We start from the raw sequence: 50,827 nt of genomic DNA, 5'->3' as shown, positions 1-50,827 counted from the left end.
CAAAAAACTGAGGGCTTTGGATCTTGAGGAAAGACCAGGAGAAGTACTGAGCAGAAGTGCGGGTCCTGGTTCTGTGAGGACCTGCTGAGTCAGTCCGAGTACACGTTTTGCACTAGGTTAGGTCGTGCTTCCTGAAGTTTGCTCAGCAGACAAGGGAAAGTGTGCCTCTTGTGCCTAATTTAAAAAAAAAAAGTTCTATCCAGGCGTGGTGGTGCACGCCTTTAATCTCAGCACTTGGGAGGCAGAGGCAGGTGAATCTCTGTGAGTTCGAGGTCTACAAAGTGAGTCCAGGACAGCCAGGGCTGTTACACAGAGAAACCCTGTCTCAAAAAAACAACAACAACAACAACAAAAACAAAAAAAAAACCAATAAAAACAAAAACAAAAACAAAAAAACCCACAAAAAGTCCTGTCTTGAGAGAGAAGGCCAAGGCAGATGAGGCAGATGACAACAGCTTCCTTCGCTCGACTATCTGTCCACAAACTGTAAGTTGATGCTCCTCTCAGGCACCAGGACAGTCCGAGTCATAGGTTTGATTGGGAGAGCACCTGGCTCAGGCAGTACCTCAAAATGGGTCAAGATCTGGAGAGGGAGGAAGAAGGTTGTCACTATGGATGGGTCTCAAATAGGACCTTGATTGGCAAAGAACATTATTAGCATCAGAATGGCCATTGTTGGGATGGCATCTATGGTCAGTAAGGGACTTCTTGGTCTGCCAGGGTAGGAGAGATTGGAAGGGGAAATGATAGTTCAAATACCTTAGCTTATACTCCAGGCCTATAATAGGGTTCTCAATGGGATATCCACTGAGTCCTGATGTTTTGCTATGTTTGCAACAGGTCAAGATGACCCATGCTTATTGGGCCTTTCCAGTCAGGGGATGGTATAAGTTCTAGATCACTTACTTGGGTCAAAGCCATTTGTAGTTCAAGCTCTGCCAGGCGCCTCCCTATGCAACTGCGTTTGCCAAAGCCAAAAGGAAGAGATGCAAATGGGTGGGGGGCGGGACCCTGTCCCAGCCATCGAGCTGGATTAAAAGAGTTTGGCTCTGGAAACTGGGCAGGGTCCCTTGAAGTGGCATAGTGACACAGGGAGACCAGCGTCTGGTGGGAAATAAAAGCAAGCTTGTCAGTTCAGTAGCCACCCTTGCAATTCCGGCCCTCAGAAAGCAGAGGCAGGAGGGTTGTGAGTTCAAGGCCAACCTAGGCTGTATAGCGGGACCTTATTTCAGCACTCTTGCCCCTCACCCCCCCTCCAAAGCTCAGAGTTACCAGTTTGAGCCCAAGAATGAAGGATGGAGAAATTGAAGAAGAGGGTCTGTGGCTTAGTTTAAAACTATGCCCTGGTCTGTGGTAAAGAACTTTGTTTTCGGTCGGGCAGTGGTGGTGCGCGCCTTTAATCCCAGCACTCGGGAGGCAGAGGCAGGTGGATCGCTGTGAGTTCCAGGCCAGCCTGGTCTACAGAGCAAGTCCAGGATAGCCAAGGCTACACAGAGAAACCTTGTCTCAAAAACCCAAAGAAAGAAAGAAAGAACCTTTCTTTTCCAGCTCATTAGGGGAGGGGGTGTTGAAAGGCTTTGGGGAATGTGAGAGAATGCCTTGAGCGCATGGTGGTAAGGAGTGGCTTAGCAGCAGGGTTTACTCACCTTTGGAGGGATAATATAGTCACCTACGCAGATGTCTCTGTCTGGAACCCGGGAATTCCCAGGTACCACAGGGTACAATCTAGGTCACAAAACAGATGGACTTAGGAGGCTGGAGAACATGCTCCTCATCCTCCTCGTGTCTACCGTCAAACTCAGGAGTAGAGTGCCAGTTCCCCCTCTCTCACTGCTTCCTCAGCTGCCAGCTTCCCCAGCTCTCCTCTAGCATTTTTCTCCCCCTAGTTCTTGCTTTCTTTCTCCCTCACCTTAACACTTCCTTGATTACAGCCTTCAACAGGGGCAGCTGGGCCAGAGCAGTGGCTTGTGGGTAGGCACAGGAGCCAGGGCCGGCAGCAGCTGTGATCTCAGAGTGGAGTGCAGACTGGACTTCTGGGTGCCGGGAGAGCTCATAGAGCGTCCAGGACAGGGTATTGGATACCTGAGGGAACAGGTGAGATCTGAGATGTTAGACATGGGGCAGCAAAGGGAAGAGGTCCTCGGGGACCAAATAGTTACTAAGGCTAAGCCTGGGGGTGGTGTGGGTGGGGCATGACGTCGACAGGACAGGCACGGAGGAACAGACAGAGGGACAGGGACACTACACTCTGAAGTGGGACCAGTACAGAGAGAACCTCACCGTGTCCACTCCAGCCAGTAGTAGCTCTGTCACATTCCCCACAACAGACTGGACAGACAACTTTTCCCGAAAAAGGAAGTGGGTTAAGTGATGCCCAGACGGCACATTCTTCTCAGGCTTTCCCTGGTTCCTCGTGCCTGCTTCGCTTTCTCGCTGTTCCACGTGCCTCTGGGCTGAGAAGGAAGGCACACTGATGCCTCACTACCCTGGTGCAGCCCAGGAGATATCCTGGAGATACCCCAGGATCTCCACCCCCCCCACCACACACTTCTGTGCCTCACCAAAGGCAAACATCTGATCCCAGTCTCGGCAGAGGCGGGCCCAGGGTCCGGGTATAAGGCGGTGCAGCCAGCTGGGCATTGCCATGGTCAAGAGTGTAGACACAAACACAGAGCCCACAGCATGGATGAAGGTCTCTGTGTCCGGAGGGACTTCAGCCTCCAGACAGCCCAGACGCGAACCCAGCAATACCGCGCCTATGCCTAGCCGAAAGGGGGCGCAGTCAGTCATCGGGAGTCTAGGACGTGGAGCCACTTACACCTGTCCCTAACTCGGTTTTAAGGACCCACCTTCTAGGCCGAATTTGTAAAACTCTCCCGCCACGTCCAGAACAAGGCCAGGTGGCCCAGAGCCACGTCCCCGCTGGCGCCTTAGTCTTCGCACAAGGTCACGGACTACGTTGTCCAGGCTCCCAGCATAGCGGGCGACTGCTTGCGGCCGGAGGAGTAGCGGGGCCAGGAGACTTCGGAGTCTCTGCCATTCTTCCCCATCACTGCCCGGGTGCAGAGAAGCCTCATGAGTAATGTGAGCGTGTGTGGAGAAAGGTAGGGTGACCAGAGGTATTGCATCTGCTCCCTGGGGGTGTGGAAACCGGCTCCTGACTTTGCCCATCTCCCTTCCTCTTTACTCATTTCCTGCCCAGGCATGGGAGTGGGTTCCAGGGTAAGCTGAGTCACAGATGCGTACATCCAAGTGCTAGTACCTTTGCCTGTCTCACGGATTCGTAGGATTCTGGTCTTAAGGGTGGGGCGTGAAGACTTGGCTCTACTTGAGTTTGGACTAGAGTACAGACTAAGTTTGGACTGAGTACAGATTGGAGAACCAGGAGATGCCAGAAGGTTGATGGAAACTGCGGACCTCCCACCAAGCCCGATTTAGCTGGATGTAGGGGTTGGGCCAGGGATGGGGAACTGGGGCTCAGGGGTCGACTCACGCCGTTAGCAATCCGCGAGCCCGCTGGTGGCGGCGACGATGCTCTGCCCAAGATGAGAAGCTGCAGCGCTCTGGACAAGGACTCTCTTGTCGCAGGAGCTGCTCCACAAGTGTAGGGGAGGCCACATACACTGTGCGAAGTGTCCCGAAGCTGGCGGACCATATTGGCCCGTAGCGCGCGGCGCCCTGCACCTGAGAGAACCAGCGCAGAGGACGTTTGAACACCTGGGCGAGTGACTCGCAGTTTAGCTAGTACCAAGGCCAAGGGTATATAGGCTTGAGAAAAGGGGAGCTTTTCCGGTGCCAGGCTAGCGTACAGCCCCAATGTGGCTAACTTTTTCTTCCATCCCATGAAAGCTTGAGAGGGGATGGCGAAACAGAACTTTGCATAGAGCGGACTTCAGGATTTCTCGTTAGTTATCTGGCTCTATCTAAGGGGAAGCAGTTCCTTTAAGGCTCCTCTTCTGGGCGCACTTCAAGAGCTTCCAGTAAAAGAAAGGGAACGCGCAGCTGCAAGCGAGATCTGTAGGACAGCAGCGCTCTCACTCCTCCCGCACTCCTGTGCTGGACCTACAGGGTTTCCTGCCCATAAAGTCAGAGTCCATGCATTTGCCGGGTGTGGTACAGACTCCCCGGCAGTAGAGCCTTCTCTAGTCCCAGTGAGCTTTTATAATCCACAGGTACCCATCCTCACTAGCCCTCCTCCCTGTTCTTCACAGTGGTCCTTTCTGGCATTAAAGCCAGTTCTTGCACTTCAGTCTTACCAATGGCAAGGACTGCCCCCCTCTTACCTGCAGCTCATGAAGCCTGGACAGGCCCCCTTTGCAGAACAGTTCAGCCAGGAAGCATGGCACGGAGGGCCCAGGGATGTCAGACAAACTCCGGAGAACGGAGTCAGTGCCTCTGGAAGCCAGTGAGGCATCCAGCTGTGGAGGCAGGTGGAGTCCATGGTACACCCTAGAGGCGAGCTTGACCGCCCAGGTCATGTTTATGTCTAGGGAGTCTGCTCAAGAACGCTTCTCCAGAGCATCTTTTGTACTTGCCTGAAGCCCTATATAACCATTTGGTCCTGGAGCTGAAGACGCCCCTGCCAAGCTCTTCAGCCAATCCTTTTGCAGAGTGGAATGTGCTGTTCAGTACCCAGGAACAGTAGGCGGGGCAGACTCCCTGCCTCTTGGGTCTCAAGTTGCAACGACCCCCGCCCCCCACAGGCGGGCTCACACTCCTGGCAGTAATGCCCTCCCTGGGAAAGCTTACTCTGTATGATTTCAGGAGCCAGTACCTGATGTGCCCACCCCTTCCCTTGGGAGCCAAGTCCCTCCAGACCCCTTCTTGTGAACTCTCCATCACCCCCTGAATGGAAACTAGGTAGAAGATGCAGTTTAAGCTGTTCCCATAGTCTTGGATTGTCCCTTCTCTGCTGTGGGGACTAACAGGCACTAGCTGCACCTTTTCTCCCAGGGCTATAACACAAGGGAACACAGCAGGGCGTTAACATGGCACTAGCCTCTTCACCTTCAGACTTTCTTTTGTATTGTAGTTATTTATGGGCATCCCAGTGGATGTCAGAAGAGGGAGTTGGGTCCCCTGGATGTGAGCCATCGAGTGCTGGAACTGGACCCAGGTTCCCTACAAGAGCAGCAAGTACTCTTCTATGTGTGTATGTGTATAGGGGTACTTGTGTGTGCATGAACACACAATAGCAGCTGCCCAGAGTCCAGGAGAGGACACTGAGTCTCCTGGAACTAGAATCATAAGAAGTTGTGAGCCACCCATCTTGGTTGCTGGGAATTTGTTTCGGGTCCTCTGGAAGAAGACTGAGTGCCTTTTTTCCAAGTCCTCTCTCCAGACTCCATCTTTGTTTCAGGGGAAGGAGTCCCTTCCTCAAGGATCCCCCTCCTTTCAGACATGGGGACTAGGGTTTGAGGGACAGAGATGAAGGAGTGTTTTAGGTCCACAAGGTGGTTTGGCAGAGAAATGCACTTGACACCAAGCCTGATGGACTGAGTTTGATCCCAGGGGCCCAATCGGTGAAAAATGAAAACTGGCTCCATTGACCTGTCCTCCTACCTTCATGCATGCCCTTGTATGTACTCTCACCTCCTACCCACAGACAAATGCAAATAATGATACAAAGGAGGGGTTTTGGTGTTTGTTTTTTTTTTCTTGTTCTTTTTTTTTTTTTCTTCTTCACCAAAGTAGATAAGCTTGAGCTCCTATCTCTGGCTAGAATGAAGTCTAAGAGCATACTCGGAATCCCAAGCTGACCTGCCATCCTTAAGGCACCCTGTGGTCAGCAGCCTCTTACTGCTTTCAGCTGCAGAGTCCTCCAGGTTAGTGGCCGGAGAGCACTGGCTGCTCTTCCAGAGGTACAGGCTTCAGGTCCCAGCACTCACATGACAGCTCACAACTATCTGTAATCTAGTTCCAGGGGAACCAACTTCCATTTCTGGCCCCGAAGGGCACCAGGTTTATATGTGGTGCCCATACATACATACGTGCAAGCACTTACTCACTTTGTAGACTGGGCTGGCCTCAAATTCAGAGACCTGCCTGCCTCTGCCTCCCCAAATACAGGGATTTCAGGTATGTGCCATTGCACCTGGCAAAAAATAATTCTTTTGTTTTGTTTTGAGACAGGGTTTCTCTGTGTAGCCTTGGCTGTCCTGGACTCACTTTGTAGACCAGGCTGACCTGGAACTCACAGCAATCTGCCTGCCTCTGCCTCTGTCGGGATTAAAGGTGTGCACGACCACGCCTGGCTAAAAATACTTCTTTAAAAAGGAATTTTCCAGCCCATCTCCTGCTCCTCTGCCTTCTCTCCTCCTCCTCCCACCCTCCCCTCAATAGGCACTACTATGCTGGGTCAGTCAGCTTGGAGATCCTGGAATCAAAGTCCAACATGGTAGAGACCCTTCTCTGCCCTCTCGCCCTCTAGAGACTCTACAGAGACAGCAACAGATTGCCCAGGTCAGATGGTAAGCAAGGAGCAGCTGGGAAAAGGCACGTGGGCGCGTGCACACACACACACACACACACACACACACACACACACACACACACACACACACACACACACACACACACACACACACACATTCTCCCCAGGACTGCAAGGTAAACATAGTGGAGGGCAGCCCGAGCCAAACACACAGCCTAAGACAGTGGGGCACTGCAGGCTTCACTCCAGCTAGAGAAAAACCCCACCAAGAGGACAAAGTGCTGAGGGCGAACAAAATACCCACACCCTTCCAAGCACTCCCTCTGGTCCAAGGTCCTCTGACCTTCTCAGTCAGCTTCGTCTACTTTCTTCTGACGGTGGAGGAGCAAAAAGACAAGAAGTCAGTGCTAGGGAAGAACACAGGTGCACCCCAATTCTTGGAGAGATCGTGGCCTCACAGCCCCGCCAGTCTGGGAAGGCCTGGGATGGGAAGCTGGTCTGTTTCCCAATCACTAGGAGAGGGGTCCGGCTAAGGCAGGGCGGGATTGGGGGTTCATTCCCTGGAGGATAGGATCCTGTATCCTTCGGAAGATGGCTGGGAAATTCTTTCCTCCATTGCGTAAAACTTTCTTTCCTTCCTCAGTTGAAGTGCCTAGATGTCCCACAATGGGGTCTTCACTCTGCAGAAAGAAGGTCCCTGCTTGCCATTCAAACTGCCTCAGGGCCAGGAGGCTCCCATCCTTCTGGCTCTAAGGTAAGTTCAAGGACTGGAGGGTCACTCTGAATGGACCCGCACTCTTGCAGTTTCCCTCCGGTGTCTTACTTACTAGTTCTTCCAAAGGCACACGTTCAAACAGTGGGTGCTCTTCGAAATGGGTGCACATCCAGTCGTGCAGTTCCAGCACATCGGTGACGGTGTATACCAGGCCCTGTACAAGCAGCATCATTCTAGAAAGGGGCTGCCGGCAGCCGAGCAATGAGGTGACAAGAATGATAGACCCACCGCCTAAACGTGCCTCTCACCCCACCCCCACCTCACGATTAAAGTCACAGTGAAGAGGCCCTGGGTAGCGTACTCACACCACCTTCCTTCCCGACTCACCCCGACTCTCAGCACGTAGGCATACTCGGCCAGAAGAGTGGGGCTGATGACTCGCCATTTATGCTTCGTTCGCTTAAAATGTGGGTCGGGAAACAGGAAGAACATCTTCGCCAGCTGTGGGACAGACGCAAGGCCAACAGGATTGCTTGTGAAGCCCGGCTTCTGCCTTCCACCTGCCTCACCCACCCTGGCTGCTCCCCATCCTGCACCTGGCCCTTGCGGAAGAAATTAGGGAGGTGCTTCATGGCGTTACTGCGGAGACAGGCAATGTTCTGGAACCCGCCTCCAGGGGTTGCGCGTAGGGCCCGAATCCTGTCTTGTACATAGTCTGATACCTTCACTCGAATCTCCAGACCCAGAATCAGGGTGTCTGGAAAGAGCGGTGACAGTGCCACTGGGGAAAGAAAGATCAGTGGGATCATCGGTGTCATGTTTTGAGGAAGTACAAAGAAGTTAACACAGGCAAACAGTTTACATTTGTAGATATCTAAGTCAAGGGTGGGCGGCGATACCCCTGAAGGAAACAAGGCTGTGGTGGCTCATGCCTTTAATCCTAAGAATTGGAAGTGGGGCACGGGGGTGGGGGGGGGTGGGTGCCGAGGCAGGCAGAGCTCTGTGAGTTCAAGATCTGCCTGATCTATATAGGAAGCTCCAGACCAGATCGGGCTGCATAGTGAAACCCTGTCTCAAAAAACAAAAAAAAACCAAAGCAAAACAAAACCCAAAAGACAAACAAACAAACAAAAACCCAAAATAAAATAAACAGCAAAGACTAGAATAAAAGGGCGGGAGCTACAGGTTCAGTCTGCATTTGCTTTCACAGTGGCCACTGTATCATAACAGTCTCTGGTAGACTGCGAAGGTGGGGAAACAGGGTGGGTCAGAACTAACAAAGCAGAAAGCTGGGACTTGAGCTCCGAGTCTTCAGTTTCCAGGAATCATGCCCCCTCTTCTCTGTTACACTGTTATCTCTCTAGGGGAAGATACAAGAGTAGGCCAGTAGCTTGGCATGCATGCTCTGGAAAACAGAGACAATGTAACAGGAACCCCAAAACAAGAAGGGCAGGAGAGGGAAGGTGGTGGAATCCCCAAGAAAGACAGTTCAGGATCAGTGGCCACAGTGGACCATCTCTGACGCTTGTGCTGACCGGCTCACTGACCCAGCACAAGGCAGGCCAAATGGCTCATGTAGGGCCTGGAGCCAGACAGAACAACCCAGGTTCTAAGAAACAGTTGAGGCAGCCCTCTCCCTTCTCCAGGACAAAGGCCACACAGACCCAGAGTAGAAAAAAGGTGGTGGCTCTCCACACTGATGTCACTGGCGTTTAGTCCCAGGAGGAAAGGTCAACTATGGCCGCCTCCAACCTGCTGAGATGGCAGAACCCAGGGAAAGGGCCGGGCATTACCTAACAAACCACCATAGCCACAGCCTATGTCTGCAAATTCCACCTGGGGCCCAGATCGCTTTTCTTTTTCATCCTTTGGATCGTCATGGCTCTTGTTTTGAGTAAGCGGAGCAAAGAACTCTGGGTAAAGCTCAGCCCAGTCCATCTCCTCAGGCTTCACAGGGCTATTGGAAAGAAGATAGGAGATGAGACACACTACTGGACTGCTGGGATACACCATGGCAGACGTGCTTGGGGAAGGGAGGGGAGGGAGGGCGATGGTAGGTTTCTCAAAAATGCTGCAGCTGTGGGCCATCGTGCAGTGTCTAGAAGGCATATGGAAAGTCCCCTGGCTCTTAGGGTGTGAATCACAGCCCCATCATGAGGCTATGGCAACTGATCTACCAAGCTCTTCTTCTGGGTACTGATGTGTCAGGTAGTTCTCCTTTTCGGGACCCAAGTTTTCTCTCTCCCACAGACTGACTGCCTTCAGAATCAGGGCCACGGCTTTGTGTATTTTGTGTGGAGAGGATAGAGCAAGAAGTGACCAAGAGAGTATATGTTTAGTTATTTATTTATTTTTATAAATAGAAAAAGCAAAATAGGAGAGGGTGTGGCGGCCTTTAATCCCATCGATCGGGAGGCAGAAGCAGGCCGATCTCGAGGTCAGCTTGAACTATAAAGTGAGTCCCTGGACAACTAGGGCTACACAGAGAAACACTGTCTAGAAATCACAAAGCAAACAAAACGGAAATGACAGCTTGCTTTCGCTTCTTCTTTTTAGCGTCTGCAATAACTTTTCCCCCTCATCCTAGATCTGGTTGGCAAGTCCACGCAAAGTCTACAACGCCATGACCTCTTCCCGACGGTCTACTCCGCTTTCTGCCAAATCTCCCCAACCCAACCCATCATCAACTGACGTGTCATCCGGACGATCCTCCCAGGTCCATCTCAAGTCCTAGCTCGGGTCCCAGCACGGCCGCCTTCCCAGGCGGCTGCGTGCGCCCGCCCGCCCTTCCTCCCTCCCTCCCATATCCCGCGCGGTCGCTCACTAGTGCAGCGTATGGTCCGCCATGGGGTTAGAGTGGGCGCGCTGCCTGTAGTAGCGCTTCTGCGGCTGGGGGGCCTCGGCTCCCGCCATGATGCCACACGAGCCACGTGGAGGCTTCGGGCGCAAGATGATGACGCACTCGTGGGCTGCCAGCAGGCCCCGCCCCTTAAAGAACCAGGCGCCCATTCCGCTGAGCCGTAAGAAGAGGACCCTGGGGGGAGCCGGTGGGAGAGAGCCCTGCGATCTGCTTGTCCCCAGCCTTGCGGCAAGGCCAGTTCCAGGCACCCCGCCTCCTCTCCTGCCTCGCTTCTGCACTGTCTGGGTTCCCAAATGCCTACAGGCACCTGTGAGCCCCACAGGTGAGCGGGATGTGAGGGACCCGCCTCTGACAGTACAATCAAGCCTCATTTCTTTTCTCTCCTGGTGTCTTGAACCAAAGTCAGCCGGGTCTGGCCTATGTGAAGCTGCGCGCGTCCTGTTCTCTGTGCGCCAGGGACCCGGGTTCGGGGGGCCATCCCCATCCATCTGTAGGAAGTCCAGCTGGAGGAAGGAGGGTGAGCTGGGGAGGCGGAGCCCGGTGCCTGGGAGCAGCCCATATGGCTGGCAGTCCCCCAGCCTCAACCCCTCCGAGGACTCGGATCTGAGCGCTGGTGGGGGTGCCCGGGTGCTCGATCAGCCTGATGGCCAGCTCCCGCCCGGATCCCGAACCAGAGCCTGAATCCGTGTTCCCACGCGAGGTCGGGCTCTTCACCGACTCTTACTCGGAGAGCAGCAGGTTCTACTTCTGTGGGCACGAGCTGAGCATCACGCAGAACTTTGGGTCGCGCCTTGGGGTGGCAGCGCGCGTGTGGGATGCGGTGAGGAGTGGGCTGCCCAAAGTGAGGGACCCTGAGAGGTCCAGTCCTCGGACCTCACCCCTCCCATATGGAGCTATCGTCGTGACAGTTTCCCACTTTCTCTTCCTCCCCTCCCCCCCACCCCGTCATAGGCTCTGAGCTTGTGTAACTATTTCGAGAGCCAAAATGTGGATTTTCGAGGCAAAAAGGTGATCGAACTCGGCGCGGGGACAGGCATCGTGGGAATCCTGGCGGCGCTACAGGGTACGTGAGCTGGGGTTGAGGTGGGAGGAGGAGGAGCTAGAGAGTGAAGTTACTACGTGGACTGCTCCGGATGGGTAGGGCTTTTGAACTCAGCTCCTTTCTTGGTTTTTAACAAACCTCTACTCCTCTGCGAGGCTGGTTGGCGTTCAGAACACCCAGGATAGTTGTTTTGAGGGTGGCTAAAACAAATCAGATAGGGATTCTGTGGAAAATGCTGGGGACGCTCTTCCTTAAAATGCTTATATGGCTATTCTTGAGGAGAGACCTGGGCCTCTTTGTACCTTCGTTATGTTAGGGCCTCTTAAACTTTCTTTCTTTTTTCTTTCTTTCTTTCTTCCTTCCTTCCTTCTGTGTGTGTGTGGGGGGGGGGGGGGGACTGGGGTCTGGTTGAGACATGCTCTATTGTGCAGGCTGGCCTAAAAGTCATTACGGAAAGGTTAGCCTTGAATTCCTGCTTCTCCAGCCTTAATTTTCCAAGTGCTGGAATTACAGGTGTGTGCCCTCAAACTGCAATACAGCCTTCGGTGTTTATTGCTAGAAGAAACAAGATTATGAATTTTGGAGCACTAGGGTGTGAATCCATATTCATTCTAGCTATAGGGTTGGTAATTAAACAGCTGAGACTTGGGAAAGAGCCAGAAAAACTATGCTTCACTTTGAGCAAAAAAAATAAAAAATTCTTTACCTTGTGCTCTAAGTCATACAAACCAGGATGTCCCTGTTTACAGAGACAGAACTAGGTCACATTAAAGGAAGTCCTTGCAGAGGCAGACATTTATCCTTCTGGTCATTCAATCATACATGCTCTGTGTGCCAAGAGTCATTCTGAGGACTGAGGATTTGACATCAGATAAGAAGGATTTCAGCCAGATGTGGTGGTGCACGCCTTTAATCCCAGCACACGGGAGGCAGGCAGATCACTGTGAGTTCGAGGCCAGCCTGGTCTACAAAACCAGTCCAGGACAGCCAGGGCTACACAGAGAAGCCCTGTCTCAAAAAACCAAAACCAGGGCTGGGGAGACAGCTCAGAGGTTAAGAGCACTGACTGCTCTTCCACAGGTCCTGAATTCAATTCCCAGCAACCACATGGTGGCTCACAACCATCTATAATGTGATCTGATGCCCTCTTCTTGCCTGCAGATGTACAGTGCACATAATAAATAAGTCTTAGAAAGAAAGAAAAACCAAAACCAAAAATTAAAAATAAAAAAGAGAGCTTTCCTCTGTCTGAGGAATGTGTGGTCTAGGGAGGAAGACTGTGGGAAGATGCTGTGCACATACATGATAGTGAGGTGTGTGGCATGGGCGTGCTCTGGCGAGCTACCCTGACAGAGGAGGAAGGTGGATGAATGAGAGCCAGCAAGTTCCATCACAAGGAAAGAAGCCAAGGGTGCTGATGCACGCCTGTAATCCCAGCACTCAGGAGGCAGAGGCAGGAGGACAGCTGTAAGGTCAGGGCCAGCCTGGACTACCTAGTAAGAGCCTGTCTCAGGGAGGAAGGGCGGGAAGGGGAAGCGCGTGCAGGCACGTGCCCGTGTGTATGTGTGTACATGTGTGTGTGTCTGTGTGAACACATGCCTTTATTTACTGTCAGGCCAGCTGTTTCTCTTTTATGCAGTGTTTAGTTGCCAAACCCAAAATCTGGGTGTAATTTATTCTCTTACTGTGTGTCCCAGAATCAGCTGGCCCTGCCTCCTCCTCCTCTTTGTCAAGATTTATTTATTATTTTTTATACAGTGTTCTGACTGCATGTACACCTGTACACCAGAAAAGGGCACCAGATCTCATCATAGATAGTTGTGAGCCACCATGTGGTTGCTGGGAATTGAACTCAGGACTTCTGGAAGAGCAGTGCTCTTAACCACTGAGCCATCTCTCCCTGGCCCTGCCTTCTTAACACTCACACAACCGCCCCTTGCCCCCCTCCTTGCTCGTCCCACCATATTTAGTTAGTCCACTACTGATTCTTGTCCTGCTTTTCCTAAGCATCTTCAGGCTTCCCTGAAGCCTGAGAAAGGTTAGCACTCCTGAACTGACACTGTCATCGTCCCTTACCAAGCCTGTGTCTCCCTCAGGCTTTCATTCGCCTGGTGGGGAACATAGGCAAGTACCTTGTCACATGCCTGCTTTCCATGCTCACACCCTTCCTGTCCTGTGGGTTTTACCTCCTAAAAACCTCTTAGATTTTTTTTGCTTGTTTTTTGTTTTTCAAGACAGGGTTTCTCTGTGTAGCCTTGGCTGTCCTGGACTCACTTTGTAGACCAGGCTGGCCTCGAACTCACATCAATCCGCCTGCTTCTGCTTCCCAAGTGCTGGGATTAAAGGTATGCGACACCACTGTCTGGCTCCTTCTGTTTTCTTGACTCCATTCCTGGAGCCCCAGCCTGAGCCAACACTAACACTTGCTCAGACTGTAATAAGTAGTCAGACTGGTTGGTCTTCTTGCTTTGAGTTCTGGTCCCCACCTCGATCCTGGCTCACACCACTCTACAATCAGAATGGCTTTTTCTGTTTTTTTGTTTTGTTTTGTTTTTTGTTTTGTTTTTGTTTTTGTTTTTTGAGACAGGGTTTCTCTGTGCAGCCTTGGCTGTCCTGGACTTGCTTTGTAGACCAGGCTGGCCTCGAACTCACATCAATCCGCCTGCCTCTGCCTCCCGAGTGCTGGGATTAAAGGCGTGCGCCACCATGCCCAGCTTAGAATGGCTTTTTCAAAATGTGGCTCTCGTCATTATCATACCCACCCCTCTATGGGTTCTTATGGCTATCCCTGTAACATGGCTTCCGATGGCCTGCCTGCCTCTCTGGTCTCTTTCTGTGCCTCCCCACTTCCTGTTCTCCTTGTGTGTCTGTTAGCCCTCTGATTGCTCTGCACATTTGCTTTGTCTCCTCCCTGAAGGACTTTGTGGGGACTGCACTTTCTGCTTGAAACAGTCTTACCTGGTTAATGCAAGTGTACTCTCCATTGCAATGCTGAGCTGCCCTTCCAAAAGAAGGCTTCACATACACACACACACACACACACACACACACACACACACACACCACACCACACACATACCACACACACCACATACACACATACACACACCACACCACACACACACCACATACACGCATAAACACTACCACCACCACCATGACTACCCAGGCTGGCTCAAGCCTTCTTAGTATTCACACAATTGTGCTAACTACATTCATTTTATGCTAGTTTTCATTGAGCTCAGGTTTTTGTGTTACCCAACTAGGTTGTCACTTTTCCTTTGCTCATTTATTCTTCCTCTCTCCTAGACATCTGTTTCTTTCTTTTTGCTTTTTGGTTTTTTTGTTTGTTTGGTTGTTGTTGTTGTTGTTTTTTGTTGTTGTTGTTTTTTTTTTTCGAGACAGGGTTTCCTCTGTGTAGCCTTGGCCATCCTGGACTCACTTTGTAGACCAGTCTGGCCTCGAACTCACAGCAATCCGCCTGCCTCTGCCTCCCGAGTGCGGGGATTAAAGGCGTGTGCCACCATGCCCGGCTTGTTGTTATTTTTTGAGACAGGGTTTCTCTGTGTAGCCTTGGCTGTCCCAGGCTCACTCTGTAGACCAGGCTGGCCTCGAACTCACAGAGATCTGCCTGGCTCTGCCTCCCGAGTGCTGGGATTATAGGTGTGTGCTACCACACCCATCCGACATCTGTTTCTTATTCATCAAACTGTGCCAGGACACCTTCTCTCCCCCCACACTCTCTCTCTCTCTCTCTTGGTTTTTTGAGACAGGGTTTCTCTGTGTAGCCCTGGTTGTCCTGGACTTGCTTTGTAGACCAGAGATCCACCTGGCTCTGCCTCCTGAGTGCTGGTACTAAAGGCATGTGTCACCATTGCCTGGTGAAACATGTCTCTTATCTCTTCAGTAGTATTTGTTTCTCTCTGGGTAATAGGTACATTCTGTCTGTCTGTCTATCATCACATACCTATATCTACCTACCTACCTACCTACCTATCATCTATCAGTCATCTATCAATCAATTATCTATCTATACAGACTGTGTATAGATGGTGTATAGATGTGCATATGATGCAAACATACATAACTATGCTGAAATGCCGTGTGTGTGTGTGTGTGTGTGTGTGTGTGTGTGATCCTACATCTCCTAAGTCATTTCTCTGCTCAGGAGAGAATACACCCATGTTAATGTCACTGTTTGTAGTTCCTCATTCTAGTTTTTTCTCAATCAATTGGGGTAGGTTTCACTCCCTCCATGTCTCCTCCCCTTGGAGGCTCCAGCTGGGATTGTGAACTTCATTTCCAACCCTATGTTTTGTTTTGTTTTTTGTTTGTTTTTTTTGTTTTTGTTTTGTTGTTGTTGTTGTTTTATTTTTTAAAAGATTTATTTATTTATTATTATGCATACAGAAGAGGGCACCAGAGCACATTAGAGATGGTTGTGAGCCACCATGTGGTTGCTGGGAATTGAACTCTGGACCTCTGGAAGAGCAGCCAGTGCTCTTAACTGCTGAGCCATCTCTCCAGCCCCTATCCCCATGCTTTGAACCCAGGAGTCAATTTGACTGCAGTTGACTTAGCGTTTGACAATGACACTCCCATCTCCTTGAAATGTCCTTTGCTTTCTGGGCCAACACATTTCTGGCTTCCCCTACATTCCTGGCACACTTTTCCATTCTTTTTTGTTGATTCCCTTTTATCCCTTCAAGAGAAACTGAGTGCCCCAGCACTCGGGAGCGGCCTTTGACCCCTTCTTTTTTCCTGGCTGTTCTTGCTCCTGAGAGGCCCACCACGCTGCGCCTGTGGTTGTCCTTGTGATGGTGAGGGCCATGATGCCCTCGGTCTATATTAAGGCTTGTTTGCATAACCCACCTTCTACTCGGTACCCTCGTGTGATTGTCTGACAGGCATTTCAAACTTTGCTCACGAATGAAATCACACTCTCATTTCCGAGTCTGCCTCTCTCAAAGCCCTCGTCACTTACACAGTGGGCAATTTGGCCTGAGTTAGGCCAAGTGTTCAAAAACCCTCTTTAATCCAAAATTTCCCCCATTTTGTGTGTGTGTGTGTGTGTGTGTGTGTGTGTGTGTGTGTGTGTGTGTGTGTGAGAGAGAGAGAGAGAGAGAGAGAGAGAGAGAGAGAGAGAGAGAGAGAGAAATCAGTTCACTGATGTTGGCCACACCTTCAGCATCTATGAAGGGTTTGATTACTTCTTAGTTTTATCATCTCTTCTCTTGGTCCTTGGAGTTGCCTCCTGACCAGTCTCACCAGTTCTGTCTTTGCCTTTCTGCAGTTTTTTGTTTCTGTGAGTATTTATTTGTGTGTGTGTGTGTGTGTGTGTGTGTGTGTGTGCACATGTGTGTGTGTATGTGTTCTGTCTGCATGTGTGTAGCACATGAGATCCTGGTACCTGAAGAGTTCAGAAGAGGACCTGGATCCCCTGGAACAGGAGTTACAGATGGCTGTGAGCTACTGTGTGGGGGCTGGGAATTGAACCCGGGTCCTCTGCAAGAACAGCCAGTGCTCTTAACTGCTGAGCCTTCTTCCCAGCCCCCTTGATTTTTTTGGTTTTGTTTTTGTTTTCAAGACAGGGTTTCTCTGTGTAGCTTTGGCTGTCCTGGACTCACTTTGTAGATGAGGCTGGCCTCACACTCACAGCAATCCATCTGCCTCTGCCTCCCAAATGCTGGGATTAAAGGCATGATGCTTCAGCACCACCCGGCTCCCCCATGAATTTTTTGTCACAGCAATCAAAGTGCTTCTCCTAAGTCCTGAGTTAGTATGTGCAGGCCTGGCCCTGTCTTCCCACGTCATAGGATCTGGCTCCTGTGCCTCCCGCTCCCGCTGCTCTTCATAGCTGCCAGGCACAGCTCTGCCACAAGGTCTCTGTGGCTGCTGACCTGGAGTCTGGTAGACTTTAGCCTGGGAGAGCCGCATGGTTTGCTCCATTGCTGCCTTCAGGTCTTTTCCAAGTGAAATGTGCTTAGTGAGGGTTTCCCAAGCACCTGGTAAAAGTGCGCTCCACAGCTTCACCCTGCAAAGGTTCTTCCCCTTGCTCTGTTGGTGCCTCACTGTAGCACGCACTGTATTGCATGTCTTATTTCATTTGCTTTGGTTTGGATTTTTTTTTGTTTTGTTTGTTGTTGTTGTTTTGGTTTTTCTTTTTCTTTCTTTCTTTTTTTTTTTTTTTTTTTTTCTTTTTTTTTTTTTTTTTTTCTTTTTTCTGAGACAGGGTTTCTCTGTGTAGCCTTGGCTGTCTGGGACTAACTTTGTAGACCAGGCTGGCCTCGAACTCACAGCGATCCATCTGTCTCTGCCTCCCGAGTGCTGGGATTAAAGGCATGGGCCACCACCACCTGGCTTGTTTTCTTTTTTGAGGCAAGGTCTAGTGTAACTCTGGTTGACTGTCAACTCCTAATATTCTTGCTTCCGCCTCCCAGTGCCAGGACTATAGCTGTGACCCACAGGCCCTGTTTATATTTGGTTTGGTGACAATGTGTCTTGCCATGTAGCTCCAGATGATCTTCCTGCCTCAGCTTCCCACATTCTGTGATCACAGGTTAGGTACCACCATGCCTGAATAGTTTATTTCTCTTGGTCATATAATCTTTTCTTGCTATTGTTCTTTTTTTTTTAATAAAAACAAACAAACAAATAATCCATTTGGGTTGGGGCAGTGGTGGCACACAACTTTAATCCCAGAATTTGGGAGGCAGAGGCAGGCAGGTGTCTATGAGTTTGAGGCCAGCCTGCTCTACAGAGCAAGTTTCAGAACCACCAAGGCTACACAAAGAAACCCTGTTTTGAAAAACCAAAGCAAATTACAGTTGTTTATTGAGGGGAATGCATTTGTCATGGCATGCATGTGGAGGTCAAAAGAGCACTTTGTGAGGGCTGGACAGATGGCTCAGAGGTTAGGAGCACTGACTGCTCTTCCAGAGGTCCTGAGTTCAATTCCAGCAACCACATGGTGCTGGGGCTCTCAGTCACTGAGCCCTCTGTTTTACAGCACTTGGTGCTGTGGTGAGGATGAGTGAGTGAGACCTTATTCCCGTACGATAGCCACGCTGCCGGCGAGGGAGTCACTGTCGGGACGTCGTTTCTGTGCCAGGAGGCTGCAGTTTTGTTTTGCCTCCTGTTGTACCCCGAGCATCTAGAAAGCCCTCAGTCCCACGTTTGTTCGTTGTGTGAGGAAGTGTTCTGAAATGCCCACTGTCCTCAGCTCAGACTCCGCTCTTCAAACCCATTTCTTGGACTGGGAATGCAGCTCTTGCAGAACGCTGGCCTCGCGTGTGATCTCACTCTATCGAGCCTGACTTTTAGCGGGCAATAGTCCTTGTTTTAGTCAATTTTTACATCCTCTAGACCAGCGGTTCTCAGCCTTTCTCATTCTGTGACCCCCTTATACGGTTCCTTATGCTGTGGTGACCCCCCCAACCACAAAATTACATTTGTTGCTACTTCATAGCTGTAATTTTTCTTCTGTTATGAATTGTAATTGTAAACCCCTGTGTTTTCCCGACGGTCTGCTGGGGTCGCGACCCACGGGTTGAAAACCACTGCTCTGGAGCGTGGCTTAACTATGCCATGCCCTTTGCCTGCTGGGCGCTTGCACACTCTATTCCCTGCTCGGAGAGGCTCACCTGACTAACGTGTGCTTGTCCTTTTGGGCTCTGCCGAGGTCACGTCTTCTGAGTTTGTGTGTGTGTGTGTGTGTATGGGTGGGGGTTGGTAGAGCTCGTGCCCAGCTTGGTCTTGCCCGGGCTTTTGCTGACATCTGGTTGTTGTGTGTCGGCGAGAGAGGTTGAAGATTATCTCAGAGAGAAGGTGAATGTTGTAGAATGCAGAGTAACGAGAGTGGCACGGGTGACACTGAGGTCAGGGCAACCAGAAGCCAAAGTGCGGACTTCGGCTGTCAAGACATGAGGCCTTAAGGTCTCTGGAGCCACCAGGCGGAGTCGTCATGAGCCCTTTCTTGTCATGGTCCCTCTGACTTGGATTTCTCTTCCTTGCTCTCCCTCAGGGGGGGACGTTACCATCACTGACTTACCACTGGCCCTAGAGCAGATCCAGGATAACGTCCATGCTAATGTGCCATCCGGAGGCCGCGCTCAGGTGTGTGCCTTGTCCTGGGGAATCGACCAGCATGCCTTTCCTGGAAACTATGACTTGGTGCTGGGGGCAGACATCGTGTACCTGGAACCGACCTTCCCACTGCTGTTGGGGACCCTCCAACACCTGTGCGGGCCCCAGGGCACCATCTATCTGGCCTCCACGATGAGGGAGGGACATGGGACGGAGAGCTTTTTCCAGCATGTCCTGCCCCGGCACTTCCAACTGGAGCTGGCCCAGAGGGACGAGGACGTGAATGTAAACATCTATAGGGCCAGGCACAGGGCAGTGAGGCCCAGTGGGCAGCGCCCCTCCTGCTGACCTCAGCGCCTGTCTCAATGGAGGAATGCCATGTCTCCAGAGCTGTAGACGTCAGGACCAAAAGAAAAGCACGGATCTCTTGTCTTCTCTCTTTCCTATTCCCTTTGTTTTCTCTAGTAGTTCTTGGGAAATGCAGACTGCTCATTAAGAATGGCAGAGCCCTAGAAACATTGAGCTTAAGGCACAAAGAAGGTGCCTAGCACTCGTCGTCACAGGAGGAAAAGGTATTCAGGGTACACAGGAGGAGAAGGTACTCAGGAGTAAGGGAGGGTAGCGGGGTACAGATAGTGGCTGCAGAGAGATTGTCACTGGCCATTTGGTCACTTTTAGTTCTTTAGCAGAATGGACTTTTATTATTATTGTTTAAAGATTCATTTATTTATTATTATTATTATTATGAATACAGCGCTCTGCCTTCATGTACACCTGCGGGCCAGAAGGGGGCACCAGATCTCATTATAGATGGTTGTGAGCCACCGCGTGGTTGCTGGGAATTGAACTCAGGACCTCTGGAGGAGCAGTCAGTGCTTTTAACCTCTGAGCCATCTCCCCAGCTCTGCAGAATGGACTTTTTTTTTTTTTTTTTTTTTTTTTTTGGTTTTTTTGAGACAGGGTTTCTCTGTGTAGCCTCGGCCATCATGGACTCGCTTTGTAGACCAGGCTGGCCTTGAACTCACAGTGATCCACCTGCCTCTGCCTCCCGAGTGCTGGGATTAAAGGCGTGCGCCACCAGGCCCGGCTCAGAATGGACTTTTAAAAATCAGATTCTTTGATATTTTTTAAGGGGAAAATGAGCATTAATTATCTGTCCTGCATCTCCAAACATTTAGCTATCCAGAGGGATGGCTACCAAGATGCCCCTGAGTACCTGTTTCTTGCCTGCTGAAATAAGACTGTTGCTAGGACAAGTCCTCCTATCCCTGAGCCTGGGGACAAGCAGCAGTACTGTCCCTTTAGGCTGTACCTTCTTCATCCTTCGCAAAGTTCAAGACCTGATCACAGACATCATGTTGTACCAAATTCTGGATTCTTCTGATCTACTCTGCTTTTTCCTTCCAAGTTCAGTTTTTCCTTCTTAATTTGTCTTGTCTTGCATCTTTGCCTCTGGAGCAGTCTGGTGAGGGCTCTTTTTCCTTCCGGTTTTAGTCAAACCATCTTCGGGGTGTCTGCCAACATTTTCTTAACCTCCAAGCCACTCCTCAAGCTCCTGCCATCTCCCCAAACCTGCTCTAATTAGCATCTACTGCCAGGACAAACGTCTCTGCTTGGTTCTCAGCCTGCACACGCATGCCCCCAGACGACCCGCGTTTCCTGCTCTGTTTGTATTGCGCTTCTAGCCAGATTGCAAACTTTGCCACTCTTTGTTCGCTAATTCTATGCCACCATTACCAACTTCCCTTCCTGACGCTCCCTGTCAAAACTCACTTTTTGCATCTGAGGGGGAAAATCCCCCTTTTCCTGAGCTTTCTGTTTGGATGTGATTTTGCTTGTCGGGAGATCTTTTAACTGTTTAGGGAGTCTTCTGTTGTCTTACCTGATTGTTATCTCCTCACCAATAGACACACTGGAGGACAGAGCTGCAGGCTATTCACTCCTAATTCTCCTGAAGCTGTCAACGGCTCCGGGCACACCAGTGCTCAGCAGATATTTTGCTAACTCAGTAATTCGGTTTGTAGAAGGAATTCTACCTCTCCAGGTGACCTTGGACAGTTTCCTGAGCCCACCCATCTTCCTCCCGTTTGTCCTGAGTCACAAAGGGACAATGAATATGAAAGTACATTGGAAATAAACATAAAGTATTACGTACATGTCTTGTGTTGTTCTTTTATGTTTGTTTGTTATTTTTGTTTTGTTTTTTTCGAGACAGGGTTTCTCTGTGTAGCCTTGGCTGTCCTGGACTCGCTTTGTAGACCGGGCTGGCCTCGAACTCACAGCGATCCACCTGCCTCTGCCTCCTGAGTGTTGTTATTTTGTGACAACTTTATCATGCAGGTTTTTTTGTTTTGTTTTGTTTTGTTTGTTTTGCCCCTGCCCCGCCCCCTTTTGTGAATAAGACAAACGAAAGAGGCGATTGCGTTCCTCCGGCCTGCAGGTGGCAGCATCCACGGATCCACTCGTCCTGGGAGGCGTTTTGTCCGTTGCGCCACGCCGTAGGCCGCCGTCTCGCCTGTGCGCCGGCGGACCCGAAGGATGTCGCTGCTGCGGTCGCTGCGCTTCTTCCGGGCCGCGTGCACCGGCCACTCGGTGAGCGTCCTCCTCTCCCCTCCTCCCGGCCCGGGCTCCGCTCCTTTCCCCCGTTTGCCGTCCTGCTCCCGCCTCGGCTCATCCCTCCCTCGTCCTCCCTCCAGGCGAGGACCGCCCTGCTTCAGCCGTCGCAGCCATGGCCCACGTTTCACGCGGGTCCCTCGATGTCGTCGTCTTCGGCCTCCAGCAAGGAGCTGCTCATGAAGCTACGGCGGAGGACAGGCTACTCCTTTGTCAATTGCAAGAAGGCTCTGGAGACCTGCGGCGGCGATCTCAAACAGGTGGGAGGAGGCGCTCGCCGTCCGACGTGGTGCTGCGGCTCGACCTCGCACTCTCCTCCTTCCCTGACCTGCTCCTTGCCCAGTGTGGCTACGGCAGAACCCAACGGGGAGAATTTGGCTTAAACGATAGCTTTACCCCTCCGCTTCATCGCCTTCCCTGGAAGCAATTGACTTAGAAACTCAACTAACTATATTCCATGTTACAGGGGTGGTGGGATATGCTGCCCGGAGATGAGTGTTTGGGTAAAATTTGAAGTCCGAGGCGCGCGCGCGCGCACACACACACACACACACACTCTCTCTCTCTCTCTCTCTCTCTCTCTCTCTCTCTCTCTCTCTCTCTCTCTCTCTCTCTCTCTCTGTAACTGTGGGCATTGTAGTTAATCCTTTCGTGTTGCGTCAGTGTTGTCTGTATAATGAAAACCACAATGGTCTCTCCGGTAGTGGGGTCGTGAAAACTGGAGTTATGCACGACGCATTGTGTAGAGCACTTAGTGGTACGTGAGTTTGTTCCGGGCTGTGGGGGTGCAGAGAACCATTGGGTTTGGCCATATCTTTTTGTTTGTTTTTGTTTTTTCGAGACAGGGTTTCTCTGTGTAGTCCTGGCTGTCCTAGACTCGTTTTGTAGACCAGGCTGACCTCAAACCTCACAGCGATCCACCTGCCTCTGCCTCCCAAGTGCTGGGCTTAAAGGCGTGCGCCACCCCGACCGGTGGGTTGGCCATATCTTAAGGCGTCATCCCTTTCTAGTTTCTGTGGCTGACTTTTTCCTCTTTGCGTTCTGTGTGTAGGCAGAGGCCTGGCTGCACAAGCAGGCGCAGAAGGAAGGCTGGAGCAAAGCTGCCAAACTCCAGGGGAGAAAGACGAAAGAAGGCTTGATTGGGTTGCTGCAGGAAGGGAACACGGCTGTCTTAGTAGAGGTGCGTCACCGTGGTGGGGGAATTCCGCGTTCTAGAAACAGCTGTGTCTTGGAGCGTAAGGTTTGTAATAGACCCTTTGGCTGCTAAAGGAATCTGTCTGAGGACCGGAAGTGCTGGTTGGAGTTAAGTTCCCAAGGCCTCCGTTATGTGTTGGGGTTTATGAAAAGAAATGCTTAGGTGTCTTTGATGGCGTAGCAACCTAGACCATTTTTCCTAAATGTGAGTCCAGTGCAGCCTGGTATCGTGGAGTATGTGGGCTTAAAAACTGGTAGCAGGCTTCCTGAGACGAGGTGGTGCAGTGGAGCTCTGTTCACTCTGCTCCCATACTGACTCACCGCTGTTCGCTGAGGAACAAGTCGTCGGTAAGGCAGCTGCGCTGAACCATGGCTTTTAAAGATAAGTCCGTGGAAAGACGCCCGTGGAGCCGTGGAACCCGAGGTGGCTGCCACTCACCCTATTCGAATCCCGCTCACCAGCTGCAGCGGGATGCCGCTGGAGAGGGTGTGTGCCGACTGGATCAGAGGCGCAAAGGAAAAGAATCTGAAAGTGAAAGGACCGGTGTGCGAGCTTACCGAGACATTGAGAATCACGAGAAAAAGGCCTTGTGGTGAAGGTTCCAGGACTTGGGAGTTTCCAGATGAGAATCCACAAGCGACTCATTGACTTACACAGTCCTTCTGAGATTGTTAAGCAGATGACTTCCATCGGTATTGAACCAGGAGTGGAGGTTGAAGTCACCATTGCAGACGCCTAAGTCAACTATTTTAATAAATTGACTTACCCAGTTTAAAAAAACAAAAAACCAGTAGCAGGGTGAGAATTGTGTTCTCAACACTTTGGGAGGCGGAGGCAGAGGATTACTGTGAGGACAGCAAGCCTACAAAATAAAATCCTGACCTCTTTACCCCTAAAAACCAAGAAAGTTAGTAGTTACTAGTATTGTATTACTCTGTGTATCGATGCCTAATAAGAAGAGGATTTGGAGGCGGCTGTGGGGTCATGTCTGGCGAGAAAGTGGGCACAGTAAGGCTTCAATGAAGGGCTGAGGAGAACAGTGATGGAAGTGGTCAGGAGGGAGGGCATGGCGGTACATGGGTGTGATTCCAGCACTGGGGAGATAGGGGCAGGAAGGTCGGTTCAAGGTCATCCCCAGCATCAAGGCCAGCCTGGGACTCTTTCACAAACTAAAAAGGTTTGGAGTTGGAAGTGAGTCAGGGCTGAAGTGATCTTGGGGCACGGCCACAGGCAGGTGGTGAGTTCGTAGTGAGTCCTTCAGTGTGTTCTGGATCCTCTGGGTATGCAGGCTGTGGCTGGCTCCCTGCCACGGCAACAAAACAGCTCTTTGTGTTTCTGCCTCCCCAGAACTAGGGACCTGCAGCTTTAAAGTCCCAGGCGGTTTGTTTCTGCTGAGTCTGCAACTTGTTCAGGCAATATCACGGCTTCGTGTCCGACCTGAAGGCAGGTTTAGAAACTGTCAGTAAACAGCTTGTATACAGCAATATCCATTTTACCCCACAGGTAAACTGTGAGACAGATTTTGTCTCCAGAAACTTAAAATTCCAGCAGTTGGTCCAGCAAGTAGCCCGGGGAACCATGCTGCACTGCCGGAACCTGAAGGACCAGCTCTCCACCTACAGTAAGGTGGGTTAAAGGTCGTCTCCGGCTTGCTGAATTTGTCTTCCACACCTTAAGGGTTTTTGTTTTGTTTTGCTTTTTCTTAAATCTTTTTGGGGGTATGTAATCAAGGATCGAACCCAGGAACTTGTGCACATTCTACCAATAAGCTGCACTCTTCTTTTTTTGGGGAAGGTGGAGGTAGGGTCGGGAGAGAGGGTTTGAGACAGGGTTTCTGTGTGTAGCTCTGCATGTCCTGGAACTCACTCTGTTGGCCAGGCTGGTCTTGAACGCAGAGATTGGCTTGCCTCTGTCTCCGGACTGCTGAGATTAAGGCTTGTGATGTTCCTTTTTTAAAAAATCTCTTCTCAGTTTCCTCTTTTGTTTAGGTGTATTTATTTAATGAGCTAGAGTGATTGTCTGCATGTATGTGTGCGCACTGTGTGCATGGTTGGGGCTCATGGAGGTCAGAAGAGGCTGTGGGAACCCCTGGACCTGGAGTTACAGGTGGACGGGTGGTTTGGTTTTGTTCTATCACCTTATTCTGCTTTATTAACTTTGTGTGTGTGTGTGTCTGCGCGCACACACTTGAATGTGGAATCTAGAGTTGACACTAGCTATCTCCCTCAATTTCACTCCATCCTTTTTGCTTTTTCTGAGGTGGTCCACTGCGTAGCCTTGCCTGGCCTGGGTCTCTTCGTAGACCAGGCTGGCCTCACACTCACCGAGATCCTCCTGCCTCTGCCTTGAACTCTGGAATTAAAAGCACATGCTGCTATACCTGGCTTCCACCGTATTTTTTAGGACAGGGCTCTGTGAACCGGGAGCTTACCCGTAGCTAGTCAGTGAATTTCAGTGATACCCTGCCAAGTAGTGTGAGGCCACAGGAGTGTGAGACTGCAGGAGTGTGCTGTCTCTTCATGTGGTTCTGAGGATCCAGCCCACGCTGCCTTACTCGATGACCCTGAGCAAACACACGCCCCAGGCTTCACTTCACTGTTGCTCATCTCTGCCAGTCACAGCTGAGCTCTTGGCCCAGCTGACAGCACTAAGTGTTCCAGTAAAGCAAAGCTTTCGTGTTCACGGCACCTGTCCCTTGTCTATCACAGGCTCCCTCAGCCCCTACTAATCAGAAAGCAGAGGCTCTTAATTCAAAATACCACATGAATCTAATAGAGTCTTTAAATGAATGATCAGGTGTGGGGAGTAGGGGGAGGGAGGGGGGGAGGGAGTACAAGCTACATAGTGAGACCCTGTCTTAAACAAAAGAAGCCAAACATACAGAGAGAGGTCACACAAAGCTAAATTAGACAAAATACAAATAATGAACTAAATACATGCGCACTATTTTGCTGGGCCCGGTTGCACAGCAAAATAATCCTTGCACTTGTTTTTTTTTTTTTTCCGGTTTTTCAAGACAGGGTTTCCCTGTGTAGCCTTGACCATCCTGGACTCACTTTGTAGACCAGGCTGGCCTCGAACTCACAGCGATCCGCCTGCCTCTGCCTCCCGAGTGCTGGGATTAAAGGCGTGCGCCACCACGCCCAGCTAATCCTTGCACTTGTTAGGCAGAGGTAGGTTAGGCAGAGTCCGAGGACAGCCAGGGCTACACAGAGAAACTCTGTCGCAAAAACAAACTAAAACAAAAGAACAGCAACAACAAAACCAGAACAAGCAAAAAAGGGTAAAATATTTTGATAACATGTACTGGCTGGTGTGTGGGTATGTACATGCATGCATGGGCAGACATGGAGGTCACAGGGTGGCTCGCAGCAGTCTCTCCTGCTCTTCCCCCAGGGCCTAGGCTGCCAGGCTTGCCAGCACACGCCTTCACTTACCACTGAGCTGTCTCTCTGGCCCCCTCTCATTCCATTTGAATCCCATTAATTTTTCCTATGTGAAGTTTATTTTATATTTATTTGTATGCACACGGGTGCCCACAAGGGCCAGAAGAGGATGTTGGATCCCTGGGGCTGGAGTTAAGGTGGTTGTGAGCTGCCGAGTCTGGGTGCTGGGGACTGAACTTAGGTCCTCTGCGAGAGTGCTGTGCACTCCGAGCCTGTGCTCTCTCCCCAGCCTGGAGTCCCATTCTCTTCCTTCCTTTTTTTTTTTTTTTTTTTTTTTTTTTGGTTTTTCGAGACAGGGTTTCTCTGTGTAGCCTTGGCCATCCTGGACTCACTTTGTAGACCAGGCTGGCTTTGAACTTACAGCGATCCGCCTGCCTCTGCCTCCCGAGTGCTGGGATTAAAGGCGTGCGCCACCACGCCCGGCTGTTCTCTTCCTTTCTTATTTATTTATTTGTTAGTTTTTTGAGGCAGTTTCTCTGTGTACCCTTGGCTGTCATGGAACTCACTCTGTAGACCAGGCTGGCCTCAAACTCAGAGATCTCCTGTCACTGCCTCTGGTTAGGATTAAAAGTGTGAGCCGGGCGTGGTGGCGCACGCCTTTAATCCCAGCACTCGGGAGGCAGAGGCAGGCGGATCGCTGTGAGTTCGAGGCCAGCCTGGTCTACAAAGTGAGTCCAGGATGGCCAAGGCTACACAGAGAAACCCTGTCTCGAAAAAACCAAAAAAAAAAAAAAAAAAAAAAAAAAAAAAAAAAAAAAAAAAAGTGTGTGCCGCCACCGCCTGCCTTCTTTTCTTTTTTTAAGAGTTGGTTTCATTTTATGTGTGTGAATGTTCTACCTATGTAGTGCATCACACGTGCGCAATACCTTCTCAGGCCAGGAAGGGCATTGGATCCCCTGGAACTGGAGAACTGAACGAGGGTTCTCCAGAAGAGCAGCTGCTGCTTTTAACCACATCTCTCCAGCCCCTGAGCCCAGTTGTTCCCTATTTATGTGGGTAAGCAGGCTCCTGAGTATGGTTTTATCCTAACTATTTATAAATTTATGTTTGCTTCAGGCCTACACGGTGACCTGTGGACTTGCTTTCTCACTCATCATGGGAACACTCTATAGCATTTCCTAAAGATCTCCCTTTGTTGAAACACTGTCTCATGCACACTTGGCTAGCCTTGGCCACCTGTGTAGCCATGGCTAGCTCCAAGCGTCTCATCTTTCTTTCTCCAGTAAGCCATGTTCTGCCATGTTCCCCGTTCTTTGTCTTTTTCCTAGCTGCATAATATTCTGTTGTGTGGCTGTACCATAGATTTTTTTTTTTTTTAAGTTGGTCTCCTGTGTTTGTGCATTCAGGCTGTTGCCAGCGTTCACTGGTTAGAAGTAATTGCTCAAGGAGTAATCTTGTGTATACGTGCTCTTACAAAAATTCATACTTTTGTGTCGTTGAAAGTTCATCATCAAGGACTGGAGAAGTGGCTCAGAGGTTAAGAGCACTATCTGCTCTTCCAGAGGTCCTGAGTTCAATTCCTAGCAACCACATAGTGGCTCACAACCATCTGTAATATATAATCTGATCTGGTGTTCTCTTCTGGTTTGCGTGAAGATAGTGTACTCACATACATAAAATAAAATCCTTTTAAAAAAGCCGGGCGTGGTGGCGCACGCCTTTAATCCCAGCACTCGGGAGGCAGAGGCAGGCGGATCGCTGTGAGTTCGAGGCCAGCCTGGTCTACAAAGTGAGTCCAGGATGGCCAAGGCTACACAGAGAAACCCTGTCTCGAAAAAAACAAACAAACAAACAAACAAAAAATCCTTTTAAAAAGAAAGAAAGAAAAAGAAGTTCATGAAGCTGGCTGTGGTGGTGCTTGTAATCCCAGCACTTAGGAGGCAGAGGCAAGAAAGACTTCCAGGAGTGTGAGCTCGGCCTGGGCTACATTGTGAGTTCCAAGCCATTCAAGATTACAGAATGTGACCCTGTCCCCTCAAAACCAGCACTATAAGAGGGAATGTGTCCTCAGACCCCAGTAGTAGAGCTGGGGGCCAAAGGCTGAGTGCAGACCAGCGTTGCTCTGTCCTTCCCACTGCTTGTGCAGCAGCACACACTCCTGGCGTCTGGGAACCCCTAAGAAGGTCGGCTAGAGGATGAGCCGAATGGAGCTAGGCTGCTGTGTGGCGGCGTTATCAGTTTTGAGCGTCCTTGGCTTTGCTGGAGGCTCTTCGCCTACTTTGTTGTAACCAGTTTCCTAGACTGAGGCCTGGGCCTGTTCTCGGGTTTCAGCAGGGCAGAACTGCTCACACTTGTCTCCCTGCTCAGGGCTTCCTGAACTCCTCTGAGCTCTCTGAACTTGCAGCTGCCGACAGGGAAGGCTCGCTCAAGGATCACTTGGCCTTAGCGATCGGTAAGTATCTGAGGGTTTTCTGCAAAGAGGAGGTTATGATCTGCCTCTAAATCTCAGTCAATAGCTGTGATCCCCTCTCAGGAGGTGGAGTAAATAGGAAGAAATATGTCATGTGCATGTATGAAATTCTCAATAATTTTTAAAAATTACAAGCTCATGTGTCTCTAAGGCAAGAGTATGGGAACATGGGTTGGCTTTTCTGGGGAGCAGTAGACACCAGAAAGAGCTAAAGGACGCACCATCTGCAGGCTGTATATCATCACTGTGTGACTAAACAAAGGTGGAGACAGTTGAGCACTTCTGTGTGTGTTGTGGGGAAAGGCGTACTACGGTGAGAGGAACCTTTACGGGTTGGGAGACGCTCAGCAGCTGAGCCCTGGCTGTTCTTCTTGAGGACCCTGGTTTGATTCCCAGTACCAGCGTGGTGGCTCACATACAGTGGAAGCGCCCTACATATAAAATAAAATCTTTGTTTGTTTGGTTTTGGTTTTGGTTTTTTTCAAGACAGGGTTTTTCTATGTAGCCTTGGCTGTCCTGGAATTCACGTTGTAGACCAGGCTGGCCATGAACTCACAGAGATCCACCTGCCTCTGCCTCCCCAATGCTGGGGTTAAAGGTGTGTACCACCACATCTATTTTAGAAATTTGATTGTGAGTTGATGAAGGTGGACATCTTTAGGAGACACTGGTGGGGAACCATGCCCTGGTCACTGTGGGGGCTCCAGTGGGGATCTTGCCACCTTTTCACATGTCCTGATGGAGAGAGAGAAGCAAGCTGGATTGGAATTGCTGGGAATTTTCTGTTGTCTGCAGCTGCTAGTCAGGGCCTAGTTCTGTGTGAGCAGCTAGAACAGCTGTATTAAGACATCCTAGAAGAAATGGGGGTTTTGGCTTCGTCAGCTTCTGGCAATAACTGTTGGGTAGAGTTCTGAACTATTTTTGTGTTTACTTGATTTCTGGATCTTTCTGTGGATGGCTTCTAGCTGTAACTGGCTAACCCCGCATCTTCAGGACACCTGCTTTTTAGCCTCCCGTCTTTTTGTTTCTTTAGGCTTCTCTTGAAAGGGAATCCTGGGGAAACAGGAGAAAACTAGGGTCTGTTTTTGGCTCTCATGAGGTTTTGTGACTCTCATCTTTGCACTTTGGTAAGCAGAGGATGGGACTGTCAGGCACCTACAGTTGGCTTCCTGGTGCTCTTGGTTACCGACCTTCCCCAGGCACTGTTGCTGTGTGTCAGTTGTGTTTGCTAGGGAGTGATGGGGTGGGGGAGCTGCACTGCTTTGAGTTGTGATTTCAGCTCTGGCAGGTATTGCTGGGTGGGCTGCTTGAATTCTCTCTGCCTGAGTCTAGTCTGGTGAGAACAGCTGGGTTCTGAGTGCCTGCTATGCATGAGGCCCACAGTGCCTTCCACTTGTCGCCTTCTTTATCTCTCCCAGTAACCCTGGGAGGAGGTAGTGTCATTTCCACTGTAAAGATGAGGAAACTAAGGCTGGACAATTGATGAACGCCCAAGGTCACAGAGCCTCCCCTCCCTTCTCCCGTTTCCTCCTCAAACTCAAGCTGATCTAGTGCAGGCATAGAAAGGTCACCGTGCACACTTGGGCTCCTCTGTGCCACGTAGGTACCGCCACAGTCATCACCATCCAGTGGTCACTTTTTCCTGTTTCTGCTCTTTTATAGGGAAACTGGGAGAAAACATGACTCTTAAGCGAGCTGCCTGGGTGAAGGTGCCGTCTGGGTTCTACGTCGGCTCTTACGTGCACGGGGCGATGCAGAACCCCTCCCTGCACAACCTGGTGCTGGGAAAGTACGGGGCCCTGGTCATCTGCGAGACCCCCGAGAAGGTCAGAAACCTGGAGGAGGTTGGCCGCCGCTTGGGGCAGCATGTGGTGGGCATGGCCCCTCTGTCTGTGGGCTCCTTGGAGGATGAGCCTGGAGGGGACACAGAGACCAGGATGCTGCCGCAGCCGTACCTGCTGGACCCTTCCATCACCCTGGGACAGTACGTGCAGCCCCAGGGCGTGACTGTCGTGGACTTCGTGCGCTTCGAATGTGGGGAAGGCGAAGAGGCAGAGGCAGCAGAGGCTGAATAGGGTTTTGGCCTTGGTGGAAATACTTAGTTTAGGTCTGGATCTTCTTATAAGAAGCCTTAATCCCAACACTCGGGAGGCAGAGGTAGGTGGATTGCTGTGAGTTCGAGGCCAGCCCGGTCTACAAAGTGAGTCCAGGACAGTCAAGGCTACACAGAGAGACCCTGTCTTGAAAAGAACAAAACAAGAAGAAGAAAAAAAAAGGTATTTTCTAAACCTCTTCAACCCTCATATATATTTTTTTTTTTTTTTCATTTTTGGTTTATAATGAAAGTATATATTCATGGATAAAGTTATTAAATAGCTATGTAATAAAGTAGAGCTTTTTCATTTGCATAATTCTGGACGTGATTTGAAACTTTGAAAACCTGTGTGTACATGTGTATGCACAAACACCAGGCATATGTGGTAAGCACTTTTACCCAGTTGGCTGTCTCCCCGGTCCCCAGTGTCAGTTTATTAGATTGTCCTGACAAAAATACCTCATATTCCTCTTTCATTCTGTCACATTTGGACCATGTGTCTCCCCTGGAACTTTCCCAGCAATGTGTTTCCTCCAGTCTGGATTTCATATTTGCTGACCTTGCAGCGTGTTGGGGACACATGGGTTCATTTTTTGGCAACTACAGCATGCTTTCTGTAGTGGTTCATACGTACACTAATATGTATTCCTGAAATGGCTGTGGGTGGCTGGTTCTGGGGATCTCTGGGATAGCTATGAGGCAGATTGTGACATTCTTGTGCCACAGACGGGAGTGACAGTGGTCCAGTTCACTATACAGCTGTCTCAACATTGCCATGCTCGTGCTCTGATGCTGGGCATCGGACCCAGGACTTCAGACATACTGCTGAGCAAAGTGTGCTCTTTTCTTTTCCTTATTTATCTATTTATTTATTTAGAGACAGGGTTTATTTATGTAGCTCTGGCTGTCCTGGAACTCACTCTGTAGACCAGGCTGGCCTCGAACTCACAGAGATCCATCTGCCTCTGCTTCCTGAGTACTGGGATTAAAAGCGTGTGCCACCATACCTGGCTTTTTTTTTCCTTGTTCCTTATTTTAAAAAATTTATTTATGAATGCCAGGCATGGTAGCACATGTCTGTAATCCCAGCACTAAGGAGGCAGAGGCAGGCAGATCACTGTGAATTTGAGGCCAGCCTGGTCTACAAAGCAAGTCCAGAACAGCCAAGATAACAGAAAACCCTGACTCAAAAAAAAAAAAAAAAAGAATTATTTATGTATTTATCTATTTGGTTTTTCAAGATAGGCCTTCTCTGTGTAGCCTTGTCTGTTCTGGAACTCACTCTGTAGACCATACTTGCCTTAATCTCACAGAGATCCACCATGTGGGGCCTGGGAGCTGAACCTGGTCCTCTCAAGAATATCAAGTGCTCTTAACCTCTGAGCCATCTCTCCTGCCCTACATTGTGCTTTAAAATAGAAAATTGAGGCAGAGTCTTCTAAGTCCGTCAGCTTGGCCTTGAGCTCGCTGTGTTACTACCCCAGCAGTTGGCAGCTGGGGTTACAGGCTTGTGAGCCAGGCCCAGCTTCAACACTGCCCCTCTGCTTCCTCAGCACCATAATAACTAAAGTCCCCATGAGAAGGAATCTGAAGACTGGCAGGAAAGCCCATGTGCTCATGTGGCCTCTTTATTTGAAAAGCTGACCATGCTGTGGCACATGGCAGGCCTGGGCACTGGGAGTCCGGCCTTCAGTGAGTGTGCAAGTAACTAGTGCTCCGGGGGTTACAGGGTGCAGCTTAAAGCAAAGGTGAGTCCTGATGCACTAAATGTTGTAAGCTTAGTCTTCGGATTCCCTCCACCTCTCTTGATCATGCTTTCTGCTAAGGCTTTGGCTAAAGGGCCACGAAAGGTAAAAACAACAGTCAGCTTCGCGTGTGCGTCAACCAAGCAATGCCAGGATGGACGGCGAAGAGGAACACACTATGGTCTTCAGGTCTCCTGTATCTAAAGCAGCTGCATGTCGGGTGCAGTTGGCAGGTGGGTTCTTGGGCGATGTTGGCACTGTGTGCTTGCGCTCTCCCGTGGTGGGACGGCAGACAGGTGCCTGGTGTTAGAAAAGGCCCCTCTCTTTCTTGAGCTGGAGCTGCTTCCAACCAGGCAGAGCCATAAATTGCCCTCTTGTGACGCCAAAAACAGACACAAAGTCTTTTTCCGAGAGGTAGTTCTAAGAGAAGACAGAATTGGTAGTGAGATGAAAGGCAGGGCGGTTCATCAATGCCAGCAGGTGAGGTGAGCCGGCAGGAGGGAAGGCCTGGGCCTGGTGGAGGAGCTACACGGCTATGTGCTTGCTGAGCATGCGAGGGGTTCTGGCTTTGAGCCCTAGAGTCACAGACAGTCAAGTGATAGGCAGGCCCTGCAAGAGGGGTGCTGGGTGAGTTTTCAGGAAGCTTGTGTCAGACTTAAACTGTTCAACAGCCACAGAGTACTATCTGGGCCACTGGATGAAGCTGACTGGGTTGTCTGCTTGATAGGCAGCAAATGGATCGTATGTTACGGATGAATTATAAACATTTGATTTTGCAAGGGTGGAGAACTGAATGGAGTGTTTTTCCTTGCCTTGTGCCCTTAACTACCATTCTCACTGAGTACTTATTCTTGGTGCTAGGGAGGGAACCCAGGACTCCGAGGAACCTGGGAAAATGCTGCACTACCGCACTGTACCCCAACACTCCAGGATTCTTGAAATGGAAGACTCAGTAGATTATACTAAGTGCCATGCTGAGGTCATTGAGGTATGGCCTTTAGGTATTAGTGTTTTCTGAAACAGCATCTCACCGCAGCCACGCCTGTCAGAGAACTCCCTATGTAGCCCAGGCTGCCTTCGTCCCCATTGGGAATATAGTCATAAGCCACCAAGCCCAACAAGCCTGTGGCTTCTGCTTCTAAGAACACTATAGGTGCTTGAGACTTGGTTAAAGAAGACGTTACGGAAAATTCAGTCCTTTAACCAACTCTTTCAAGGGGAAAATCCATGTTTTCATCTATCCTTTCAATGTGAATATATTAACTCATTGACCTAAAAGCTAAGACATGACAGTGAGGGAGTCCAGGAGGAATTGTGTTGTGGGGAGGGAGTGGTCACAGGAATAGAGTCAGGACACTGGTAGTCAAGGAAATCCAGCCAGAGCTGAACTCTAAAAGGCAAAGAGCTCCGAGGTAATTGTTTTGTTTTTCTTAAGACAGGATTTCTCTGTGTAGCCCTGGCTGGCCTGGACTCGATTTGTAGACCAGGCTGACCTTGAACTCACAGAGATCCACCTGCCTCTGCTTCCTAAGTCCTGGGATTACAGGTGTGTACCACGGTGCAGGCTGCTTTGAGGTATTTTAGGAGCAGAGCACTCACACAGGAATAACAGTGAGCGTAAAGACTCAGTGGCTGTGGTAAGCAAGTTCAAGGGATAGAAAAGCAGGTATTGATGGGGCGGGGTGGGGGGCAAACAGTCTGGAGCCATTTCCTGAGCTTGGTGCTTTGACCTATGGGAGCTCCACCCCCAACACCAAGCTCCACAACCACACACCTCCTTTTTGGCGGGGTTCACATCCTCAGGCAGCTCCTGGTCCTTACTTTTCAGTAGAACTTCTATAGGGTAATATTTTGGCTCACTCTCATTAGAATTTAGGGAGAAGGTGGCATTCTTCATGTCCTGGATAAGAGAAGAACACAGAGACGGGTAAAGGCCAGTGGTGTACAAGGTTTACATTTTGGCATATATTGTTTCACTCTGTAGTCTTTCAGAACAGTGGTCCCCACCTGGACGCATGTCAGAATGACTTTGGAAAGCTGATTCAGCAGGCCTAATCTGAGTCCTCAGAGCCAGATCAGCACGCACTGCGCTTAGGTCATTCTATACTTATAATTGAAGCCAAGGCCATGTGTGTGCTTGGCAGGTACTCTCCACTGAGCTATGTACCTCCAGCAAAAGCCTTGTTTTCCTTTTCTTCTTCTCCTCCTCCTCCTTCAGACAAGATTTCTCTGTGTAGCCTTGGTTGTCCTGGACTCGCTTTGCAGACCAGGCTAGCCTTGAACTCACAGAGATCCTCCTGCCTCTGCTTCCCTGAGTGCTGGGATTAAAGGTGTGTGCCACTGTGCCCCAACCCGTTTGAAAGTCTTTTCTAAATACTATGATCACGTCCCTTCTCTTGGCACTTTTATTTAGGCCCTATGTTTGCAGTTGTTAAGTGCCTTCAGGCTGAAGTGACACTTAAGTACACTTTAAAGACACTAACTGCATCCTGTTAGCTTTGGGGTCTGACTTTGGGAGCACAAAGGATAGCATGCAATGTTGGAGCACCCTGTGCCATACACCCTATCCTGAAAGGCAGAAAACGTTGAGTAATAAACTTAGGTTTTCTTCTTCTTCTTCTTCTTCTTCTTCTTCTCCTTCTCCTCCTCCTCCTCCTCCTCCTCCTCCTCCTCCTCCTCCTCCTCCTCCTCCTCCTTTTCCTCTTCTGTCTTGGTTTTTTTTTGGCGGGGGGGGGGGGTTGTTTTTTGAGACAGGGTTTCTCTGTTAGCCCTGGCTGTCCTGGACTCGCGTTGTAGACCAGGCTGGCCTCAAACTCACCACGATCTACCTGCCTCTGCCTTCCAAGTGCTGGGATTAAAGGCGTGAACCACCATGTGTTCTTCCTTTTTTATTTGTTTTGTTTTTTGAGGTAGGGTCTCATGTATCCCAGGTTAGCCCTCCACTCAATATGTAGCCATGGATGACTTTAAGCTCTTTGTTTTGTAGATTATCTCTGTGGCAATATGTGTGCACACCAGTGCGGCTGCTCTGGGGGTCCAGCTGTAGTTACAGTCCCTTGTGAGCCTCCCAGACAGGTGACAGGTGCTTGGCATCTGGAAGAGCAGCACACATGCGCTTTTAACTGCTGAACCAGCTCTCCAGCCTCCCACCCCTGCTCTGGAATGCAGTAAATTAGGAACTTGGCTTTGATACCTGCTTTTTTTCCGTCTCCTTCACTCCCCACTTTCTGTTATTGAAATGTGGAGGTCTTGCTAGGCTGGCCTAGAACTTATGATTCTCCTGTATTTCCTTCTCACATGCTTGAAGCCTGCTTTTCTATTCAATTAAGATAACCTCCAAGATTGCATTTAATTCCGAGGTAGAGCAGTTCACTAGTTTGCACTCAAAACAAAACAACAAAAAGCCCTTTGCATCCAAGCAGACTACGAGCGGAAGTGGGAGAGGTTGCCCAGGGTTGCCTGTGTGGCCTCTGCAGTGCTCTCTATGCATCTGGGGTCTGGGGTGGAAAACCCTACTCACAGCGGTGATTCGCACGATCGCGGCTGCATCTCCCAGCTCTTTCTTTAACTGCTCGTATGATTTTCCTGCCTGGGAAGAGACAGGAAAAACAGGATGAGGTTTTCATTGATAACAGGGAAAAGGCAGTGTAGGCCTGGTGTGTATTTTCAGGAAAAGCAAAGTATGGTAGAACCATGAAGTACGTGGTATAACCGAGGTCCCCGTAGGGTCAGAAGGTCTGCACAGGTGACCAACCTCCTCTGATGGCCAGAACCAGCAGGTAGCCGGCTGTCAGAAGTCTGATCTCTCCCTATTGGCCCACTGAGTTTGCACTGACTGTCAGAGTTGTGAGTATGTGTGGACAGACAGTACACAGGTACTTTCATACTTGCTCACTGCCTCCTGCCGATGTAGCTGGGAACCATACACTGAGCCATGGGCCAGAGCCGAGGAGAAGGGAAGCAGGGTAAGGATGCAGTGGGAGGGGGACTGACAGCCTGCTTCTACTTAGCTCTTGAATTAGCATCCCTCCTCCCCGGTGGGCTCTGAGCCTCCTGGCAGTCAGCACAGCCTCCCCATTCTCATTTTCCTTACACTCCAGATGTGAGGGTCCCATGCCAGGAACCAGCCTGTGAAGGTGGGAGGCTCAAAGCCCTGTTTGATGATCAGGATCGGTGTGTCAGGGTCTCGGCCACTGGGGTGTGTTGCCAGGTACTCCCGGGCAGTCGTCAGGGCCCCCTCCTTCTCTGTGGCGTTGGCCTCGGCCCCTATCCAGAGGAATACCTGTTGCACCAATTTCATACTGTTAGTGCATCCATGCTGGGGACTGAGTGCCACTGTGCATGCTGCTCTTCCCCTCAGCCAGTCAGAGCCGCAAAAATATTCTCGGCCTCCTTTGTGCTTCTAAGAGGAAGGTTCCAGAAGCAAATTGATTTTTTTTATTTTAATTGCCATGGCTGTCTTCTAAGTTTTCACCCCTGAACCTTAACTTCCTGAATTAACAACCTACAAGACATGCCTCATGCTGTCTCAGCCAAGGCCATCCAGTCACATAAGACAGAACTGAGTCAGGTCCACATATCCAGTGAGTCACTGGACTCGCCAGTGTGACCAAGACAGTCAAGCTGTCACCATCCCTTTTGTCCTGTTTCACTGCCTCCCTGCAGCCAACAGTTGCTCACTCTTTTTGCCTGTTTCTCGGCTCCCTTCCTGCTTTCTGATGTGATAGGTCAGGCTCACAGAGCCCACGGCTACTTCTCAGCTGTATCTTGGGTGTATCTTAGCTCTGTCTTACAGTTTTTGTTGTTGTTGTTTATTTGTTTAGTTTTGAGACAGGATCTCTCTCTGTGTAACCCAGACCGGCCGCAAGCCTACTATTTCCCTCTGTAGCCGGGGCTAACCTTGGACTCACAGGAATTCTCCTGCCTCAGCCTCCCAAGAGCTGGGACTGGAGGCATGAGGCGCTATGCCAGGCTTCTTTTATTCTCTGAGAGGATTTCATGTGTTGCTTTCCAGGTACCATTTCCTTTGTCCAGAGCCCTATTCATCGTTTGCTATTCAGCCCTCTTCTCCAGGAGTCTTCTGAGAGCTCCGAACTGTACTGACTGCCTTACATACCTCATCATAGAACACTGATGCTCCCCTGCCTGCCTCCTCCCACCCTCTGGCTAAGCTGATCTGAAGAAAATGGCACACACAGGAACATATCTCGTTCATACGCCACTACAAGACCCACATTCCTTGGCTCTGAAATCTGTTCTCATCAGTCCTCAAATAAAGGCAGGACATGGGCTATGCTTTGCTTTCCAGAGTGAGGTGAGAGAATTCCCAGAGTGGTGAGAGGAGTGCTTCGTGTTTGCTGGCTTTAGTTTTTATAGTGTATCTATTTATTTCACATACGTGGGCACGTGGGTGTGACAAAGTGTAGGTGTGGCGGTCAGAGGACAAGTTGCAGGAATCAGTTTTCTTACACCATGCAGGTCTTGGGGATTGAACTCCCATTGTCAGCTTTGGTGGCAAGCACCTCTACTCACTGGGCTGTCTGTCTTGCTGGGCCCTTTTTTAGCTTTTTGAGATGAGGGCCCTGGCTGGTCTTAAAATTTGGATCTTCCTGCCTCCCTTCCAGCTGCTTAGATTCCAGGCATGTGCCAGGATGCTGGCTGAAGGCTGGTGAGTTTTAGACATCTTTCTATTCTGACATGAAGCAGTAACCCTGGGGATGCTCGCCTTAGAGAGTTGGTCCAGCACTAGCCTACTTTCATCCTGGGTGGGGATGCCACACAGACACCAGCCTGGACTGTGGAGATGTTTGCCAGCTGTCCTGAACCTTGCAGCTGTGTCTCACCTGGTCCCAGGTGTCCAGGAGCATCACATCACCTGGGTTCAGGTCGTCCTGGGTGAAGTCCGTGACCTCAGTAACAAGGAACTGGCCAGTCTTATTGGAACATTCAAAGAGCCGGACTTGGATGTCCAGGGTTTCTTGCTGCAGCCTGCAGTACAGTCATGTAGAGGACAGAGCTGCACAGGAATCATGTTTATTGTGTGGGTTCCCGTGTGGGTTCGTGCATGCGTGTACGTATGAGGACAGCAATGGCTTTGGGCATCTCCCAAAGCTGTCCACCTTAGATTTTGAGACAGGGTCTCTCACAGAGCCTGGAGTACGGCCAGCAAGTCTGCAGGGTCCGGCCCGGCCGCCTCCATCTCCCCAGCACTGGGAGTGCAGGCCTGTGTTGCTGTAGCTGGTTTTGTCTGTTTTGTTATATGCATTCTCATGGATGCTCACACAGGGACTTTGCTGACTAATCTGTGACCACAGCCTGGAAGTCATGTTTAAAAACATGAGGGATCTTAGGATATGTACAGCTCACAAGCCTAGAGGCCAGGACAGCCAAGAGGGTGGGCTAACGTGTCCACATACCTTTTGTCATTAGCATAAGGTGTTTTTCCTCCCAGAAGGTCCCAGAACTCAGGTGGCTCCTGGCCCTCAGCCACCGTGTCCGCGTTGCCATCACAGAGAAGCTGGACTAGCTCCTTAGCCATAGCCCGCTCATCCCCACTAGACCCCTGAGTTGGGTAAGGAGAGCATAGGTGTTAGAACACAGGCCACAGTGATAGGATGGGCTGAAAAATGGGGAGGGGGAGGGAGGGAGGGAGGGAGGCGGGGCATGCAGGCATCCGGAAGCCTGCTGCCAAAACCCACAGTGCTGACAGGCAGAAGTCACTTCCCCTCGCTGTATATACTGGTACTCAGCCTGGGTCTTAGATGTGCACATGCACAGCACATGCTCGGCCTCTACAGCAAGAGGCTGTCCCCCCAGGCCTGGCATGTAGTTTCCGTTCTTTTTGTTTTGTTTTTGTCACTGTCTTCCCCCTACCCCCACCCCCTTAGGGTTTCTCTCTGTAGCCTTGGCTGTCCTGGAACTTACTTTGTAGATCAGACTGGCCTGGAACTCAGCGATCCACCTGCCTCTGCCTCCCCAGTGCTGGGATTAAATGTGTGTGCCACCACCTGGATTCTTTCCTTTCTTTCTCTCTCTCTCTCTCTTTTTTTTTCTTTCTTTCTTTCAGATTTATTTATTTAATAATTTATTAAGTAAGCCAGGCGTGGTGACGCACACCTTTAATCCCCAGCACTTGGGAGGCAGAGGCAGGTGGATTGCTGTGAGTTTGAGGCCAGGCTGGTCTACAAAGTGAGTCCAGAACAGTCAAGGCTACACAGAGAAACCCTGTCTCGAAAAACCAAAATAATAATAATAATAATAATAATAATAACTTATTAAGTATACAATGTTCTGCCTGCATATACACCTTCAAACCAGAAGAGGGCACCAGATCTCATAGATGGTTGTGAGCCACCATGTGGTTGCTGGGAATTGAACTCAGGACCTCTGGAAGAGCAGCCAGTGCTCTTGACCTCTGAGCCATCTCTCCAGCTCCATTCTTATTTTTTAAATGGCAGTAAAATGGCTTTTGTTGGACTCCTCAAGGCTTAAACACAGGACTCTGTTCCCAGGGTTCAATTACAATGAAATTTCCCGAGTCCTCCCTATCTTCTGCCTATCTGGAGTAAAGCCCTGAGTCCTGAACTCTCGACAAACGTTAGGCTGCTCTCTGTTAGAACAAGCTTGCCATTTCTTTTTTTTTTTTTTTTTTTTTTTTTTTTTTGATTTTTCGAGACAGGGTTTCTCTGTGTAGTTTTGGCCATCCTGGACTCACTTTGTAGACCAGGCTGGCCTTGAACTCACAGCGATCCGCCTGCCTCTGCCTCCTGAGTGCTGGGATTAAAGGCGTGCGCCACCACGCCCGGCTCTGAGCTTGCCATTTCTAAACTGTCTTAAGTGGAAGCATGTAATGTGCAGCCTTGGAGACTGGCTTCTTTCACGTAGCATGAATTGGAGACTCTTCCATGTTGTGTGCACGCATGGCTCTTTGATTTTTATTGCTGAGTAATATTCTATTGAATGAATTATATCCATGTTTATCTATGTTTCCAGATTGCTTTTAATTTGAGGGGAGTGTGAGTAAATGTTTGTACATGTGGATGTGTACGCTGGGGTTACAGCTAGGAGCTCCCACTCTCAGCTTTCACTGTGTGTGGGGATCTGAACTCAGGTGCACCAGTCTATCCTTCAGTACCTTTCACCCTGCTGACAGGGCTGAGGGTGGGGCCAGGGCTGAAGGTGGAGCCGGGGCTGAGGGTGGAGCCAGGGCAAGCATAAGCTCCATGAGGCTCGTGGGACCCTCGAGCCTTCTCACCTTGCCGTACCACAGGTAGTGCTCCTCCTGAGTTCGCAGCAGAAAGACGTCATTAGAGTTGAGCGAGGCAGCAAAGGCGGAGACTTCCACTGCTTTGGTGTTGGTTCTGTCGTGCCCTTGGATCTGGAAGAGCCTTACTGGAGGGTCAGGCTCTGCATTTTCCTTCCTGGAAGTCCCGCCCTAGAGAGAAGAAACATGGAGGAGTCCGATCTACAGAGTACCAGGTGGGCTGGCTGTTTCGGCCTGAGATGCTCCAGATATGAGCTTTACCCCTCAGGATCTCCTAAGCTAACTGGGGATGACATCACCTGATGCCAGGAGCTAGGGCTGAGGTTGTCCACCACTCACTGACCTCAGAGCGACTCTGTGAAGGAGGTGTTACTCCACCATGCACACTGAGGTTGGGAAACGGGCTTATATGGCAAGAGGACTTGATGTCAGACTTGAATGACAACCCTGTATGTGACTGCACATTGCCTGCCTGTGCTTCTGCCAGGGCTCCATAGAAACGGGCCTTAGACTCGAAGAGAGGCAGAGAGGGCCAGTGCAGTGTCAGAAGGGAGTGGGGTGGGTGGCTGATGCTACTGTCCCTGTGCAGGTGTAGAAGACCGTGAGTCCTAGCAGCTTGGACTTGAATGAAGCCTAGGCACTTGAGATTTCCCTGTTGTTTCATCTAAGCTCGTCCTCTGTTCTTCCAGCTAAGCTAAGCCTCGTTCCTCCCACCACACTCACACCCTTAACACCCCCCCCCACACACACACATCCTCACTCTGGTGGCTCTTTACTGTCTCCTCAGCCCTGAGCACCTGTGCACAGGGTGAAGTGTTGACCGTCGGTCCTCACCTCATAGATAACCAGCTTGCCTTTGAAGATGGCCATGAAGTGGCGTGGCTCCTTCCCCATGCTCACCCGGACCTGCACAGGGGCACCGCCAAATTGCTGATCCACCTCCACCGCCTGGTAGGCCGAGGCTGCCAGCTCATCCTGGGAGGCATGGCGGCCCTGCAGTGGTGAGAGAGGAGTGAGGGGCCTCGGCCCAGTGGCCAGGGAGACGTCTGGGTCCAACACTGAGAGCTCGCACCTCGCCTACCTGCCAGATGTACAAGATGTAATGGGGTTTCCCGTTTACGTCATATGTGTAGAGAACCAGATAGCAGTCTCCCCCGTAGAAGAAGCCATACCACTGATGTTCCACAGGGACCAGCTCCAGGTTCTCGATTCTCCAGACCTGAGCACAAGAGGAGACACAGTCCCCAGAAAGGGGCACCCTGTTCAGGGAATCTCACCTGAAGGGAGCAGGGCAGAAGCCAAGTGGGGGGTGAAGCCCTAACATTCATCTCAAGTGCCCCGCCCCTTCTGCGTCTTCTCCGCCTTGAAGGCCCATCATCACATTTGCATGCTTTGAATCCTGAGAACGGTCACAGTGGCCCAGTGCCTCCTGTCATGTGACCTAGGTCTCAGAGGACTTAAATAGATCTTCCAGGTGATAGCCTCTTGGGGGACTGTGTCTCATTGTCCTGAAGTACTGTGGGGGAAGCAGCCAACTCTGAGCCTCTTAAAGAATATGGAAATGTGGAATAGGGAAAGAGAACCATGCAGAACAGGCTGCTCCCCCGAACCCCCACATCAGAAGCATCCCACAGGCCTAGTGTTGCCCTCACAGGGCTCACCTCAACTTTCCCACTGCCGTCATCCACCATCCTCTCCTGAGCAGCCACTTCTGGCTTGGTGTGTAGCAAGGTCACATCAAACTTGTCCTGGAAATGTTTAGCTGCAGAGAAAGGGGTGGGAAAAGCCACGTGAGCAAGCAAGACACTCGTGCCTCTCCCTAGGCTCCCAGTGGGAGAACACACGTGGGAAATCTCACCAATTTTACTGATGCTGAACGCTTTCCCCAAGCCTGTGGTCTGGTCCTTCACTGACCATTTCTGGAACAGCTGCTTGAACATGGCTGACTCCACGCCATCGTTGACGGCCTCCACGTTGGTGCTGCTGGGGTAACCCTTCATCTTGATGAAATCCTGCGGTCCCCACACCCGCCCCCCGACAGGAGCGTGTCAGCCAGGATATGTACTGTTTGGTCATCCGGCAATTCACTATCTGAGGTCAGGTGGTAGGATTCTCCCCTCCCTGTCCCTGGGAATCATTCTACGTCACCCCTGAGGTTCCCAGTGGCGTGCCGCCAAAAGATACAGACACTTCTGTGTCTCCCCATTGGACTGTCACAATTATGGTCGTCATGGACTGGTTCTGCAAGACCCGCCATGGCGCTCTGCAGACTGCGTCGTGGTTATTTGCTCATCTGTTGCTCTTAAGCACATCATGCTTTGGTCATGTGTGAGATCTGCAGAATTCAGCAAGTGCCCCTTGAGGACAGAGCCCCTGACCTGGACATGCGACCCCTCCTTCAATAGTGACAGCAGGTTCTGCGCACCAAGTATGGTTCTGAGTACTTCACTTGGTGGTTCTGGGAGACTGGGATGACCCTGTTAGATATCTCTCAGGGAACTGAAGCTCAGTGGTGTTGCCTAGAACACTTGGCCAGAAAAGGTGAGACCTACACTTGTACCCCAACTGGTTGGTTTACTTTGAAGGCCCCATATGTCACCGTTCTGTGCTCAGGTGCCTGGTGTATTTGGGCGCACGTGTCTATAGGGAAACTGGCAGAATATTCGGGTGGTATCACACATCTGCAGCTCCTACCAGGGCTTTGGACATAGCTGCCTGTTTCTCAACCTTCGTGGCTCCTTTGCCTTTCCACACATAGATCTTGGCTCCGCCTTGGTCCAGGATGTAACAGTCCTGTGTCAGCCAGGGATACAGATGGTTACTGACACTCACGATGGATGACTTTGCCCAGGACCTGCCTTCTTCAAGCAAAGCCCCTTCCAGCTCAACTTACATCGTGGTTCAATAGGTCCTGGACCAGAGGCCTTGCTGCCACCTCTGTGACTGACAGCTGCCCAGCTGAGTCGGAGACCCTGGTGAAGGGGAGAGATTAGCCTGTGCCTTCTTCCCGCAAAGCACCCCAAAGCTAAAGTGGCACTTCTAGGGTACTTACGAAAGAGTGAGTCCATTACTGAACTACGATTCCACTGGGACTCGAACCCAGGCAAAACAGACGTGATAACCACTACACTATAGAACCCCTCTAAAGGGGCACTTCTGGACAGAGTTTAACTTCTTGAGATAGACACGGCTTGGATACAGAGGGAGACATGCTCTGTTCTCTGGAGGAGACTGTCTCTCTCCCAAACTACCCTGTCCACATCCCTAGGCACAGACACACTAGACTACAGGAAAAGTCTCACCCACAGGCCAGGAGACATTCTAACAACAGAGGATGCTGCCTCCTCAAGAGGGGCTACTCCTGAGCTCCTTGTAGGAGACACATTTAAAAATGATGGACAGTCGGGCGTGGTGGCGCACGCCTGTAATCCCAGCATTCGGGAGGCAGAGGCAGGTGGATCGCTGTGAGTTCAAGGCCAGCCTGGTCTACAAAGTGACTCCAGGACAGCCAAGGCTAACACAGAGAGACCTTGTCTCCAAAAACAAAAAAACCAAAAAAAAAACAAAACAAAAAAAAAAGGAGGGACCAAGAGCAAAGGCAGATGCCTCTATCCAAGCCCCCACCCCCAGGCTTAAATACTCACTGATACAAGATGATGTTTGATTTCTGCTGCTGATCCACGACCTCATCAGGTACTGCAGGCTTGATAACGGAGCGTTGGCCGAGGGTGTCCTTCAGGACTGTCATCAGCTCTGGGCTGGCTGCCTCCTTGTCTCCCTCAATCACCCCGATTTCAGCACGGCCCCCTCGCTCCCTGTCCCGAATGTCCCTTGCCAGAAGCATAGCCTGCCAGAGAAGACAAAGGAGGTTGCTTAGCCACGCCTTTCCTTCCTAATGGCTTCCATGGGCGCTACCAGGACCGCAGACAAATTACCCAGATGCCGAGGAGCAAGCCATGCCTTTGGCCTGCCTGTAAGACAGGGTCTACTCTAAGGCAGGGGTCCCCCTGGACTCTTGGGGGTCAGCCAGCATCAGAAGGCAAAGAGAGAAGGCACCCAAGAGAGCCCTGCTTGACCACTGGCCTGGAGGAGAGGAGACGGAGCTGGACCTTGAGACGTTCCCCGCTGTTGCTCTCCGGGCCATTCCATTGGACGATGACCATCCCAAGGTCCAGTAAGAAGACATCACCTCGGTTGAAACTGTCCCAGCTCATTTCCACCTGCATGTGAAAGGTTAGTGCCGTTGAGGGGACAGGTCTGAGGCGCCGGGGCAGGAGCACTGGGACAGCCACTGTGTGGGACTTACCTCAGTGGCCCTGATGCTTCTTTTCCCCTTCACATGTAGCAGCCGCTTCACAGCGTAGGTGTTCGTCTCTACGTGCCTCATCCCGGAGGCCACACCCCCCTTTTTATAACTGAGGGAACATGGATCCGGTTATTTGTTGTGTGCCTGCTACGTGCTAGGTTCTGGGAGACTACTGGGGATTAGATACAGTAAAAACATACAGACATCGGTCTCTACCCATGTGGATTGTAACAACCAGGTGAGCAAAGTAAACACAAACACTGCACCTGCTGCCCAAGGGTAGGTTCTGTGACCTGAGGCCAGGGTGGTCATTATAGTGAGAAGTCCCAAGAACCAGAAGAGTGGTGCTGCTGGCAGAAGGGACCTCGTAGGTTGAGATTACAGGCGTGTGCCTCACCCCTCGTGTTAAGTGTCCACGCATTCTGGCAGTCTAATGTCCCCCCTTCATTCCAGTAAAACGTGTCCTATGGCCTGTGTGCATGACTTGCATACATAGACGTCTTTCTGTTGTATAACTCAGTCTGGGCTCCTGTCCCTGTGTGCTAGGTGCGTATTTGATCTGCTGCTGTCACCAATACACCAATACACATGTGTATATATACATGTGTCTGTGGCAGACATCTACGCTGACCACAGGCGTCTCCCACCACTAACATTCTGGGTCACCAGCCATTATGGGCCTGGGGTTTTGAGTTCTGAGAAGTGGGGTTCACAGCCTGTAGTCCCAGTCATGCTCCAAAGTGCAGTGCTGTCCCTCACCCCCTCCAGCGGGCCCCATACAGCTTGGCTCGAGGCCCCACCCGCGCTGATTTGCACGGCTCCGATGGGTGCAAAGGGACAGCCTGTCTTGCTTTGCATCTCAGGTTACTTGTTCAAAGGCATCCTGACCCTTTCTCCTCTCCTGGAAGTGGCTTTGTCTGTCTCTGCTCCGTGCACAGCTACTCACATGATGCCCTGCTTGAAGTAGCCACGGAAAGTGTCAGACTCATGGTACTGGACCTCGCGGTGCTGCACGGGGCTTCCTCCTAGGCAGTCATCCAGCTGCGTGGTATAGATGGCGGCGCAACCCTGCTCGTCCTGGGAAGAGTCCTTCCCGATCCAAAAGTGGATGTTCTGGGACAGAAGACTGCCCACTCTCCGTGTCTAGGATGTAGCCAGGGAGGCAGGGTCAGGTCTCAGCTCACCCTCGCTGTTCTGACTTCTCTAGTGTGGGAAGGCTCCAGCATGCTCTCCCTACAGGCTACAGGGCAAGGCCTCCCTTCCTTATCTGTAAGTGGGTGCTTGAGCCAGCAAGACCCATTCACGGCCTGCTCTGACAGCCTTAGGTTCCTCCCACGGTTGGGGAAGTTGACAGCTGTTGTTTCTATAGTGGGGAGTCCCTCCCCAGCTGGATTTCAGGTGCCCAGCACTCACCCAACCGTACAGCTAACACTGTCCAGGTGTTTCCTCCACTAGAGCTTTTTTTAGCCCACGCTAGTCTAAACTTTCCAAGGTTGGCTCTGAACTCCTGATCTTCCTGGTTTCACCTCCCAAGTGCCGGGATTATAGGTGTGTGCTGCCATGCTCCACTCTTTTGGATTTTGGTGACAGAATATTTGCCTGTAGCTCGGGCTAGTGTGCCTGTAGTCCAGGCTAGTCAAGAACTCATTATGTAGTCCCGGCTTTAATGTGTGACTTGAACCCTAGGAGGGAGAAATGCTTGCTCTTGCTCTCTCTGTCTGTCTGTCTGTCTCTGTCTGTGCGACTCTCTCTCTCTCTCTCTCTCTCTCTCCCTCCCTCCCTCCCCCTCTGTGTGTGTGTTTGGCAGCTTGAGAAAGTTCAGACCAAGGGCCCCATGTTCCCCATCTGACACGCAATCATAATCCAAGGCTCTGTGGTGGCCGTTCTCAGTCTACTTGAGACCAACACTGCATGGTGTGAGGAAGAATCTTACAGATACTGGGAACCCCACTTCTCTCCCTGTCAAGGTTTCCATAGTTGGGAGCTGCCTGCTGGGGTGGGGGTGGGGCCATGTTGGCTATGGAGGATGTTGCTCACCGAGAGGACGATGTAGCAGTCTCCCTCATAGAAGTTGCCATGAGCACTCAGGGGCACCAGCGCCAGCTCCATTTTCTAGAAGGATTAGCAGAGAATGCAGCAGGGGTGTGGGGGTGGGGGAGCAGCTTCCCTCTTGCCTTCTCCTCTCCTCTGTCGCTGGCACAGGTGGCAGAGATGTCTCCTTGTCCTCACAAGGAAGGTGGGGACACAGGATGGGCTGCTGCTCTGGCTCCTGGGGGCTCAGCCCGCATCACTCTGGATCTGGGTGCTCGGGTGTCCTGTTTACGGCCTGCCCATGCTCCACTAGGTTTCATCACCAGTACTCTGGGAAGGCTTGTGAGATCCTGAAGCCCACAGCAGGGCAAAGAATAACTCAAGTAAAAGCCCTCCCCTGAGCTCTGTGGGCTCTGGCCTGTGTCTTGACCACGCAGCCAACCCTCTGCTAACCCCCACTGACCACCAAGAGCCACCAGGCTGCACCAAAGGAAGTCTGGGAACTAGCAGTGACAGCAGAGAGAATGCCAGTGGTGGCGTGTGGCACTCCAGACTGAGGGTCCTGCATTCAGAGTCTGGGTTGGGGCTCTGATTTGCTCATGCCAGAAGAGCCAATTCATATAGCTCCAGATGCAAATGACACTTCCTCCTTTCCATGTGAGGCTAACCTGTAGCCTTATTTGTATAGGTTCTATCTAAAATCTGGATGTTAGGTGTAAAAAGATTAAGTACATTTTATGAGTCCAGTTTAGTGCCCATCCATTACAGTCTTTTACATTTATTTGTTGTGTGCCACACTGTGCGTGTGAAGGTCAGAGACAGTGTGGGGTCCTGGGCTTGCAGTCAGGGCCATCAGGCTCAACACACTTATGTCCACTGAGCCGCCTGGCCAGCTCTTCCTGTTCACTGTGAAGTGGGGAGCCCCGAACAATGGGCGTAGACTGGGAGTCTCACAAGCCTTGGGAGGTCTGCCAGAGGGCTGTGACTCATGCTTTTGGGATGGGGGAGGGGGTGCTATTTGCAGGGTTCATGCTGCAGCAACTGTCTAGGTAGAAGTGGGTGGGTCCTGATATCTGGCAGGTGCACCCAAACCAGAACTCAGAGCCACCCAGAGACCAAGCCCACAGGTGAAGGGTAAGGCGGTGGCTATCTGTGCAGCTTGCTCCGCCCCAAAGCTGGTAGGAACCAGACAGGGTCGTTTCTCTGGCCAGTAGCCGAGAATCTCTAGGTAAGGGACCTGCCTTTCCAACATGTTTACTGGAGGTGTAGACGTGCCAAGGACAAGCTTGGTTCTGCTTGGTCACCTGCACTGAGCATAGGGATGTTCGAGGCCGGAAAACCTGCTCTTTGATGCTACAGGATCAGGTCCCAGCTGTCAGGGTGGGTGTGGCTCCCACTTGGTTCACCTCAATTCTCCAGGTGATGATCCCAGGATCATTGCCCACGGTCCTGAAGGCACTGCTCAGGGACATGGTGTCTGTCTTCCTGGAACTGAAATATTCACAAAGCTGGTGGTGACACCCCTCAAAGTGGAGAGGGGACCACCACTTCTCCTACGGCACCTGCCTGTCTAATCGGCCATCATGCTGCATGCCCTTCTGGTATATTCCCCCACCCCTAACACCACTTCACCGTGGTAGTTCAAGCTCACACAGTGAACTGGCTGGGCCACCCCTACTCCACAGGCTTGTTTCAGCTTCCTTGGTTAAGAGCTCTGGTTAAGAGCCGGGCGTGCTGGCTCACGTCTTTAATCCCAGCACTGAGGAGGCAGAGGCAGGTGGATCACTGTGAGTTCAAGGCCAGCCTGGTCCACAAAGCCAGTCCAGGGCAGCCAAGGCTAATGGAGAGAAACCCTGTCTCGAAAAACAAAACAAGCTCTGATTAAGCCAGGCACAGTGGCACACGCCTATAATCCCAGCACTCAGGAAGGCAGAGGCAGGAGGATCTCTGTGAGTTGGAGGCCAGTCTGGTCTACAGAGCGTGTCCAGGGCAGCCAAGGCTGCACAGAGAAACCCTGTCTCGAGGGTGAAAAAAAGCAATCGTTAATAGCAATAAGTTTCCTTTAAAAAAAAAAAAAGAATTATGTGTGTTGGTATGTTAAATTCCCTGAAGCTGGGGTTACAGGCAATGTGAGTCAGCTGAAGTGGTTGCTGGGAATCAAAGTCAGGTCTCGGGAAGAGCAGCCTAGGTTATCTCTTCACTGGGAGCCGAGTAACACGTATTCCTGAGAGTGGTAAATGTCAAGCCTGTGTTGACCACTGCATTCATTCTTGCCTTCTCAGCTGTTTTCCTCCTGTCACCTTGTAGTACAGACGAGGCTTAGGCACTAAATATCTTGTCTATGGGCACACACTAGAATGAGCTCCACATCTTAGCTGTTTTGGTGTTTTCTTTTTGTTGTTTGTTTGTTCTTGTTTTTTGAGACAGGGTTTCTCTGTGTAGCCCTGGCTGTCCTGTACTCACTTTGTAGACCAGGCTGGCCTTGAACTCACAGGGATCCGCCTGCCTCTGCCTCCCAAGAGCTGGGATCAAAGAAAGGCGTGCGCCAGCATGCCCGGCTTAGCTGTTTGGTTTTATTTTACTTTATTTATCTAGGTTTTTCCAAGAAAGGATCTCTCGGCTCAGAGACCAGGCTGTCCTGGAACACAGAGATCCACCTGCCTCTGCCTCCTCAGTGCTGGGATTGAAGCCCACCATTGCTGGCACATTTTTATTAACACAGGGTCTATGCACATAGCCCAGGCTAGTCACAACGCCTGCCTCGGCCTCCACAGTGCTGGGATTACAGGCTTCTACCACTAGGCCTAGCTCCAGACTTTTTGTTTTCATATCTGACCTTAAAAGCCTGTGTTTTAGCCACTTTTTCATGCTGCTAACCTTCCCCAAACTAAGTTCAGTGGCTCATAGAGAGGAAATCCAGTCAGAAAAAGTATTTCCAAATGAAGTCCTATTCTCCCAATTTCTTGAACTCTTCAGATTCCTGGCAAGATCTTGTTACCACCCCCAACCTCCCCCCACCCCCGCTCTCAGCTTTTTAATTTTGTAGATTATCCTAGAACAGTAACAACCCTTTAATGTGACTAATGTATTACCTCGTCTTCCAGAAGAAAAGGGAAAGTAGAATGGCCTGGGACAAAGGGCTCTACGTGCCAACAGGGAAGGTGGGTGTGGCCTCCTCGCCTGCACCTCCTCCGGGTACTTCAGAGGTTTCTAGCACCCACAGAGCTGAGTGTAGCTGGGGAGGGAGACCATGCGGGACTCATCTTTTCTAGTCAGCACAGGTTACCTGGTAGCTCTGTGACCGCTCTGACAGTAGGCCAAATGATCGCTAGCAAGGATGCAATGGATGGACTTATGAGAAGTTAAAAACCAAAACTGCCTGGGGGGCTGTGTGGCTGTTTGGTATCTGGTGATACACTCTATTGTTAAGTGTAGAATGTCTGGGGACTGTCATCCTCAGCTCTGCTCCACCCTTTAAAAAAAAAAAGGAGAGACTCAGGTTTGACCATTCTTTTCCTGAGTCTTAATGGATAAAACCAGGTCCCTTTGTGTGCGCTGGCAGGGGACTAAAGCAGAGCTACAATGCAG

At 50.7% G+C, this 50,827-nt stretch overlaps 5 protein-coding genes and 1 pseudogene across 5 annotated transcripts; 3 read left to right on the top strand and 3 right to left on the bottom strand.

The window, feature by feature from the left end:
* Positions 1 to 469: 469 nt before the first annotated feature.
* On the bottom strand, positions 470 to 4,493 carry LOC127210728 (25-hydroxyvitamin D-1 alpha hydroxylase, mitochondrial). Its single transcript, XM_051170469.1, has 9 exons — positions 4,284 to 4,493; positions 3,494 to 3,684; positions 2,850 to 3,052; positions 2,562 to 2,762; positions 2,281 to 2,453; positions 1,910 to 2,082; positions 1,647 to 1,725; positions 907 to 1,104; positions 470 to 583 (listed from the first exon to the last, which is right to left on the bottom strand). The coding sequence occupies exons 1-9, from the start codon at positions 4,476 to 4,478 to the stop codon at positions 470 to 472; spliced, it is 1,527 nt and encodes a 508-aa protein (XP_051026426.1). The 5' UTR covers positions 4,479 to 4,493.
* A 2,369-nt stretch (positions 4,494 to 6,862) lies between these two features.
* Positions 6,863 to 10,157, bottom strand: Mettl1 (methyltransferase 1, tRNA methylguanosine). The gene is given in 7 exon segments (XM_051170531.1): positions 6,863 to 6,986; positions 6,988 to 7,113; positions 7,261 to 7,362; positions 7,536 to 7,649; positions 7,745 to 7,929; positions 8,942 to 9,105; positions 9,973 to 10,157. Coding segments are annotated over 7 exon segments (900 nt in total). The 3' UTR covers positions 6,863 to 6,962.
* Eef1akmt3 (EEF1A lysine methyltransferase 3) lies at positions 10,139 to 19,573 on the top strand. Its single transcript, XM_051170601.1, has 3 exons — positions 10,139 to 10,828; positions 10,960 to 11,071; positions 19,074 to 19,573. Exons 1-3 carry the CDS (start codon positions 10,652 to 10,654, stop codon positions 19,481 to 19,483), a joined length of 699 nt encoding a protein of 232 aa, XP_051026558.1. The 5' UTR covers positions 10,139 to 10,651; the 3' UTR covers positions 19,484 to 19,573.
* A 2,032-nt stretch (positions 19,574 to 21,605) lies between these two features.
* Positions 21,606 to 31,061, top strand: Tsfm (Ts translation elongation factor, mitochondrial). Its single transcript, XM_051170576.1, has 6 exons — positions 21,606 to 21,727; positions 21,832 to 22,008; positions 22,800 to 22,928; positions 24,447 to 24,569; positions 28,697 to 28,781; positions 30,462 to 31,061. Exons 1-6 carry the CDS (start codon positions 21,674 to 21,676, stop codon positions 30,872 to 30,874), a joined length of 981 nt encoding a protein of 326 aa, XP_051026533.1. The 5' UTR covers positions 21,606 to 21,673; the 3' UTR covers positions 30,875 to 31,061.
* On the top strand, positions 23,115 to 23,708 carry LOC127210462 (40S ribosomal protein S20-like; annotated as a pseudogene).
* Positions 31,062 to 32,118: 1,057 nt separating the features above from the next.
* On the bottom strand, positions 32,119 to 48,858 carry Avil (advillin). Its single transcript, XM_051170517.1, has 19 exons — positions 48,646 to 48,858; positions 47,246 to 47,320; positions 46,155 to 46,351; positions 45,209 to 45,317; positions 45,012 to 45,122; positions 44,547 to 44,749; positions 43,796 to 43,874; positions 43,597 to 43,695; positions 42,761 to 42,914; positions 42,564 to 42,664; positions 41,984 to 42,121; positions 41,737 to 41,895; positions 40,894 to 41,073; positions 39,056 to 39,201; positions 38,483 to 38,627; positions 36,733 to 36,921; positions 36,160 to 36,228; positions 34,414 to 34,539; positions 32,119 to 33,059 (listed from the first exon to the last, which is right to left on the bottom strand). Exons 1-19 carry the CDS (start codon positions 48,709 to 48,711, stop codon positions 32,946 to 32,948), a joined length of 2,460 nt encoding a protein of 819 aa, XP_051026474.1. The 5' UTR covers positions 48,712 to 48,858; the 3' UTR covers positions 32,119 to 32,945.
* Positions 48,859 to 50,827: the final 1,969 nt, after the last annotated feature.

The sequence above is a fragment of the Acomys russatus genome, chromosome 28 (assembly GCF_903995435.1).
Source record: "Acomys russatus chromosome 28, mAcoRus1.1, whole genome shotgun sequence".
In the NCBI taxonomy this organism is placed as follows: domain Eukaryota; kingdom Metazoa; phylum Chordata; class Mammalia; order Rodentia; family Muridae; genus Acomys; species Acomys russatus.
This window is presented reverse-complemented; position numbering and strand designations above follow the sequence as displayed.

Excerpts from the sequence above, each read along its gene's own strand:
- Eef1akmt3 (XM_051170601.1), top strand. The coding sequence starts at position 10,652 with ATGGCCAGCTCCCGCCCGGATCCCGAACCAGAGCCTGAATCCGTGTTC. Across the intron at positions 10,829-10,959 it reads CAGCGCGCGTGTGGGATGCG|GCTCTGAGCTTGTGTAACTA; the intron begins GTGAGGAGTGGG and ends ACCCCGTCATAG. Across the intron at positions 11,072-19,073 it reads AATCCTGGCGGCGCTACAGG|GGGGGGACGTTACCATCACT; the intron begins GTACGTGAGCTG and ends GCTCTCCCTCAG.
- Tsfm (XM_051170576.1), top strand. The coding sequence starts at position 21,674 with ATGTCGCTGCTGCGGTCGCTGCGCTTCTTCCGGGCCGCGTGCACCGGC. Across the intron at positions 22,929-24,446 it reads ACACGGCTGTCTTAGTAGAG|GTAAACTGTGAGACAGATTT; the intron begins GTGCGTCACCGT and ends TTTACCCCACAG. Across the intron at positions 24,570-28,696 it reads AGCTCTCCACCTACAGTAAG|GGCTTCCTGAACTCCTCTGA; the intron begins GTGGGTTAAAGG and ends CTCCCTGCTCAG.
- Avil (XM_051170517.1), bottom strand. The coding sequence starts at position 48,711 with ATGTCCCTGAGCAGTGCCTTCAGGACCGTGGGCAATGATCCTGGGATC. Across the intron at positions 42,915-43,596 it reads CAGCTATGTCCAAAGCCCTG|GATTTCATCAAGATGAAGGG; the intron begins GTAGGAGCTGCA and ends TGGGGACCGCAG. Across the intron at positions 42,665-42,760 it reads GTTCAGCATCAGTAAAATTG|CTAAACATTTCCAGGACAAG; the intron begins GTGAGATTTCCC and ends CTTTCTCTGCAG.
- LOC127210728 (XM_051170469.1), bottom strand. The coding sequence starts at position 4,478 with ATGACCTGGGCGGTCAAGCTCGCCTCTAGGGTGTACCATGGACTCCAC. Across the intron at positions 2,454-2,561 it reads GGATCAGATGTTTGCCTTTG|CCCAGAGGCACGTGGAACAG; the intron begins GTGAGGCACAGA and ends CTTCCTTCTCAG. Across the intron at positions 584-906 it reads TACAAATGGCTTTGACCCAA|ATCTTGACCCATTTTGAGGT; the intron begins GTAAGTGATCTA and ends CTCCCTCTCCAG.